This window comes from Triticum urartu, chromosome 2A (assembly GCF_056163025.1).
Source record: "Triticum urartu cultivar PI428250 chromosome 2A, HENAU_Tu73, whole genome shotgun sequence".
NCBI classification, from domain to species: Eukaryota; Viridiplantae; Streptophyta; class Magnoliopsida; order Poales; family Poaceae; genus Triticum; species Triticum urartu.
This window is the reverse complement of record NC_141874.1, coordinates 710,153,813-710,224,197: the sequence shown is the minus strand read 5'-3', so window position 1 is coordinate 710,224,197 and position 70,385 is coordinate 710,153,813. Positions and strand designations below refer to the sequence as shown.

Below are 70,385 nucleotides of genomic sequence, written 5' to 3'. Positions count from 1 at the left end.
TGCTTCTCATGGACATGCTCAACACCAGAGACATGCTTCAACGGAGAAATATGCACATTGAAGACGGGTACAACTGTGTTCTATGCTCTACTGAATCTCTTGAGACCAGTGATCATCTCTTCTGGCACTGTCATAGCATGGAATGCTGGATCATATCGGTTTGCCCCAGAATTCATCTCGGAATTTCTACAGCATGATTGCCTCTGCCAAATTAAACTTCCACAATCCCTTCTTCCTGGAAGCTTACATCATTGTTCCCTAGTCCATTTAGAAACAAAGGAATGTGAAAACCTTCAACAACATCTCCTCTAGCTTAGGATCTTGGTCTTTTATTTCTAAGCGGGAATTTTACCTCATCTACTTTAGAATGAAGTCTGATATTGCTGATCCCGTTTGCGTCTGGCTTGACTCAACTGCTCAAACTCCTGTATAGAATTTACTGTCGGGGCTCCCCTACAGTATTGGGTTAAAAAAAACAGCTGAAAACTTAAGCAGCAGGAGGCTGCCGATGTCAAATGAATTGGGATATGCTGCAAACTAGAACATTGATGTCAGCCACCAACTCTTTGACTCCAGCAAAATGACTGAATTCAACAACAATAAAAAACTATAAGCTGATTAACTACCAATAGTCAAGGCAAGAACATTTCCCTTCTTTCATATGATGGAATCTACTGCCATCTCTCACAATAATCTCCCTATTGAAAACCTTTGTCACCATCTTACTGAATTCATGACAATCCCCACACACCTGAAGGTTCTTAACAATACGGATTGGGTTGCCAACTTCCGTAACTATGAACCCATAAGCAATTGCCAGACGCTCGCTGTGCACCTTGACTGCATGCACCTTCTCTTCATCTCCAATGTCATGCAATACAGATGACACGTCTGGTACGTACCCTGCATCTGCCAACCTTCTGTTAATCATGTCGAGCATGTTATATATCCGAATGGAATCCTTGTGATCCATGTCTCCTACTAGAAACTTATGCACGTTTCCTTGTGCTTCCATCAAGCTCCAGCCAGCTGACTTGCTGGTACCCCGACTAGACATCAGTTTCCTGACTTCCCTGACTTCATCCCATTTCTTTGCCTTCGCATATATACTTGCAAGGAGGACATAGTGGCCATCATGAGCTGGTTCCAGTTCAATTAGCTTGCTACCAACCTTGACCCCCAAGTCCACCAGGCCATGTTTCTTGCAAGCCGAGAGTACAGTGCCCCAGAGAACTGGATCAGGTGCAATAGGCATCCCTTCGATCAATTCAATGGCTTCTTGAACAAGACCAGCCCGACCTAGAAGATCAACCATGCAGCCGTAATGCTCCATTTCTGGCTCAACACTATATTTTTCAGCCATCAATTCAAAATACTGCCGCCCCTCAGCAACAAGGCCAAAGCGGCTGCAGGCATTTAGCACGCCAACAAACGTAATGTTCGTTGGACTCAAACCCTCGCCGAGAAACAGTTCAAAGAGTTCCACTGCATCCTGTCCCAACCCATGAGCAGCAAGTCCACAGATCATGGCGTTCCATGCAAAAACATCCCTCCTCGGCATCCCATCAAAAACTTCCCTCGCCACTGCCACACAGCCGCACTTGGCATACATATCCACCATGGCAGCCCCTACATTGACACTGATCGGCATCCCTTCTTGATGGACAACCTGGTGCACAAACCTGCCATGCTCAAGCAAACCCAGCTGTGCGGCCGCCGACAATGCTGTCACCACCGCAGCCTCATTCACCCTCACGCCCTTCTCCACCATATCCCTAAACACCGCCAGTGCCACGTCCAGCTCCCCTTCCTTCACATACCCGCCCACCACGGTGCTCCAGGAAACCTCGTCTCTCACCGGCATTTCATCAAACATCTCTCGTGCAACCCTCGCCATGCCCGCTCGGACGTACCCAGCGAGGACCGCGTTCCAGGTCACGACGTCCCGCACGCGCGGCAGCTCGTCGAACACCCTCCGCATCGCTCCCACGTCGCCGCAGACGCCGTAGAAGTGCGTCAGCGCGTTCCGCACGTAGAGATCCGCCGCGGCGCCCGCCTTCACGGCCAGCGCGTGCACGTGGGAGCCCAGAGAGGAGGAGGCCGGGCCGCCGGCGCGGTCGGCGTCGAGGTGGGTGGAGAGGGAGGAGAGAAGGAAGGTGAAGGAATGGGGGTTGCGGCGCCGGAGGCCGGGGAAGAGGCGGAGCGGGAGCGGGTGGGGGAGCACGCGGAGGAGGTGGTTGGACGCGAAGGCGGAGGAGGAGTTGGAGCGGCGGAACAGGGAGAGCGGGTAGGAGGAGGAGGAGGCGCCGTCGTGGAGCGGCGGGAGGCGGGGGAGGGCCGCGAGGAGGTGCGGGAGGACGCGCGCGGTGGCGAGGCCGAGGACGGCGAGGCGGGCGTGCGCCTGCTGGACGTGGCGGGCGGTGGCCGCGCGCCGCGGCAGGAGCGCGCCGAGGAGCTGCCTCGCGTCGGCCTCAGGATGCGCGTGGAAGGTGGGGGCGCGCCGGGCGGACGCTGGCTGGTCCAACGGCATGGAGACGACGGTGCCAACCACGGGGCGGCGAGTACCTCCAAGTTTTGGACTTGAGAACGACAGACTGCGAGAGCTCATTGATCCAAAAGGTTTTTCTTGAAGGACAGGAGTATTGCAAACTTTTTGCAAGTATTATAATTTTTCTTAAGGTCTGATTTATGAAAATCAATAATTTCACACAAAACTTCACTTCGAAATAAGATTCATTTCTAGAGGTGAAACCAGTTTGGACAGAAGCGGATTCTAATACTGAAGTATGCAGATTCAAATATCGAACAAAGTGTATGCAGACATGATCATATCACATGCATATAGGAACAATATATAAATTTTTTAAACTAAAATTATAAATAAACAATGAGCAAGATACTTGTATACTCTAAGCACACATAAAACACTGGAAGGTACTAAAATATAACCTAAATAATCTCAACTATTAAAAATAAGTTGGTACCTTCACCTCCTCGCCTCTAGGTTTCCTCCCTCTACCCCCTACATTGCCTTTTCCCTCTACACGCCCCCCTTGATTCGGAATAATCTAAACCAAATCACTTCTCTTTGCGTATGCTACTCGAAGCATGTCCTACGATAACTCGATCAAATCTTATGAACAATATGTCCTTCATTAAGCCCAATAAATCAAATCAAACATTTGATGACATTGTTTGTCCAACTAATTTAGAGGTGAAGCAAAGGAAAGACGATTTTTTCTTTCTTTCGTCCCGGTTACAAAAAGAAACACACAACAATTGCAAAAATCACTCAAACCCTTTGATGACATTTCTTTTTAACCATTTTTGTTTTGCACATGAATTATTGCCTTTTGTATCCTTTATTCTTACTTCTTTGAGCAATTTGTTAAGAACCAGACTATAGGCGACCATCGCGTTATATTTTTCAGCTATGTGAAGTCTTCACAATTGCTTTTGTTCCAACGGGGGAATCAAACCTATATGTCATACTTGTATATTCCAACGACCTTTGAAAGTCACGGACTGATGCCAGGACTGTGCTAAAACACAACACAACAAACTCAACAAGAAAGATGGGTCGATCGAGATAGAGCTTGACATAGATGCCCTCATTGATGAGCGGCCGCATGATGGCCCTCATCCGACGGGGTATCCAGCAATGGTCGGGGGCGACAAGGTGGGTGTGATGGCGACTTTCAGGATCCCAATGTGGGGAGAGGGGGTGGAGTAGTCCTAGTTGAAGGAAATATGCCCTAGAGGCAATAATAAAGTTATTATTTATTTCCTTATATCATGATAAATGTTTATTATTCATGCTAGAATTGTATTAACCGGAAACATAATACATCTGTGAATACATAGACAAACAGTATGTCACTAGTATGCCTCTACTTGACTAGCTCGTTGAATCAAAGATGGTTAAGTTTCCTAGCCATAGACATGAGTTTTCATTTGATTAACGGGGTCACATCATTAGAGAATGATGTGATTGACTTGACCCATTCCGTTAGCATAGCACTTGATCGTTTAGTTTGTTGCTATTGCTTTCTTCATGACTTATACATGTTCCTATGACTATGAGATTATGCAACTCCCGTTTACCGGAGGAACACTTTGTGTGCCACCAAACGTCACAACGTAACTGGGTGATTATAAAGGTGCTCTACAAGTGTCTCCGAAGGTACTTGTTGGGTTGGCGTATTTTGAGATTAGGATTTGTCACTCCGATTGTCGGAGAGGTATCTCTGGGCCCACTCGGTAATGCACATCACTATAAGCCTTGCAAGCATTACAACTAATGAGTTAGTTACGGGATGATGTGTTACGGAACAAGTAAAGAGACTTGCCGGTAACGAGATTGAACTAGGTATTGAGATACCGACGATCGAATCTCGGGCAAGTAACATACCGATGACAAAGGGAACAACGTATGTTGTTATGCGGTTTGACCGATAAAGATCTTCGTAGAATATGTAGGAGCCAATATGAGCATCCAGGTTCCGCTATTGGTTATTGACTGGAGACGTGTCTCGGTCATGTCTACATAGTTCTCGAACCCGTAGGGTCCGCACGCTTAAAGTTCGATGACGGTTATATTATGAGTTTATGTGTTTTGATGTACCGAAGGAGTTCGGAGTCCCGGATGAGATCGGGGACATGACGAGGAGTCTCGAAATGGTTGAGACATAAAGATCGATATATTGGATGACTATATTCAGGCATCGGAAAGGTTCCGAGTGATTCGGGTATTTTCGGGAGTATCGAGGAGTTACGGGAATTCGTATTGGGCCTTAATGGGCCATACGGGAAAGGAGAGAAAGGCCTCAAAGGGTGGCCGCACCCCTCCCCATGGGCTGGTCCGAATTGGACTAGGGAGGGGGGCCGTCCCCTTCCTTCCTTCTCCTTTTCCCTTCCCTTTCATTCCCTCCTACTCCTACTACTTGGAAGGACTCCTAGTTCTACTAGGAAAGGGAGAATCCTACTCCCGGTGGGAGTAGGACTCCCCTAGGGCGCGCCACAGTGAGGGCCGGCCCTCCCCCTCCTCCACTCCTTTATATACGGGGGCAGGGGGCACCCCAAAGACAGAACAATTGATCTCTTAGCCATGTGCGGCGCCCCCCTCCACCATAATCTACCTCGATCATATTGTAGCGGTGCTTAGGCGAAGCACTGCGTCGGTAGAACATCATCATCGTCATCACACAGTCGTTCTGACGAAACTCTCCCTCAACACTCGGCTGGATCGGAGTTCGAGGGACGTCATCGAGTTGAACGTGTGCAGAACTCAGAGGTGTCGTGCGTTCGGTACTTGATCGGTCAGATCATGAAGACGTACGACTACATCAACTGCGTTGTACTAACGCTTCTGCTTTCGATCTACGAGGGTACGTGGACAACACTCTCCCCTCTCGTTGTTATGCATCACCATGATCTTGCGTGTGTGTAGGAATTTTTTTGAAATTACTACGTTCCCCAACAGTGGCATCCGAGCCAGGTTTTATGCGTTGATGTAATATGCACGAGTAGAACACAAGTGAGTTGTGGGCGATATAAGTCATACTGCTTACCAGCATGTCACACTTTGGTTCGGCAGTATTGTTGGATGAAGCGGCCCGGACCGACATTACGCGTACGCTTACACGAGACTGGTTTTACCGCCATGCTATGCACATAGGTGACTAGCGGGTGTCAGTTTCTCTAATTTTAGTTGAACCGAGTGTGGCTACGCCCGGTCCTTGTGAAGGTTAAAACAGCACCAACTTGACAAATTATCATTGTGGTTTTGATGCAGGTAAGAACGGTTCTTGCTAAGCCCGAAGCAGCCACGTAAAACTTGCAACAACAAAGTAGAGGACGTCTAACTTGTTTTTGCAGGGCATGTTGTGATGTGATATGGTCAAGAAGTGATGAGATATAAGTTGTTGTATAAGATGATCATGTTTTGTTGAAGTTATCGACAACTAGCGGAATCCTTATGGTTGTATCTTTATTGCATAAGATGCAAGTGCCAAATAATTGCTTTACTTTATCGCTATGCGATAGCAATAGTTGCAAGAGCAATAGTTGGCGAGACGACCATGTGACGACACATTGATATAGATCAAGATGATGGAGATCATGGTGTCATGCCGGTGACGATGGAAATTATGACGATGCTTTGGAGATGGAGATCAAAGGCACAAGATGATGATGGCCATATCATGTCACACATTTTGATTGCATGTCATGTTTATCTTTATGCATCTTATCTTGCTTTGATTGACGGTAGCATTATAAGTTGATCTCTCACTAAATTTCAAGATAAAAAAGTGTTCTCCCTGAGTATGCACCGTTACCAAAGTTCGTCGTGCCCAGACACCACGTGATGATCGGGTGTGATAAGCTTTACGTCCATCTAAAACGGGTGCATGCCAGTTTTGCACACGCAGAATACTCAGGTTAAACTTAACGAGCCTAGCATATGCAGATATGGCCTCGGAACACTGAGACCGAAAGGTCGAGCGTGAATCATATAATAGATATGATCAACATAGTGATGTTCACCATTGAAAACTACTCCATTTTACGTGATGATCGGTTATGGTTTAGTTGATTTGGATCACATGATCACTTAGAAGATTAGAGGGATGTCTTTCTAAGTGGAAGTTCTTAAGTAATATGATTAATTGAACTTAAATTTATCATGAACTTAGTCCTGGTAGTATTAGCATATCTATGTTGTATATCAATAGCTCGCGTTTAGCTCCCCTGTTTTATTTTTGATATGTTCCTAGAGAAAACTAAGTTGAAAGATGTTAGTAGCAATGATGCGGATTGGATCCGTGATCTGAGGTTTATCCTCATTGCTGCACAGAAGAATTATGTCCTTGATGCACCGCTAGGTGACAAACCTATTGCAGGAGCAGATGTAGATGTTATGAACATTTGGCTAGCTCAATATGATGACTACTTGATAGTTTAGTGCACCATGCTTAAACGGCTTATAATCGAGACTTCAAAGACGTTTTGAACGTCATGGACCATATGAGATGTTCCAGGAGTTGAAGTTAATATTTCAAGTAAATACCCGAGTTGAGAGATATGAAGTCTCCAACAAGTTCTATAGCTAAAAGATGGAGGAGAATAGCTCAAGCAGTGAGCATGTGCTCAGATTGTCTGGGTACTACAATCGCTTGAATCAAGTGGGAGTTAATCTTCCAGATAAAATAGTGATTGACAGAATTCTGTAGTCACCATCACCAAGTTAGTAGAACTTCGTGATGAACTATAATATGCAAGGGATAACGGAAACGATTCCCAAGCTCTTCGTGATGTTGAAATCGATGAAGGTAGAAATCAAGAAAAGCATCAAGTGTTGATGGTAAACAAAACCACTAGTTTCAAGTAAAGGGATAAAGGGAAGAAATGGGAACTTCAAGAAGAACGGCAAACAAGTTGCTGCTCAAGTGAAAAAACCCAAGTATGGACCTAAGCCTGAAACTGAGTGCTTTTACTGCAAATGGACTGGTCATTGGAAGCGGAACTACCCCAAGTATTTGGCGGATAAGAAGGATGGCAAAGTGAACATAGGTATATTTGATATACATGTTATTGATGTGTACTTTACTAATGTTTATAGCAACCCCTTAGTATTTGATACTAGTTCAGTTGCTAAGAATAGTAACTCGAAACGGGAGTTGCAGAATGAACAGAGACTAGTTAAGGGTGAAGTGACGATGTGTATTGGAAATGGTTCCAAGATTGATATGATCATCATCGCACACTTCCTATACTTTCGGGATTAGTGTTAAACCTAAAATAAATGTTATTTAGTGTTTGCGTTGAGCATGAATATGATTGGATCATGTTTATTGCAATACAGTTATTCATGTAAGTTAGAGAATAATTGTTGTTCTGTTTACATGAATAAAACCTTCTATGGTCATACACCCAATGAAAATGGTTTTTTGGATCTCGATCGTGGTGATACACATTTTTATAATATTGAAGCCAAAAGATGCAAAGTTAATAATGACAGTGCAACTTATTTGTGGCACTGCCGTTTAAGTCATATTGGTGTAAAGTGCATGAAGAAAATCCATGTTGATGGGCTTTTGGAATCACTTGATTATGAATCAGTTGATGCTTGCGAACCATGCCTCATGGGTAAGATGACTAAGACTCCGTTCTCCGGAACAATGGAGCGAGCAACAGATTTGTTGGAAATCATACATACTGATGTATGTGGTCCGATGAATATTGAGGCTCGCGGCAGGTATCATTATTTTCTGATCTTCACAGATGATTTGAGTAGATATGAGTATATCTACTTGATGAAACACAAGTCTGAAACATTTGAAAGAATTTTAGAGTGAAGTGGAGAATCATCGTAACAAAAATAAAAGTTTCTACGATATGATCGTAGAAGTAAAATATTTGAGTTACGAGTTTGGGATTCAGTTAAAACAATGTGAAATAGTTTCACTACTCACGCCACCTGGAACACCACAGTGTAATGGTGTGTCCGAACGTCGTAACCCTACTTTATTAGATATGGTGCGATCTATGATGTCTTTTACCAATTTACCACTATCGTTTTGGGGTTATACATTAGAGACAGCTACATTCACATTAAATAGGGCACCATCTAAATCCGTTGAGACGACACCATATGAACTATGGTTTGGCAAAAAACCTAAGCTGTCGTTTCTTAAAGTTTGAGGTTGCAATGCTTATGTGAAAAAGTTTCAACCTGATAAGCTCAGACCAAATCGGAGAAGTGTGTCTTCATAGGATACCCAAAAGAAAATGTTGGGTACACCTTCTATCACAGATCCGAAGGCAAGATATTCATTGCTGAGAATGGAACCTTTCTAGAGAAGGAGTTTCTCTCGAAAGAAGTGAGTGGGAGGAAAGTAGAACTTGATGAGGTAACTGTACCTGCTCCCTTATTGGAAAGTAGTTCATCACAGAAATCTGTTCCTGTGACTACTACACCAATTAGTGAGAAGCTAATGATGATGGTCATGTAACTTCAGATCAAATTACTACCGAACCTCGTAGGTAAACCAGAGTGAGATCCGCACCAGGTGGTACGGTAATCCTGTTCTGGAGGTCATATTACTTGACCATGACGAACCTACGAACTATGAGGAAGCGATGATGAGCCTAGATTCCGCGAAATGGCTTGAGGCCATGAAATCTAAGATGAGATCCATGTATAAGAAGAGAGTATGGACTTTGATTGACTTGCCCATTGATCGGCGAGCCATTGAGATTAAATGGATTTTCAAAAGAAAGACGGACACTAATAGTAGTGTTACTATCTACAAAGCTAGAATTGTCGCAAAAAGGTTTTCGACAAGTTCAAGGTGTTGACTATGATGAGAGTTTCTCACTCGTATCTATGCTTAAGTCTGTCCGAATCATGTTAGCAATTACCGCATTTTATGAAATCTGGCAAATGGATAAACAAAACTGCATTCCTTAATGGATTTATTAAAAAAGAGTTGTATATGATGCAACCAGAAGGTTTTGTCAATCCTAAAATTACTAACAAAATATGCAAGCTTCAGCGATCCATCTATGGACTGGTGCAAGCATCTCGGAGTTGGAATATACGTTTTGATAAGTTGATCAAAGCATATAGTTTTATACAGACTTGCGGTGAAGCCTGTATTTACAAGAAAGTGAGTGGGAGCACTACAACATTTCTGATATGTATATGTGAATCGGAGATAATGTAGAATTATTCTGCAAAGCATAAAGGAATGTTTGAAAGGAGTTTTTCAAAGAAAGACCTCGGTGAAGCTGCTTACATATTGAGCATCAAGATCTATAGAGATAGATCAAGACGCTTGATAAGTTTTTCAATGAGTACATACCTTGACAAGATTTTGAAGTAGTTCAAAATGGAACAGTCAAAGAAGGATTTCTTGCCTGTGTTATAAGGTGTGAAGTTGAGTAAGACTCAAAACCCGACCACGGCAGAAGATAGAGAGAGAATGAAAGTCATTCACTATGCCTCAGCCATAGGTTCTATAAAGTATGCCATGTTGTGTACCAGACCTATTGTATACTCTGCCCTGAGTTTGGCAAGGGAGTACAATAGTGATCTAGGAGTGGATCACTGGACATTGGTCAAAATTATCCTTAGTGGAATAAGGATATGTTTCTCAATTATGGAGGTGACAAAAGGTTCGTCGTAAAGGGTTACGTCGATGCAAGTTTTGACACTGATCCAGATGACTCAAAGTCTCAATCTGGATACATATTGAAAGTGGGAGCAATTAGCTAGAGTAGCTCCGTGCAGAGCATTGTTGACATAGAAATTTGCAAAATACATACGGATCTGAATGTGGCAGACCCGTTGACTAAACTTCCCTCACAAGCAAAACATGATCACACCTTAGTACTCTTTGGATATTAATCACATAGCGATGTGAACTAGATTATTGACTCTAGTAAACCCTTTGGGTGTTGGTCACATGACGATGTGAACTATGGGTGTTAATCACATGGTAATGTGAACTATTGATGTTAAATCACATGGCGATGTGAACTAGATTATTGACTCTAGTGCAAGTGGGAGACTGAAGGAAATATACCCTAGAGGCAATAATAAAGTTATTATTTATTTCCTTATATCATGATAAATGTTTATTATTCATGCTAGAATTGTATTAACCGGAAACATAATACATGTGTGAATACATAGACAAACAGTATGTCACTAGTATGCCTCAACTTGACTAGCTCGTTGAATCAAAGATGGTTAAGTTTCCTAGCCATAGACATGAGTTGTCATTTGATTAACGGGGTCACATCATTAGAGAATGATGTGATTGACTTGACCCATTCCGTTAGTATAGCACTTGATCGTTTAGTTTGTTGCCATTGCTTTCTTCATGACTTATACATGTTTCTATGACTATGAGATTATGCAACTCCCGTTTACCGGAGGAACACTTTGTGTGCCACCAAACGTCACAACGTAACTGGGTGATTATAAAGGTGCTCTACAGGTGTCTCCGAAGGTACTTGTTGGGTTGGCGTATTTTGAGATTAGGATTTGTCACTCCGATTGTCGGAGAGGTATCTGTGGGCCCACTCGGTAATGCACATCACTTAAGCCTTGCAAACATTGCAACCAATGAGTTAGTTGCGGGATGATGTATTACGGAACGAGTAAAGAGACTTGCCGGTAACGAGATTGAACTAGGTATTGAGATACCGACGATCGAATCTCGGGCAAGTAACATACCGATGACAAAGGGAACAACGTATGTTGTTATGCGGTTTGACCGATAAAGATCTTCGTAGAATATGTAGGAGCCAATTGAAGGAAATATGCCCTAGAGGCAATAATAAAGTTATTATTTATTTCCTTATATCATGATAAATGTTTATTATTCATGCTAGAATTGTATTAACCGGAAACATAATACATGTGTGAATACATAGACAAACAAAGTGTCACTAGTATGCCTCTACTTGACTAGCTCGTTAATCAAAGATGGTTATGTTTCCTAACCATGAACAATGAGTTGTTATTTGATTAACGAGGTCACATCATTAGTTGAATGATCTGATTGACATGACCCATTCCATTAGCTTAGCACCCGATCGTTTTAGTATGTTGCTATTGCTTTCTTCATGACTTATACATGTTCCTATGACTATGAGATTATGCAACTCCCGTTTGCCGGAGGAACACTTTGGGTGCTACCAAACGTCACAAAGTAACTGGGTGATTATAAAGGAGCATTACAGGTGTCTCCAAAGGTAGATGTTGGGTTGGCGTATTTCGAGATTAGGATTTGTCACTCCGATTGTCGGAGAGGTATCTCTGGGCCCTCTCGGTAATACACATCACATAAGCCTTGCAAGCATTACAACTAATATGTTAGTTGTGAGATGATGTATTACGGAACGAGTAAAGAGACTTGCCGGTAACGAGATTGAACTAGGTATTGGATACCGACGATCGAATCTTGGGCAAGTAACATACCGATGACAAAGGGAACAACGTATGTTGTTATGCGGTCTGACCGATAAAGATCTTCGTAGAATATGTAGGAGCCAATATGGGCATCCAGGTCCCGCTATTGGTTATTGACCAGAGACATGTCTCGGTCATGTCTACATTGTTCTCGAACCCGTAGGGTCCGCACGCTTAAGGTTACGATGACAGTTATATTATGAGTTTATGCACCGAAGGTTGTTTGGAGTCCCGGATGTGATCACGGACATGACGAGGAGTCTCGAAATGGTCGAGACGTAAAGATTGATATATTGGAAGCCTATGTTTGGACATCGGAAGTGTTCCGGGTGAAATCGGGATTTTACCGGAGTACCGGGAGGGTTACCGGAACCCCCCGGGAGCCATATGGGCCTTCATGGGCCTTAGTGGAAAGGAGAAAGGGGCAGCCCAAGGTGGCTGTGCCACTTCCCCCTCCCCTAGTCCTATTAGGACTAGGAGAAGGTGGCCGGCCCCCCTCTCTCCCTTCCCCTCCGAGGAATCCTAGTTGGACTAGGATTGGGGGGAGGAATCCTACTCCCAGAGGGAGTAGGACTCTCCTGCGCCTCCCCTCCTTGGCCGGCCAGCCCTCCCCCTTGGCTCCTTTATATACGGAGGCAGGGGGCACCTCTAGACACACAAGTTGATCCACGTGATCTATTCTTTAGCCGTGTGCGGTGCCCCCTGCCACCATATACCTCGATAATACTGTAGCGGAGTTTAGGCGAAGCCCTGCTGCTGTAGTACATCAAGATCGTCACCACGCCGTCGTGCTGACAGAACTCTTCCCCGACACTTTGCTGGATCGGAGTCCGGGGATCGTCATCGAGCTGAACGTGTGCTCGAACTCGGAGGTGCCGTAGTTTCGGTGCTTGATCGGTTGGATCGTGAAGACGTACGACTACTTCCTCTACGTTGTGTGATCGCTTCCGCAGTCGGTCTGCGTTGGTACGTAGACAACACTCTTCCCCCTCGTTGTTATGCATCACATGATCTTGCGTGTGCGTAGGAATTTTTTTGAAATTACTACGAAACCCAACAGTGGTATCCGAGCCTAGGTTATTTATGTTGATGTTATATGCACGAGTAGAACACAAGTGAGTTGTGGGCGATATAAGTCATACTGCCTACCAGCATGTCATACTTTGGTTCGGCGGTATTGTTGGACGAGACGACCCGGACCAACCTTACGCGTACGCTTACGCGAGAACGGTTCCCTCGACGTGCTTTGCACATAGATGGCTTGCGGGCGACTGTCTCTCCAACTTTAGTTGAACCAAGTATGGCTACGCCCGGTCCTTGCGAAGGTTAAAACGGAGTCTATTTGACAAACTATCGTTGTGGTTTTGATGCGTAGGTGAGATTGGTTCTTACTTAAGCCCGTAGCAGCCACGTAAAACTTGCAACAACAAAGTAGAGGACGTCTAACTTGTTTTTGCAGGGCATGTTGTGATGTGATATGGTCAAGGCATGATGCTGAATTTTATTGTATGAGATGATCATGTTTTGTAACCGAGTTATCGGCAACTGGCAGGAGCCATATGGTTGTCGCTTTATTGTATGCAATGCAATCGCGATGTAATGCTTTACCTTATTACTAAACGGTAGTGATAGTCGTGGAAGCATAAGATTGGCGAGACAACAACGATGCTACGATGGAGATCAAGGTGTCGCGCCGGTGACGATGGTGATCATGACGGTGCTTCGGAGATGGAGATCACAGGCACAAGATGATTATGGCCATATCATATCACTTATATTGATTGCATGTGATGTTTATCTTTTTATGCATCTTATCTTGCTTTGATTGACGGTAGCATTATAAGATGATCTCTCACTAAATTATCAAGAAGTGTTCTCCCTGAGTATGCACCGTTGCGAAAGTTCTTCGTGCTGAGACACCAAGTGATGATCGGGTGTGATAGGCTCTACGTTCAAATACAACGGGTGCAAAACAGTTGCACACGCGGAATACTCAGGTTATACTTGACGAGCCAAGCATATACAGATATGGCCTCGGAACACGGAGACCGAAAGGTCGAGCGTGAATCATATAGTAGATATGATCAACATAGTGATGTTCACCAATGAAACTACTCCATCTCACGTGATGATCGGACATGGTTTAGTTGATTTGGATCACGTGATCACTTAGAGGATTAGAGGGATGTCTATCTAAGTGGGAGTTCTTAAGTAATATGATTAATTGAACTTAAATTTATCATGAACTTAGTCCTGGTAGTATTTTGCAAATTATGTTGTAGATCAATAGCTCGCGTTGTTGTTTCCCTGTGTTTATTTTGATATGTTCCTAGAGAAAATTGTGTTGAAAGATGTTAGTAGCAATGATGCGGATTGGATCCGTGATCTGAGGTTTATCCTCATTGCTGCACAGAAGAATTATGTCCTTGATGCACCGCTAGGTGACAGACCTATTGCAGGAGCAGATGCAGACGTTATGAACGTTTGGCTAGCTCAATATGATGACTACTTGATAGTTTAAGTGCACCATGCTTAAACGCTTAGAATCGGGACTTCAAAGACGTTTTGAACGTCATGGACCATATGAGATGTTCCAGGAGTTGAAGCTAATATTTCAAGAAAATACCCAAGTTGAGAGATATGAAGTCTCCAACAAGTTCTATAGCTAAAATATGGAGGAGAATCGCTCAACTAGTGAGCATGTGCTCAGATTGTCTGGGTACTACAATCGCTTGAATCAAGTGGGAGTTAATCTTCCAGATAAGATAGTGATTGACAGAATTCTCTAGTCACCATCACCAAGTTAGTAGAACTTCGTGATGAACTATGATATGCAAGGGATAACGGAAATGATTCCCAAGCTCTTCGTAATGCAGAAATTGACGAAGGTAGAAATCGAGAAAAACATCAAGTGTTGATGGTAGACAAGACCACTAGTTTCAAGAAAAGGGCAGAGGGAAGAAGGGGAACTTCAAGAAGAACAGCAAGCAAGTTGTTGCTCAAGTGAAGAAGCCCAAGTCTGATCCTAAGCCTGAGACTAAGTGTTTCTACTGCAAAGGGACTGGTCACTGGAAGCGGAACTACCCCAAGTGATTGGCAGGTAAGAAGGATGGCAAAGTGAACATAAGTATATTTGATATACATGTTATTGATGTGTACTTTACTAGTGTTTATAGCAACCCCTCAGTATTTGATACTAGTTCAGTTGCTAAGATTAGTAACTCGAAACGGGAGTTGCAAAATAAACAGAGACTAGTTAAGGGTGAAGTGACAATGTGTGTTGGAAGTAGTTCCAAGATTGATATGATCATCATCGCACACTCCCCTATACTTTCGAGATTAGTGTTGAACCTGAATAAGTGTTATTTGGTGTTTGCGTTGAGCATGAATATGATTTGATCATGTTTATTGTAATACGGTTATTCATTTAGTAAGAGAATAAATTGTTGTTCTGTTTACATGAATAAAACCTTATATGGTTACACACCCAATGAAAATAGTTCATTGGATCTCGATCGTAGTGATACACATAATCATAATATTGAAACCAAAAGATGCAAAGTTAATAATGATAGTGCAACTTATTTGTAGCACTGCCGTTTAGGTCATATTGGTGTAAAGCGCATGAAGAAACTCCATGCTGATGGGATTTTGGAATCACTTGATTATGAATCACTTGATGCTTGCGAACCATGCCTTATGGGCAAGATGACTAAAACTTTGTTCTTCGGAACAATGGAGCGAGCAACAGATTTGTTGGAAATCATACATACTGATGTATGTGGTCCGATGAATATTGAGGCTCGTGACAGGTATCATTATTTTCTGATCTTCACAGATGATTTGAGCAGATATGAGTATATCTACTTGATGAAACACAAGTCTGAAACATTTGAAAAGTTCAAAGAATTTCAGAGTGAAGTGGAGAATCATTGTAACAAGAAAATAAAAGTTTCTACGATATGATCGCAGAGGTAAAATATTTGAGTTACGAGTTTGGCCTTCAGTTAAAAACAATGTGAAATAGTTTCACTACTCACGCCACCTGGAACACCACAGTGTAATGGTGTGTCCGAATGTCATAACCGTACTTTATTGGATAAAGTGCAATCTATGATGTCTCTTGCCGATCTACCACTATCATTTTGGGGTTATGCATTAGAGACAGTTGCATTCACGTTAAATAGGGCACCATCTAAATCCGTTGAGATGACACCGTATGAACTATGGTTTGGCAAGAAACCTAAGCTGTCGTTTCTTAAAGTTTGGGATTGTGATGCTTATATGGAAAAGGTTTCATTCTGATAAGCTCAAAACCAAATCGGAGAATTATGTCTTCATAGGATATCCAAAGGAAACTATTGGATACACCTTCTATCACAGATCCGAAGGCAAGACTTTTGTTGCTAAAATTCGGAAACTTTCTGGAGAAGGAGTTTCTCTCGAAAGAAGTGAGTGGGAGGAAATTAGAACTTGACGAGGTAACTGTACCTGCTCCCTTGTTGGAAAGTAGTACATCACAGAAAACTGTTTCTGCGACACCTACACCAATAAGTGAGGAAGTTAATGATAATGATCATGAAACTTCAGAACAAGATACTACTGAACCTCGTAGATCAACCAGAGTAAGATCCGCACCAGAGTGGTACGGTAATCCAGTTCTGGAAGTCATGCTACTAGATCATGATGAACCTACGAACTATGAAGAAGTGATGGTGAGCCCAGATTCCGCAAAGTGGCTTGAAGCCATGAAATCTGAGATGGGATCCATGTATGAGAACAAAGTATGGACTTTGGTTGACTTGCCCGATGATCGGCAAGTCATAGAAAATAAATGGATCTTCAAGAGGAAGACGGACGCTGATAGTAGTGTTACTATCTACAAAGCTAGAATTGTCGCAAAAGGTTTTTGACAAAGTTCAAGGTGTTGACTACGATGAGAGTTTCTCACTCGTATCCATGCTTAAAGTCTGTCCGAATCATGTTAGCAATTGCCGCATTTTATGAAATCTGGCAAATGGATAAACAAAACTGCATTCCTTAATAGATTTATTAAAGAAGAGTTGTATATGATACAACCAGAAGGTTTTGTCAATCCTAAAGGTGCTAACAAAATATGCGAGTTCCAGCGATCCATCTATGGACTGGTGCAAGCATCTCGGAGTTGGAATATACGCTTTGATAAGTTGATCAAAGCATATAAGTTTTATACAGACTTGCGGTGAAGCCTGTATTTACAAGAAAGTGAGTGGGAGCACTACAGTATTTCTGATAAGTATATGTGAATGACATATTGTTGATTGGAAATAATGTAGAATTATTCTGTAAAGCATAAAGGAGTGTTTGAGAGGAGTTTTTCAAAGAAAGACTTCGGTGAAGCTGCTTACATATTGAGCTTCAAGATCTATAGAGATAGATCAAGACGCTTGATAAGTTTTTTCAATGAGTACATACCTTGACAAGATTTTGAAGTAGTTCAAAATGGAACAGTCAAAGAAAAAGTTTCTTGCCTGTGTTACAAGGTGTGAAGTTGAGTAAGACTCAAAGCCCGACCACGGCAGAAGATAGAAAGAGAATGAAAGTCATTCCCTATGCCTCAGTCATAGGTTCTATGCCATGCTGTGTACCAGATCTATTGTATACCCTACACTGTGTTAAGCAAGGGAGTACAATAGTGATCTAAGAGTAGATCACTGGACAGCGGTCAAAATTATCCTTAGTGGAATAAGGAAATATTTCTCAATTATGGAGGTGACAAAAAGGTTCGTCGTAAAAAGTTACGTCGACGCAAGCTTTGACACAGATCTGGATGACTCTAAGTCTCGATCTAGATACATATTGAAAGTGGAAGCAATAAGCTAGAGTAGCTCCGTGCAGAGCATTGTTGACATAGAAATTCGCAAAATACTTACGGATCTGAATGTGACAGACCCGTTGACTAAAATTATCTCACAAGCAAAACATGATCACACCTTAGTACTCTTTGGGTGTTAATCACATAGCGATGTGAACTAGATTACTGACTCTAGTAAACCCTTTGGGTGTTGATCACATATCGATGTGAACTATGGGTATTAATCACATGGTGATGTGAACTATTGCTGTTAAATCACATGGCGATGTGAACTAGATTATTGACTCTAGTGCAAGTGGGAGACTGAAGGAAATATGCCCTAGAGGCAATAATAAAGTTATTATTTATTTCCTTATATCATGATAAATGTTTATTATTCATGCTAGAATTGTATTAACCGGAAACATAATACATGTGTGAATACATAGACAAACAAAGTGTCACTAGTATGCCTCTACTTGACTAGCTCGTTAATCAAAGATGGTTATGTTTCCTAACCATGAACAATGAGTTGTTATTTGATTAACGAGGTCACATCATTAGTTGAATGATCTGATTGACATGACCCATTCCATTAGCTTAGCACCCGATCGTTTTAGTATGTTGCTATTGCTTTCTTCATGACTTATACATGTTCCTATGACTATGAGATTATGCAACTCCCGTTTGCCGGAGGAACACTTTGGGTGCTACCAAACGTCACAAAGTAACTGGGTGATTATAAAGGAGCATTACAGGTGTCTCCAAAGGTAGATGTTGGGTTGGCGTATTTCGAGATTAGGATTTGTCACTCCGATTGTCGGAGAGGTATCTCTGGGCCCTCTCGGTAATACACATCACATAAGCCTTGCAAGCATTACAACTAATATGTTAGTTGTGAGATGATGTATTACGGAACGAGTAAAGAGACTTGCCGGTAACGAGATTGAACTAGGTATTGGATACCGACGATCGAATCTTGGGCAAGTAACATACCGATGACAAAGGGAACAACGTATGTTGTTATGCGGTCTGACCGATAAAGATCTTCGTAGAATATGTAGGAGCCAATATGGGCATCCAGGTCCCGCTATTGGTTATTGACCAGAGACATGTCTCGGTCATGTCTACATTGTTCTCGAACCCGTAGGGTCCGCACGCTTAAGGTTACGATGACAGTTATATTATGAGTTTATGCACCGAAGGTTGTTTGGAGTCCCGGATGTGATCACGGACATGACGAGGAGTCTCGAAATGGTCGAGACGTAAAGATTGATATATTGGAAGCCTATGTTTGGACATCGGAAGTGTTCCGGGTGAAATCGGGATTTTACCGGAGTACCGGAAGGGTTACCGGAACCCCCCGGGAGCCATATGGGCCTTCATGGGCCTTAGTGGAAAGGAGAAAGGGGAAGCCCAAGGTGGCTGCGCCACTTCCCCCTCCCCTAGTCCTATTAGGACTAGGAGAAGGTGGCCGGCCCCCCTCTCTCCCTTCCCCTCCGAGGAATCCTAGTTGGACTAGGATTGGGGGGAGGAATCCTACTCCCAGAGGGAGTAGGACTCTCCTGCGCCTCCCCTCCTTGGCCGGCCAGCCCTCCCCCTTGGCTCCTTTATATACGGAGGCAGGGGGCACCTCTAGACACACAAGTTGATCCACGTGATCTATTCCTTAGCCGTGTGCGGTGCCCCCTGCCACCATATACCTCGATAATACTATAGCGGAGTTTAGGCGAAGCCCTGCTGCTGTAGTACATCAAGATCGTCACCACGCCGTCGTGCTGACGGAACTCTTCCCCGACACTTTGCTGGATCGGAGTCCGGGGATCGTCATCGAGCTGAACGTGTGCTCGAACTCGGAGGTGCCGTAGTTTCGGTGCTTGATCGGTTGGATCGTGAAGACGTACGACTACTTCCTCTACGTTGTGTGATCTCTTCCGCAGTCGGTCTGCGTTGGTACGTATACAACACTCTTCCCCCTCGTTGCTATGCATCACATGATCTTGCGTGTGCATAGGAAATTTTTTGAAATTACTACGAAACCCAACACCAATATGAGCATCTAGGTTCCGCTATTGGTTATTGACCGGAGACGTGTCTCGGTCATGTCTACATAGTTCTCGAACCCGTAGGGTCCGCACGCTTAAAGTTCGATGACGGTTATATTATGAGTTTATGTGTTTTGATGTACCGAAGGAGTTCGGAGTCCCGGATGAGATCGGGGACATGACGAGGAGTCTCGAAATGGTCGAGACATAAAGATCGATATATTGGACGACTATATTCAGACATCGGAAAGGTTCCGAGTGATTCGGGTATTTTCGGGAGTACCGGGGAGTTACGGGAATTCGTATTGGGCCTTAATGGGCCATACGGGAAAGGAGAGAAAGGCCTCAAAGGGTGGCCGCACCCCTCCCCATGGGCTGGTCCGAATTGGACTAGGGAGGGGGGGGGGCGCCCCCTTCCTTCCTTCTCCGGGAGCTACTAGTTAACGAGCGCTCCTTCGGGAGCCTCGCAACGATCAGCGCCACTTGGCGCACTCTCAGCCATTCGCCACGTGTCGCGCTCTGGACACTCTCTTCGGATTTTGTTTTTTTATTTTTCCGCACGCGTTTTCGGCTTTTTAAATGGTTTTTTCAACGTTTTGGTTTTCCCCGGTCTTTCTTAGCTTTTCGATAAAAAAAATTCAAATTTTTTTTGCGAAAAAACGTGTTTTCTTTTTTTTTCTTTTGTGAAAGTCACGATTTTTCTTCCGCGAGAGGCACGGTTGTGCTTTAGCGAGAGTCACGGCCGTGCCTCTCGGAAACGAAAAAAATGCGTTTTCTGTTTTTTTTCCTTTCGCGAGAGTCACGGTTTTGCTTTCGCGAGAGGCACGGTTGTGCTTTCGCGAGAGTCATGGTCGTGCCTCTCGGAAAGGGGAAAACAAAACGCATTTTCTATTTTTTTGTTCGTGAGAGTCAAGGTTTTGCTTCCGCGAGAGGCACGGTTGTGCTTACGCAAAAGTCACGGCCGTGCCTCTCGGAAAGGGAAAAAATACGCATTTTCTGTTTTTTTTTTTTCGCGAGAGTCACGGTTTTGCTTTCGCGAGAGGCACGGTTGTGCTTTCGCGAGAGTCACGGCCGTGCCTCTCGGAAACGAAAAAAAACACATTTTCTGTTTTTTTCCTTACACGAGAGTCACGGTTTTGCTTTCACGAGAGGCACGGTTGTGATTTTGCGAGAGGCACGGGCGTGCCTCTTTCGAAAAGGGAAAAAACCGTGCTCCCGGTTCGGTTTTTTCACCCGGTTTTTTTCGTCCGTTTTTTTGTGAAAAAAAGTTCGTCAAAACCTATCAACATGGGATCTAGTTTTGAAGATCTCGACGCGAAGAATCCAATGGTGAAAACGGTTCGAGATTTGGACGCACGGTTTAAGAGATAAAACGTTTTGAATAACGGATCTACGAAAAAAGGGAAAACTCCCAGGTTGCGACAAGTGGCGCGCTGGATGTGCGCCACTTGTCTTGACCTGGGAAAGTGGAGTGTTCTTTGCAACGAGTACTCCTTAATTAGTGATTTCGTCCTTCTCCTTTTCCCTTCCCTTTCATTCCCTCCTACTCCTACTACTTGGAAGGGCTCCTAGTTCTACTAGGAAAGGGGGAATCCTACTCCCGGTGGGAGTAGGACTCCCCTAGGGCGCGCCATAGTGAGGGCCGGCCCTTCCCTTCCTCCACTCCTTTATATACGGGGGCAGGGGGCATCCCAAAGACAGAACAATTGATCTTTTGATCTCTTAGCCGTGTGCGGTGTCCCCCTCCACCATAATCTACCTCGATCATATCGTAGCGGTGCTTAGGCGAAGCCCTGCGTCGGTAGAACATCATCATCGCCACCACGCCGTCATGCTGACGAAACTCTCCCTCAACACTCAGCTGGATCGGAGTTCGAGGGACGTCATCGAGTTGAACGTGTGCAGAACTCGGAGGTGCCGTGCGTTCGGTACTTGATCGGTCGGATTATGAAGACGTACGACTACATCAACCGCGTTGTACTAACGCTTCCGCTTTCGGTCTACGAGGGTACATGGACAACACTCTCCCCTCTCGTTGTTATGCATCACCATGATCTTGCATGTGCGTAGGAATTTTTTTTAAATTACTACGTTCCCCAACACTAGTAGGATATTGGATAAGGTTAGTATATGTGGCCGACGTGGTGGACAGTCCAGACTCCCCTACTCCTCCCATTCATTTGGGATCATACTAGGTGATATCTGACATTCAAGATTGTCCATACCAAAATGAGGAAATCCACTGGATGGTGCTTTCGGTTCGGACAATCCGATTCAAAACTATAGGGATTATATAGGGTTACCCATGGGAGATGCCCTATAAACTAGCATTCTCATGTAAACAAAATCACCAAAAAAGATCACTGTCGATTCTACCTCGATGATGACACTCTTTCTTTGCGTTTAGATCTTCTAGGGAGGAAGAGATAATGACTTCCATGCATGTGACGATAATGCATGGCTGTTTGGGAAAGTGACCATTCAGTTTGAGTTTTTAACTACCTAGGGAGGTATACTGCCTGCAATGACAGTGTTGGCCCCGTGCCTATTTGACGAGTGAGGCAAGAAGGTGTCGACTAGGGTGCTAACTTAGAGCAACTCTAGCAAAGTCGCGTATTCACAATCTTCATAATGTATATAAAGTGTGCTTCATGATGTTTTGGAGGTTGAGGAGGCTAATACAAACACAGAGTCGCCATAATGCGGACTTCATATTATTATTATTACCCAATTACATCAATTTAGATCAAATAATTCAACAAATATTATTACAAACCACTAATGTGAATACAACAAAATGATCCAAATTAACAAACGCTCCAGATGCAACAAATAACCCAAGAAAGAATCGTTTAAGTAAAAATAAATGAGTTCTAAGAAATCAACACATTATCTCCTAGTTAGCCGCCTGTGGTGCTTAATGAGATCTTCCTTCTGCTGATGATGGGAGCTCCGGTCTTCAATCTTTCGGTACACCTCATGAAATGCTTGAATGCGGTTTGTGTATCTACGAGACATGACAATAGTGCCAATATTTTCATAGTCAATGGGACTTGACATATCCTTCCCATCTTCGATGTGTAGGATCAGACAACATGTAATGAACACTCCACGGTTGCAAACTCTCACCACAATTTCAGCTAACACTTTCATGAACTTTATACCTGTGTCTTCAGTCATTCAAAGATACTCATCCAATGCATCTGCAAGAGTACCATATGCAATCATCTGATGTGTCGCAACCCTCTTATGGAAAGAGGGGAAAGCCAACAAATCGGTGGCATTTCTCCGTTGCGGGAAGAACAACTCATTGGATCCATGCCGTCAATAATTCGACAGAACAACAGTTCAATCACGCGGAAGTGTCAGCGGAACACATAGACAGAGAAGGTGCAACCCAACAAATAGAAGTCGCTCATGAGCTTGTCATGGCCTTCGATTCTATTCAGGTGAATCATCATACACTTGTTTCTGTTATTTATATTTATTTTGATTCACCCACAAAAATATATATTTATTTTGTTTTTTCTTGTTTCTTGTTGATACAGCAGCACAATACTAATTATCTCCCACCAGATCACTTAGATGTATCTTTTCCTAATAACAAATGGGTTATTGCTTCTGGTCATCCGTCATGAAAATTGCCCCCGAAGTTGCCATAAATTATCCACTATGCCATCCATAAGTAAAAGGATTCGATTTTATTTAAAAATCGCTGCTGGGTTTGGGTCTTATACATTGATACACTCATGAAACACAAGCACACAGGCAGCCCAATGGCTAATGCGTTACCACACGGGAGACCAGGGTTTGATCCTTGGTTCCTACCCCCTTCCCCCCTTTTTTTCTCAGTAGGAAGCGCGCCTCCTCCTCCCACACGCGCTAATGGGCCGGCCCATGTGCGGGTGGTGGAGCCCCTTGTTTTATATTTTGTTTTTTGCTTTTCATTTTTTCATATTTTTTGTTTTTAAGTTAATTCGGGATTTTCAAAAGAACCAAATTTTAAAAAGTTGCGAGCTTTAAAAATATATTGAAAAATCATAAAATGCTTGTGAATTTAAAAAATAATTGAAAAATCATAAAATGTTCATGATTTCAAGAAATTGTTCGCATATTATAAAAATATTCACAATCTCAAATAGATGTTTGTGAATAAAAATGTTCATGATTTTTAAAAAATAATATAGTATTCAAAATTTATTCAGGAAATAGAAAAAATGTACATGAAACTTTAGAAAATGTTCCCAAAAATTTAAATAGGTCTGTAATGAACAAAACGAACCATCGCTTGCGTAGAAGTTTTATTAGGGGATCTGTAAAGGTCGTTTATGATTTTATTTAGTCCCTCGCACCGGGTTAAAAAAAGGTTTATGTGTTTCGTACAAGGCTGAGCCCCCCCCCCTCCCCCCCTAGCTATATAAAAATAACTAAATGTCTATTTTACCTTCATACACAGCTATGTTTATTCTGGTACCACAGTACTGATTATGGTAAACACCGCTATGCTAAGTCAAGACGGGACATATCATTCATCAGTCTAGCTCAAGTAGGATCCATCAATGCAGTTTGCTCAGGCAAAAAATATTTCGTTGTGGCGCCTTAGAAAATTAAATCGTGATCAGACCATCGCATTTTTTGTTTTTGAAATAACTTTTTAGAAGTCTCTTATTTCATCATGACATCACTTAGACATAGTTTGTGAAATGACATTTTAAAAGTCCTTATCTCATCCTGACATTTGATTAACTTTTTTTTATATCTACCACACCTGCATAATCTCCCGTTGCAACACACAGGCATATTTGCTATTAGTAAAAAAAGATGAAGAGGGGTAATTCAATTCTACCTTTTTTGAACACCAATTCAACTCTACCTGATCAGATCAAATGGCTAGTAGGTTGATAGACTTGGAAACAATGCGGTTGTGCCATATTGAGTTATTTTTAACATAGTATAGACGCAAGCGCTCATATACACGCGCATACACTCATCCTTATGAAGACACACACGCACACCCTACCTCTATGAGCATTTTCGAAAGACTGAGTCGACACCTCGTTATTGACGGGAACGTCTCCTCCCACTGAATGCGCATCGCCGGAAATACTGAAATAAATCCAGAAATAAATGCGAGTATCACGACTTGAACCTAGTGGACTGGGATACCACAATCTCTTTAACCATCCAACCACATGTTAGTTCGCGCCATATTGTCCTGATCCTGGTGCCATATTGAATTTTTTCCATCACTTGGAAACCATGCAAAAATAAAGAGTTGTACTGCAGTACGCGGTGAACGTAGGCCGATCTGATAGACTCGGGGTTCGATCTTGATTCCTGAGGTGTTTAAAAAAAAAAGATCTTGATTCTTGAGGTATACTACCCACTCCGACCGACTCCCCGGCAACTCCGAGCTCCCGCCATGGCAGCATCGTCGGCCGGTGCCTCCTCGTCGTCGCGGGCAATCGTATCCCGCCGCATCCCCGACCCAGGCTTCTCCACCGAAGCGTCCTCCTCCTCCTTGCCCTCGTCGCGCGCTGATGGGAGTGACGGGGACGTGCTCAACCTGGACTCCCCGTGGGTGGCGGCGGCCGAGGCGGAATCCATATTGGAGGACGCGGCTGCTACGAAGAGAATCCACCTTCCCGCCGTGGAGGAGGATGAAGAGGGGATAAGAGTCAACCAGGAGCGACAGCAGGACGAGGTCCAGTACGCTACTAATATCTGATCAAACTGAATTTCTTTTAACAATCTTGTGATCAATCTTGGTCTGTGCCCTGTTGCAACGGAGCTTCCGTACGTGCTCGTAGGCTGTGGCCTTTGGACGTACGAAGGTTGCAATTTTAGTCGGTTTTTGGAGAAGCTTAATTATTTACAGCATTGACATTGTATTTTTTTAGGTGAACATTGACATTGTAGTATTGCAGGATGAATCATCTGTTTGCTGACTTGGTCTCATTGTCCGCTGCAGCTGTTGGCATTGGAAGCAATATATGGGGATGACCTGGTTGAATTGGAAAGCAAAGGAGGGCTCCGGTTTTTCCAGGTTTTGTGTTTTCGCCATCAGTTTCAGTGTTTTCTTGTTTCATCTGTTCTTGGATGTTGAAATTTGATTTTGATGGTTTTCTTTATTTTAATTCTAGGTGTACATACGCTACGACTTGCATCACGGCTCTCAACTATGCGCTAAGTTTTCTTCTGCCGATGGAGGATGCCCTCATGATGGTAGAGAAGAAGATGGTGATGAACCAGAGGAATTCTCTTGCACTTGCAACCTTGACTACTTGCCTCCTTTGGTATTGACATGCTTACTTCCTCAGTGTTATCCTAGCAAAGACCCCCCATATTTTACAATCACTGCCAAATGGATGGATGGGTCCCAAGTTTCTCAGATATGTGAGATGCTCGACGCCATCTGGGCACAACTCCCGGGGCAGGAGGTGGTATATCAGTGGGTTGAGTGGATCCGCAATTCGTCGCTGTCACACCTCTGGATTGATGGCAAAATAATATTAGGTCCAGACAGCCCAGCACACAAATCAGATAATCGTGCTATCTCAAGAGGTCTCCCATTGAATTATGTAATCCCTTCGATGCTCAGCTACAGTAGTAAGAAGCGTCGTAAAGCTTTTCTTGATGATCTTCATATGTGCCTGATATGCCTTACAGAGAGCAATCGTCAGCCTTTACCCTTTTCAATTTTTCTATATATTGTGCATTCATACCAACAGATTATTCCTTGATATTTAGTGAACTGTTTGTGTTCTTTGGTTCATGATAAAAAATAAGAACCGGTGGGCCTGTTTTTCCTTTCCAACAAAGCTTCTTAAGTTCTTAGGTAACTGAATTTTGCGAATAGAAGTTTGTTCCCCGGTGAACTAATTTGAGCTCTGAAACAATTAGGTTCAAACTTCATCCAGCTGCCATGCCAGCACTTGTTTTGTGTCACGTGCATGGAGACCTTGTGCAGGATACATGTGAAGGAAGGTACTGTGTTCCAATTGGTGTGCCCCGGCACCAAGTGCAACATTTCTATTCCGCCGTATCTGCTAAAGAATCTTCTCAGGGAAGAAGAGTTTGAACGTTGGGATAGGCTTCTTCTTGACAAAGCATTGGGCTCAATGTCAGACGTGGTCTACTGTCCAAGGTGTTCGATGGCTTGCTTGGCAGACGAGGATAAGAACGCGCAATGTCAAAGTTGTTTCTTTACCTTCTGCTCAGCTTGCAAGGATCCACGCCATCTAGGGAGACAGTGTTTAACACCAGAACAAAAGCTCAAGGTATAGAAATGAAACTAAAATCTCTTCTGCATTTGCATTGGTCTTAAAACTTGCATATTTTGCTATACTAAGCAACTTGATTCCATACACATCATCCTAGCTAGTACTAATAACCTGTTACCAGCAGGAAAACACATTGTGGTTTTGTTAGTAAATCCTTCAAAGATAAAATATACATTTGATGTGCCATAAGCTTTGGATGCACCTACATACATTGAGTTACATATTGTCTGTTTGGTGAAGCGCAAATCTTTTGCACTTTCTAGAAACATAATAATTCAGTCTTCAATTTAATGTTTGCAGGCATCAGGCAAGTTAACTGTGAGGGAGATGGTGCAGGAGATGCTGATGATCAGAAGTTTATACAACGATGCTAGAGCATGTCCAAACTGCCGAATGGCCATTAGCAGAAGTGAAGGGTGTAACATGATGTATTGTGTGAACTGTGGCAAGTCATTCTGCTTCCGTTGTGGCGAGGCCATGACTGCTAGCAATTATAACCATTTCAGGTAGGCTATCGATCCTATCCTAAGCAATCAAGAGGCCTTTTGTCTTTGAAAAGAGGGGGGTTGTAGGCATCCAAGATCTCGGGCCTATCTTATTCTTAATGCATGCATGTATGCTTTGCAGTAAATGTGGGCTCTTTGCGCCGCAAAAAAAGGACTATAACACAAATGATTTGGAGAAGCGACTGAAAGAGCTAGAAACCGCAGAACGCGTGGCTCGAATGCATCCGTTAGGCAGTACCATCGAATGCCCAAAATGCCGTCAGAAAATTTTCAAGGTAAGGAGACCTGTCTTATTCAATCTGCAGCATGGCTTGAATCTGCAAGGGATGATGACCAATTTACTGAGCACTAGCCTGCTTCTCCTATGAATCTATCTAACGACCTTATGTATGTGTCCAGGATGATGATGAATATGTTTTCTGCTGGGCCTGTCAAGCCAGGTATTGTACGCTGTGCGAGAAGCGGGTCGAGTTTACAAGGCAACATGGGGCAAGGGGGCACTGGGGCTCGCCGGAATGCGTGGGGATAACTCTCTAGTACCGTCGTAGTTTTTCATAGTTTGCAAATTAAACACTTGTAATTTTGGTTTGAAACGTACATGTTGTCGGTGTTGTAAATTAAAGACCAGCCAGGCAACCAGGTAGAAGAAACCAAAGTACTGCTAGTATAAGACATGGTACTCTTTCTTGGTGATATAAATCAGAGGAACCAACCAATAATGATACTGTTTGGTCAATTCAATTATTAAGCCCCAACATTTTTAGTATATTCTATTTTCATTTCTAAATTAGCTGATATGCGAACCGATGATTCAAAATTTTAAGCCAGTTGAATGTTGATTTCTTTCGTATTGCCAACATATCAATGCTATTTTTTAAACACCTTTTGTAGTAGAAGAAAGTGTCAAGATGTCGAAACTAACAAAAGCACTGATTTCTTAACAAAGGAACCTCAAATAAATTCCAAAAGGAACTTCAAATGGCCCCAAATCAAAGGAAAACATAACCGTACAGATATATTAAAACCTAATATATCATGTTGTTTCATCCCCTTGTTTGATCACCAGCTTTTTCGTCCTCCTCATGCTCCAATCATGGCTCTGCCCCTGACGTCTTGTCACCATGAAGTCGAATACTCGCTTGATCCACAATTGGTAATTAAATTAAGAAATGTTTTTGCTCGTCTCCATCCTACTATCACCATTTTCCTGTAGAGACTGTATATATCAAAGGCCTATGCATCGAGCGGCACATGTATAACCTCCATGTAAGTATGCCGTATCTCGAATTCTCGATCAGTGAAGATGAAGAACCTTGCTAGTTTTTTTAGGATTGGAGAACCTTGCAAGTTTTTTTAGCTTCTAGCATGAGAAGTAGAATATATGCACTTAGTTAATTAATTTTTCAATAAAGGGAGCTTTTATGAACTCAAAATGTAGCATCAATCGGATACGAAATATGATGAGCCACACCTAAACTCTGCATAGTTAAGATGTACACAACCCACAATCTGATAAAAGAAAAGATAAAATCACATATTGGCAACAGTAAAGTCATATACGACCGACACTATGCCTATGTTGCAGGAAAGGTGCTGGACAGATCCAAAGATTAATTAAGTGAAGCCGATAGTTTCGTACCCACAGAGGCAAGCATTCGGTAGCTGTCGTTAATCTATCTATCTGAAATCTTAGTACTACGTATACTATTTAGTATACACATACATATACTGGGTACATATATATGTCATCCTTGTCCTTTTGTATTCTATCCTAAGTATTTTTTTGCGGGGATATTCTACTTAGTATTCTGTACTAAGTAGTATATGTAAGATAACACAAGATGCTTTAGGCTCAAGCTCAAGCTCTTCTTGATCACGACTTGTTCCTTGTTCCTTGTACCCAGTAGTATCTAGCTGCTGGCCGGGCTGTTTCACAAGATGACGCTAATGTTGGCATTTCTTTCTCCCCTGTTCCTGTCTGTAATGCGTATGCAATATAGACTTGGCAGTAAGATTTATCAGACTCTGGTTGAGAAAAACCAAACTTAGCAGTGGGGAGGACTGACGCTATCCCCTCGCGTCGCCCCCGCCTTGGGCGACTCAGGGGCCTCCAACCCTAGGCACCGCCGCCGCCCTCTCCTTCTTCCCTCCTCGCGCCGCCGCCGGGTGACGCCGCCGGGTGAAACCCGCGTGGCAGATGGCGGCGGCGGGGGGACTCCCTCTCCCGCCTCCCCTTCTTCCGCGGGCGGCGGATCTAGGCGGCAGGCGGCGGTGTCCTGCGACGGCAGGCCTCGGCGAGCGGTGGCGGGGCACGGGGCACGCGGCGGCGAGCCTCGGCAGGCGGTGGCGGCTGTGCGCGGGGCTGACTCCGGGGCGGCGGCGCGGGCTTGGATCCATCGCGGATCTGACCTGTGGGCGCGGCCTCGGCCTCCCCTGCTCGGCCGGCGGGTCTTGGTGGGGGGGGCTTCCCCGTGCTGAGATCTGCCATGCGGGATCATCCAGATCCCGACAAGGACGGCGGCGACCCGTGCACGAGAGATGGAGGTCTTCGATCAGATCTGGGTGAAAACCTGCTATTGGCTATTGCCAAGGCCGGCGATGGCGACGCTGTCTGCACCGTTCCCTTCCTGAAGGCATCGTTGTGGAGATGTTCAAGGCCACTCTCTGCTATCTCCGGGGAAAACCCTAGATCAGTAGATCGGATGACGGCGGCTCTCTGGTGTCGTTTTCCCCCATGGGGGCGTCATTCTTGGAGGTGCACACGGACTCGAGGGACTAGAGGACGGCGACTCTGGTGGAGCGGTGCTTCATCTTTCCCATTGAAGATGGCGGATCTCAGCAGCGTGGTGTTGTTGAGACTCGGCGTCTGATGCGCGGAGATGGACTCGCGCAGGAGGAGGTTGCCGTCTGGCGTCATGGTGACGTCGATGGCTGAGTGGCCAGACAAGGTAGAAGCCTCAATATGACTTGAAGATGGACTTGTGAAAGATGGCGGCGACGACACACGAGTGTGTCTGACCGGATTGTGTCCCAGACCCGGTATGTGGCTCGGCTGGGGCTTCCGAATATGTTTCGGCTTCCGGCTTTTGTGTTAGGCTTAGGTGAGTGGTTTGGATAGTGGCCCAGCTAGCACCCCTTCATCATTTTGGATAGGAGTAGCGGCATGTGTTGCCAAGATGGTGGATTCAGGCACATTGTTGTAATACATTGTAAGGTCCTCGAGAATAATCAATAAAGTGGCCGTATGCATCTCCCAGATGCAGAGGCCGGGGGTCATCCTCCTTTTCTAAAAAAAAAGATTTATCAGACTCTTACTTTTCATGAAAAAAATTAATACAAGCAGTAGGGCCGGGATACTGCTTTACCCCTCAATTTTTTTTTGAGAGAGAGCAGGGTTGAGATCAAGGTCGCTAGGGTGAGATCAAATAGTCGCCCATTTTCAATGTCCTACATGCGGTATAGGAGCGGAGGATACCAAACACCTGTTATTCACTTGTGCAAAAGTTAAAGAAGTATGGCGGCTACTGGGTTTGAGCTTTTCTACTAATAAAGCATGAGCTGTGGATCATGCGATGAGAAGCTGTGCTAGAATATTTATTGCTAGAACCAGTTGAAAAATGTGTGGTCCTTGGTCTGGGGATTCAGCGGAAGCAATTACTATTGGTTCCTGGTATTTATAATGGGAGAGGAGAAAGTTAGTGCATAATGAAAAGGTCCACGAACCTAAGTTGATAGCAATGACAATCAGAACTTTGGTTGCTAACTATGCTATGGCGAGTGATGCAAAGGCGATGATCAAGCAACATGGCTGGGAAAGATCAAAGAGCAACTATGTGAAGCTAATCGTGGATGGGGCTTTTGACCCAGACTTACTCAAGGGCTCGTATGGCGCTATCATCGGAGACTCGAATGGCGGATTCGCCGCATGAGGAAACAAGGAAATCGATTGGTGCGAAGATGTGCTTATGGCCGAGGCACCGACTTTACGGTTTGGTCTCAGTTTGGCAACTACAGCCAATGTAATCGCATAGAGGTGAACTCCGACAACATCGAGATGATAGAGACAATGAAGAATGGAGGTCGCTCTTTCAATCTATTGGCAACAGTTTTTGATGATATATATCACCTTGCTTATGATTTTTTGTATATTATTTTTGAGCATGCTCCTAGAAAGGCTAATTGTGTGCTCATGATTTAGCCAAACTAGGTAAAAGTAAGGTGTATGCGGTTCCCTTCACCCATAGAGATTATTGATGCTTTAGTAAAAGATAATATGACGATCATCTTGCAATAAAGAGTACTTTAGTCGCCCATTTCCAAAGTCTGAGCAGATGTCAAAGAACTCAAGGTATATATCGTGACAGTTACTTGTATTAGTATCTTGCCTGCGGTTGCCGCTGCAGGCAAGAGAACTCGCATAGTCGTATGCAGGGGAGGGCGCTTGTACGTAGCACAGTACATATTATATGTTGCGGTCAACTCTGGAGGAGCAATACAATACAGAGCGACATGAGCTTGGCAGGAAGATCTCCATGGTCGTCTCTTGGCGCGCCAATGGGCCACCCATCTCCCATGGCAAGCACTACAAAAACAGTAGTACAAAACAAGCAGGCAAGCAACACCAGTAACACACTGCACTAGTCCAGTAGTACAAGCATAAAGTGCTCGGCGAAGAAAGGAATCGGGTCAAACAGGACAGGCCGGAACCGGGGAGGGACGATCGACCGGCCATGGCCACCACCGTCAACCCCGCGGATCCGGAGGCGCTAGAAGGCGGCGACGGCGACAGGAAACCGATCAGGGGCGCCGCCATGTCCCTGCTTGTCCGGGCGCGCGACAACATGGCGTTCCGGTCGGTGTGGTCGGAGCTGAACGGCGCCATGGGCGACCTGGGCACGTACATCCCCATCGTGCTCTCGCTGGCGCTCTCCCGCGGCCTCGACCTCGGCACCACCCTCGTCTTCACCGGCGTCTACAACGCCGTCACGGGCCTCCTCTACGGCGTCCCCATGCCCGTCCAGCCCATGAAGACCATCGCCGCCGTCGCCCTCTCCGACGCCTCCTTCGGGGTCCCCGAGATGATGGCCGCCGGCATCCTCACCTCGGCGTTCGTATTCGTCCTCGGGGTCACCCGCCTTATGAAGCTCGTCTACTGGTTCGTGCCGCTCCCCGTCGTCCGCGGCATCCAGCTCGCCCAGGGGCTCAACTTTGCCATGGCCGCCGTCAAGTACATCCGCTACGAGCAGGACCTGGCGAAGAGCAAGTCCCTCGGTCGGCGCCCCTGGGCTGGGCTCGACGGCCTCGCCCTCGCCATCGCCGCCATCTTCTTCGTCGTCCTCGTCAACGGCGCTGGCGACGATCACAGCACCGCCGTCCAAGAAGAAGAAGTGGGACGAGATCGGGAGGAGGATAGCTCTTCTTCCCTCTGGCGTAGCTGGAGGAGGCGCTTGCGGTCGGCGACGATCCCGTCGGCGGTGATCCTGTTCGTGCTGGGCGTGGTCCTCGCCATCATCCGGCACCCGGCGGCGGTGAGGGAGCTGCGCGCGGGGCCGTCGCGGATGCGCGTGGTGCGCATACCGAGGGAGGCGTGGAAGCAGGGGCTGATCAAGGGCGCGATCCCGCAGATCCCGCTCTCGGTGCTCAACTCGGTGGTGGCGGTGTGCAAGCTGACGCGCGACCTGTTCCCGGAGAAGAAGGAGGCGTCGGCGACGTCGGTGTCGGTGACCATGGGCGCCATGAACCTGGTGGGGTGCTGGTTCGGCGCCATGCCGTGCTGCCACGGCGCGGGCGGGCTGGCGGGGCAGTACAAGTTCGGCGGGCGCAGCGGCGCGTGCGTGGCTGCGCTGGGCGGGCTGAAGCTGGCGCTGGGGCTGGCGCTCGGCGGCTCCGTGCTGCGCGTGCTCGCCGCGTTCCCCGTGGGGCTGCTGGGCGTGCTGCTGCTGTTCGCCGGCGTGGAGCTGGCCATCGCGGCCAGGGACATGTCGTCCAAGGCGGAGGCGTTCGTCATGCTCGTCTGTACCGCCGTGTCGCTCGTCGGCTCCAGCGCCGCGCTGGGGTTCCTCTGCGGCATGGTCGCGCACGGCCTGCTGCTGCTCAGGACACGCGCCATTTCCATCTGAAGATCAAAGCACTCGTGCTGATCCATGCATGTACATCTCGTACATCCATCGTCATCCCATCTGTATGTTTTACATGGACTGCGTCGCGTGTGCACTTCTGTGCTGTAGCAAATGGTTGGACTGAGTTTCAAGTTTGGTCTCATTCACTTTGTGAACCGTCGGATTTTTTTGCGTAGCGATTCGTGCTTTGTTGCGGCTGGACAGGTTGTCTCCTGGTTATCGCGGCCCGTATCGTGTTGGGCTTTTCTTGTCTTTTTTTTCTCCACTCCCCCGCCCGTTGCACTCCCCCCTCTCCTCTTTTATTTAAGAGACCGAAGCGTCCTGATTCTGACTTGACTCCATTCCCCCCAGCTCCTCTGTTCGTCTTCTGACTCCCTTCCCCAGAGCGCTCTGTTCATCTTCGAATCGGGATACAGAAGGGGAGAGCTGAAAGTGGAGAGGAGATCCCCGTTTTGTTCAAGTAACGCATTCTTCCCACGTTTTTCCTCCCCCCACTGTTTTTATGTTCTTGTTTGTAGTTCTAGGGTTAGTGCAGATGTAATGAATAGAATGGGGAGGTTTGTTAGGGTTAGATGTAGATTTTGTTTTTTGTTTTCTCTTTTAGATAGGTGAGCGGATGAGATTAGGGGGTTGATACATTTGTTGTAGATCTAGGGGTTAGTGCAGATGTAATGAATAGAATGGGGAGGTTGTTAGGTATTCATGTAGGTGTTTGTTTTTGTTTCTTTTTTAGATGGGTGGGCGGATGAGATTTTTAGGGTGTTGACACATGGTTTCTGACTAGGTTTTTGTGTCTTAGATAGGCAGTAGATTCATGTTTTGATTACATGGTTTTCCTGTTTTTCTATATGATTGTAGGTGGATCTGGTTTTTTCAGTTAGTATGTTGTCCTTTTTATTTTTTGAGTATTCTACATCTGTGTCCTAATTTTTTGATCTATCTGAATGTCTATATATGTAGAAGCAGATATGTTTTGTTCTGTGATACATATCGGTAGATGATTTTTTTTAGTCTGAAGGTCATTTCTTAGTGTTGGCCTAGTAGTTTATACTGTTAGATGAATGCAGTAAGGTCTGAAGGTCTGTATATTTGTGGTGTGTTAAAATCAATGAAACTCACATTTTTCCTTGGAAGTTGAGTTAAAATCACGTTAAAAGAAGTAAACCTAGCACTTCTTTTCTTTTTGCTTTTTGGATTTTGATTTTCAAAATCACATTTAAAATGTTCTGAATTTCACCAGCGGACAGTAGACAGTTAACTGAAACTGTTGATAGGTTTAAACTGAAAGTTGACAATAAGTGACAGTGGGTACCGTCTCTAGCACTGTGTAGACATTTTTGTAGAAGTATGAGTTGAATAATTTTTCACTTTTCTGTACTGACACCATTTTTTTACCTTTGCTTGGTTTTTCATATACTGACATGATCTTTCAGCAGTATCAAACTATCGATGCTTTTTGTTTGGTTTTTCATACTGAATTTTTTTGTATAGTTTTTCATACTGAATTTTTTCATACTGATTTATGTAGTTTAGAAGGCATTTTTTATACAGCATCAAATTCATGTGTGTGTTTATTAATCATGTGCGTGAATGTTTTCTATATACCTATTATACTCAAAAGTATTTTTTGATAAGATGTTTTTGTTCTTAATTTTTTTATATGGTCAGGATGGTTTGCGCGGTCTGCCACTCATACTGTGGCAACAACACTGTAGAAAGATGGGGAAATTTTGTCAACAATGGCGCCAAGGAATTTGCAGTGTTTTTTTTTACTTTTTCATCGTGATGATCTTTTTGAATGTCTCTATTTGTGTTTTTCACTCCGCAGTTTTTTCCTAACAATTCTTTTCAACCCTGTTTGTCCTGTTTTTCTTTTTTTTTTGAAGATCATACCATGCACTGTAAGGGACAGTCTGAGCCACATAGCTGGAGGATTCTTCAGTTTCAGAGCTCACGGGCGAAGGTATTCGTTGGATGTGCTCAGCGGGTCTGAGACCACCGTGATGGGCGGCGATGACTGGGTAAAGTTTGTCTCGGACTACCATCTTGGCGGTGGTGAGTTAGTGGTTTTTGACACATCTCGGCGCATGGCCAAGGCATATGTATGCTATGTTGGTTGCATGCGTGTTGCAAATGATGGGGGCCCAGCTGAGCACACGATTGTTGATGAGGATGCGGGAGACCAGGGCGCTGCTGCAGGTGGGATCAACATTGGGTCTGATGATGAGGCCCTAAATGATGTACATGAGGAAGTAGCTGCTCCACTAGTTGTTTTCACAAAGGGCATTGTTCTAAGTTATGATGAAGTATCAAAGTTGGATTTGGTTCTTACCAACAATGATGGGTACATTGGATGCCCTTTCGTGCACCGTCTCACAACCACGAACGTTGTAAGCAAGCAGATGGTAAATGTGCTTTTTCAATCTGATTTTTTTTGTTCGCTCATTTTTTTGTCCTATATATGTTTTTATTGTCTGATGTTTATCTTCTTTTTTTATGTAGAAAATTCCAAGGAAGGTGATTGAAGGGTTGAACTTGCTACCAGAAGGTGTTGTTGGAATTTGTTTTGAAGCTGAAGATTACATGAATGTTGGATACCGCCAAGATCGTGGTGGACGCATGGTTTTCAGCAAGCAATGGGGTGTCTTTGCAACCCAGAACAACCTTCAAGAAGGAGACGGAGTTGTTTTCAATTTCAAACCCAGCAACCAAGGGGGCGTAAACATAACATGTGTTGTGGACAACCTGAGAACAACAACATAATGAAGGAAGGGATGCCAAAAGACAGCAAGTTCAGCAGCGCAGTGTTCAGGAACCATCAGCCCTCGTTAGGAACTTTTTATGTTTGCGCTTTTTTATGTGTCAATCAGACCAGCTCCTAAGTAGTATTAGAGATCTAGACTTCTATGTTCCTTTCTATCTATCTACTAAATGCTACCATGTGTGGGTTCCAACTCTTTTTTTTTGCAAATGCGATGCCCCGTGTGAAATCCATCTTCTTTTTTATCCATATTTTCTTTTTAATGTTTTCAATGTCTTTTATTGGGTGACCTTGTATTTCTTTTTCAACCTCGAGACGCATTTGCAAGGTTTTTCAACCTCGAGACACAACTTCCAAGTTTTTAAACTTGAGGGGCAAGTACAAGGTTTTCAATGTCCGGGCTGATTTTGAAATGTTTTTCAATCTCGAGACACAACTGCAAGGTTTTCAACCTCGAGGCGCAACTGCAAGTTTTCAAACTCGAGCCGCAACTGCAAGTTTTCAAACTCAAGCCGCAACTGCAAGTTTTTCAAACTCGAGTCGCAACTTCAAGTTTTCCAATGTCGATGTTGCATTTTTTTGCGAGGTTGCAATGTCTAGACGCAACTTTTCAACCTCGGAGGCACTCAGGGTTTCCATTGTCGGGGGTCGCAACTGCAAGTTTTCAAACATGAGCCGCAATCAAACTCGAGGGTGCAACTGCAAGTTTCCAATGTTCAGTCGCAACTGCAAGTTTTCAACCTTGAGGCGCAACTGCAAGTTTTCAAACTCGAGCCGCAACTGCAAGTTTTCAAACTCGAGCTGCAATCAAACTCAAGGGTGCAACTGCAAGTTTCCAATGTTCAGCCGCTACTGCAAGTTTTCAACCTCGAGGCGCAACTGCAAGTTTTCAAACTCAAGCCGCAATCAAACTCGAGGGTGCAATTGCAAGTTTCCAATGTTCACTTTTTTGTGTTTCTCTTCCTTTTTATTTTCTATATTTTTTATTTTTCGATTTTCACATTTCATTTAGTTTTTTCATTTATTTTAATTTTTCATTTCATATTTTTTGTGTCTTCTTATTCTAACGACATCATTACTCAAGTCGGGGCACAACTGCAAGTTTTTAAATGTGGTCGCAATTGCAAGTTTTCAAGTGGGGTCGCAACTGCAAGTTTTCAACCTCGAGGCGCAACTGCAGGTTTTCAACCTCGAGCCGCAACTGCAAGTTTTCAAACTCGAGCCGCAACTGCAAGTTTTCAAACTCGAGCCGCAATCAAACTCGAGGGTGCAACTGTAAGTTTCCAATGTTCACTTTCTGTGTTTCTCTTCCTTTTTATTTTCTATATTTTTTATTTTTCAATTTTCACATTTCATTTAGTTTTTTCATTTATTTTAATTTTTCATTTAATATTTTTTGTGTCTTCTTATTCTAATGACATCATTACTCAAGTCGGGGCACAACTGCAAGTTTTTAAACGTCGACATTAGAAAAATGCAACTGCAAGTTTTCTAACTCAAGCCGCAACTGCAAGTTTTTCAAACTTGAGTCGCAACTTCAAGGTTTCCAATGTCGACGTTGCATTTTTTTGTGTCTTCATTTTATAATCAATCACATATTCATTTTGCCCACATTTTTTCTAATTTTTTTAATAAACTAATTTCAAAACATGCCATATTTTTTTATGTGTTATTTTTCTCAATTATTAATTTTTGTGCCAAATTATATATATTCATGTCGTACCAAATATTTTTCAATGCACGTTTTTTTAAATTTTTTTCTACTCCCACTGTACTGTGGACCAACCTCTATTCTTTTTTTTAATTACTTTTCCATTTTTTTGCCCAAAGCCGACAGCGCACCTGACTGTTTGAAATGGAGCAGAGAGAGGCCAACACGGCTGTACCTATCTCTAAACGGGAAGCCGCTCAAGGCGGCAACGGCGACATGGAGAAGCAGGGCGGCGACCCGCCAGGCGGCGCGCTCCCATCAAAGGTAAGGCTCCCACCGCCGGAAGGAGGCCGCCCCTCCCCCCTCCCCCAGTTTCCGCCGTTGATTTTTATCGGTCCAGTCCTGCTGCGCGCCGACGTCCATCTCTTTCTGGTGGCGCTACCGCCGCATTGAAATTGGGGAAAATCTGTGGCTAGGGTTTCTAGTTTGTTGGTCCTCCAATCGATAGCGGGAGCAATTATGGGATGGGTGGCGAGTTACAACCGGTGGATTCGGTAGCAGCAGGAGGGATGCTTTTTCGGGTTGATTTTGTCGCCATGGAAGGGGGGTGAAGGAGCAATTCGCCACGACGAAGTACGAGTAACCTTTTTTGTCCATTTTTTAGGCGTTTAGTGCAGGATTGAGGGCCGAATTGCTGTGGGAAGGGACAGAGGGATAAATGAACCAGCTACTGATGCTGCGGTGGGAAACAACTAGAATGTGCGCTTTGAGAACGAACAGAGTGTGAATCAAACCATGGCAGTTAGGTGGAGCTGGAGTTTCTGTGTGTTTTTTTCATGTTTTTTGTGTGTGTGTCCTGAATCTCTCACATATGTGTTGATATATGAAGTGTAAAGTTTTTTGTATCTGTACAATTTTTTGAATCTGTTGAAGCCATGGTGAGTGCAGCTTATCAGTAGCTATCATGATGGCTCGTTAGGACTTTTTTGATGAGTAAGCATGATGAAACATGCCTGCATGATGACGGTTTTGGTTCTGGGGTGAATGTTTCATTGTTTTTTCATTTTTGTGTTAACTACTACATGAAATTGTTGGCGTTCTGGTCCGCCAGTTGCAGTTTTGTGGCTGCTGTTTTATTAAGTGAAGGTGGTTTTGGCATTTTGTGTAGGACTGAATCTGAACCTGAGTGAATGTAGTAAAGGAAACTGGACTGAATTGAATTGAATTGTCTTTCAGTAAAATGCATGTAATTGCACTTGCATTGGTTGCTTGCCCGACAGTTAGAAAGAAAAACATATGGATTTTGGAATTTTTAAGGGGTACAAGCAGTGTATGTCAGGAGAAGCATGTATCTATCAAAAAACGACTTCCAAGCTCGAACATAGCTTTCAAAATGAAGACACACACACACACATTACATTACAACAAGACATTTTATCTGTTGGTCATTCTAGCTCCTTTTCATTTTTTCAGACCTGAAATCTAAAACATGCATGTGTGTTCAAGTCATGTTTTCAGAATTTATAAATGTACTTGTTTTAGTAGGTGTATTTTTAAGCATTGATTACTCTGTTATAAAGAGTTTATAGGGACGCTTAAGATGCCCCTTTTTTTGTTGTTGTAGGGGCCCGTTACTGTGCTGAGTGCATCACATGAGGATAAACACAACAGTGACACGTGCTTGGAGCATGATGAAATTAATAAAGCCCATGGAATATTGTTTGAAGAAAAAAGAGATCCCGAAGATATGGACGGTCAACATCTATATGAGGAACAGGGGCCAGAAATAGATGATGATTTAACTGAAACTGAAGTGTCAGGTAGTCTACTGTGCGACGGTGTGATAAATTTGGTAACCACTCTTTTTTTGGATTTTTGCTTTGATGAATGCAACTCAAAGAGTTATCTCATAGACAATTTTTTTTGTCTCTGATGTTTTGTCTTATGATTTTTTCTTGCAGGTAAGAAAGAGTATTGAAAGGAAACAAACTCGTAAGATAATACGAAAGCAAACAACCAAGGTAATCAGTGCTAGTTGTCTATTAGTTTTTTCTTTCTACAGATCATAAGTACCCAACATCGGAACTGAGATCGTTTTGTGTATATATTTATATCTTTCTTCTTTTAGATCATTTTTTAATACATATGTATGGGTATTTCTCGTTTTTCTACGATACACCATTAATGGTCATGTAATTTTTTTAATCTTTTTGTGTTTTTCCCGTTTATCTTATGTTGTTGTTTTTATAAAAAACAGAGACCTAGAAATATCGAAGAGCCTGTCAACAAACCCCGTGGTCACGTCGGAGCCAAGGCATACAGCAGATGTAGTCTGCCATACTTTGTTGATGTTGTCAAGTCCACATGCAAAAGTAAAGAGAAAGTACAACTCGTCAGAGGTATTGGCTTCGGTTTCACGCTTGAGTTTGATGAGTGTGTCGTACCAAGGCCATTTGCGCAATGGATAGCTGATAACGTTTGTGTCAAGGATGAACAAATTGTATTCAATCAGAAGGTGATAACACTCAATGCAGAGTCAGTGTCCCATGTTCTTGGGATTCCAGCAGGCGAAAACAATATCAGCATAACTGATGATGGAGGAAAAGCTGAATTTCTCGCGTTGTTTGGGCTGTCAGAAGTTCCATCAATCAAGTATTTTGGCAACAAGATCATCAAGGAGGAGGAGCTATCTGATGAACAATATATCCGTTGTTATATGATCGTTATGCTTGCAACCTTCTTATGCCCAACATCAAACACTAAACCAAGCACCAAGTATATGGGAGCACTAATTGATGTTAGCAAGATCAAAGACTTAAACTGGTGTGAATTCACACATGCATGGTTGATGCAAGCAATCAACAAGTATCAAAAAGAAAAGGTGAAGCAAAACAGGATAACATTAACACTGGGCGGATGCATTTTTCACCTTGCGGTACATATTTTTTCATGCTTTTCCTATTATTGTTTTTGTAGTTTTAGTATTTTTTTCCATTTTCCCCTTTTTTTATAAGTATGAGTTTTCACCCGTCTTTATGTTTACTTGGCAACACAATGTCTGAAGTTTTGTTTGTTTGCTTATTGTAATTTTTTAGGTCCGGTGCCTTGATTTTGTTGACTTTGGGACCATACAACTACAGTGTACATTGCCAAGAATCTGTATATGGAAGGGGAACCTAATAAAACTTTTCAGCGAGATGCTCTTGGATATGGAGGTTTCAGAGTAAGAGGCTTAGGTTTTCTTTCTGTCGTTCATTTTTTCATTTCCACTTTTCAAGGAATTAAGGAACATTTTTTATTTTTCCTATAGATATATGTAAATCTTTTTAGTTTCTGACTCTTTTTGCTCGCAGGTTAAGAATGAGTCTGAAACTTGTTATGGCCAACAAACACATGAATGGGCTAGCACTGAAAAAAATTCATACATGAAGGATGCTATTGAAAGAAGATTCGGCAATTCTCTGAGCGTGAAGGTGTGTTACCCTTCCTATTTCTAGTCCTCTTTTTTTTGTTTGTACTGTTTTCCCTTTTTCTTTTTTTTCTATCTCATCTTTTTTTGACTAATTTTTTTGTGCCTAATACTCTACTGAACAAGAACAGGTAAAAGAAGATATATATATATAACATTCCAACAGTACATGAAAGATGAAGGGCCCAGCACTTGCTCCAAAGTAAAGGAGTTGATCTTACAAACTCTTAAAATAGTGACATCAGCGAATAGCGATTCCGAAAAAACAGTGAAACTCGATTCAAGCAACGAATACATATCAGCAAATGCTAATATTGATTCAGAGACAACTGTTAAGGTCAATTCAAACGAAGAATATGATCATGATGGTAAACATTTCTTCATATATATCTAATCCACTTTTTACATGCTTTTTTCCCTTTAATATGTTTGTTTTTTCTGTTTTTTTAGTAACATCTATATTAGCTGTTATTGCAAGCAGATTTTTAGTAATATGTTTGTTGTCTATAGGGAGTAGCTGATTTTTTTCTGTTGCTGCAAGCAGATATAATATCTAGAAAGAAAAGAAGGTTAGGAGATCAAATAGAAAGGCCAACACACGAGGAGCCACAAACTTCTATAATTAAAGGGAAAAATTTAAGTCAGCAGTCATGTGGGTCTGAAGGAACACACAGCAAGGCGCAGCACAACATGGTAGTTGATGAACAAGGGCCACAGTTAGCCCCAATTGCTACTACATTCGTAAGTTGATTGTTTTTTTTTGTAATTTTCCCAGAAATCCTTATTTTTTGTTTTTCTGTTTTTGCTAAACAGCAACCATGTTTTGCCACAGTTAACACCTCTCTCACTGTTAACAGGAAGCAAGCAAAACCATAGAGGACTTACAACCCACCACCCAAGCTATACTTCAAGAAGACAACTATACGCATTCAAAAACAGTGACCACAGCAAGTTTTGATTATATGCTATGTCCTCAGAAATTTGAGTCTACTTCATACCAACAGCAAGAACAAGAAGTCACAATAAGCACACCATCTTTTTGCGGTTTCAAGAACAATACCAGCACTCAAAAGGTATTTTTGAAGGAAATCTCATAATCAACCAGTTTTTTAATGAAAATTTTTTATGCCTCTTTTTTGCTAAGTGGTGTACTGACTCTTTTTTTGTTTTTTTACTTTTTCTATTTTTGAGGAACCAACAAGTGATCAATTTCCAGAGAGCAAAATGAGCATAGATATTAACAAAGTTTTTGTGCCAGGTATATTTCATTGTGAGACTTTTTTTTCAACACAGCCCCCATGTGTTTCTTCTTTTACTTTTCTTTTGTTACTTATGTATTTCCTTTTTCTTGCATGACTTTTTTTTTTCTTTTTGTTCAAAAAGATGAAGAACTAGCTCACACACAGACAACACAAACATCTTTTGCACGCTATCTAGATGAAGCTAGGAAAAACTACTTCTTCTACGGTGATGACATACCAACATTACGGCTCTTCAAAAACCACGATGATTGCGGGAATGAAATCAAAGAGCCCGAATTGTGGCGTCCTCTGCACATGGACTCAGAAGAGTACGAAAGAAAGATTGAGGTCAAATTTTTTCCTCTAAGAAGCTTCTTTTTTCTCATGCCCTTTTATTTGCATTTTTCTTTGTTCATTCATTTATATTATGGTCTTTACCAATCCCTTTTTTATCCTTCAAAGCAGGCTGCTAAGAGGGATGGTCCCCCAAAGAAAAACATAGAAGTGGACAATATGATGTCAAAAGACCCAGAACAGAGCTACAAAAGCATTAAGGTAGGTTTACACACATCAACCTCATAGATTTTTCCCATCTGTTGTTTGTACATGTAGCAAACTTGACCTAATAGAAGTATGACAAATAACTCTTTATTTTTTTAGCAGCATTCTCAGTATGAAATTAATAGCACGCCCAACGAGTTCCCCGTTTGTTGTGCACAACAACAAAGCCAGAGCTACTTTTGCAAAACACCCAGGCCTTCAACTGCAACAACAACAGATGCAAGCATTATAGACTTGGTTAGCAGCAAACACTTCCTTTGTTCGCGTTTAAATGAAATGTGTTTTTGTCTTCTGCGTTTTTTTTGAGGTATGCTGTTAGAGACAATGAAATCTCTATGTGGAACCAGGAACAAACGGGGAACTTACAAAATTTTCCATGCAGACCTCGCCAAATGCTTACAAAATTTTTCAGTGGAACCAGGAACAAACATGCTACTCACCAAAGAACAAGAACAGCAGTTTCTTCTCACCGAGTACATCACATGAAAGAAACATTGTAATTTTCCATGCAGCAAACCTCCTTAAGTTTCCTGTTCTATTCCAGCCATAGTATTTTTTTATTAAATGTTAACTGTGTTTGATTTTTTTTCTTTGTGAACAGGGGTCTCCTAATCAATTAATAATACCCAGAAGGTTGTTCCCTGACAAAAGCAACCACACGTATACACCAGATGGCACTGAAGAACAACCAATAGCAATAAGGGACAGTCAATCTGTAAGTGAACCCATTTTTTCAGAGGAAGCATCTAACGTCTTTTTTAATGTTTTCTTTAGTGTCGCTTGTTCAATATCTACAATCTCACTACCCTCCTTTTTTGACAAAATATATGAATTTTGTAGGCCTCCCCAGAGGTTCAAATCCTGGGGGAAAAGTCTTTGCAACAAAATTGCTTGAACTTGCTGGGAAACTCAGATGAACATTACAACACCCGTCTTTTGTTAGGGAGCTCAAACAGCTCGGTGGGAAAAGAAAATGTTCCAAACAAAAGAATTCTTAAGCCAAGCAAATACCTTTGCTCTCCTTATGACGGGTATAACAGGGGGGAAATTTTGAGCCATGAATTGGACTCTACAACAATATCATGATCTTAAGCAGTCATGCAGATTACAAGGGGTATTTTTCTCTTTTCTCCTCATTGTGTTTCTATCTTTGTGGCTTTTTTTCTTAAGTTTTGTTCTGCGTTCATCATTTGTTTATTTGCTTTTTCTAACAATAAATTTTTCACTTCTCATGTGTTCTTCCTCCCTCCCTTTTCCTCAACATACATGAAATGGGTTGTTGAAATTGATAATTGCAGGGTTTCTTTGGAACAATTGGGGAAATCTTTCAAAGAGGAAGGATGGGTAGAGTCATACGTCATAAATGTGTTCTGTAGGAAACTCTTTAGGGACAATCACCCAAGACTATCTCAAAGGCATTTCTTCTTCCACACTGCTAGTGTAAGTTTCATAATTTTCACTTTCAAGCGCAATATTTATTTTTTCATTTTTCTCGTCTTTTTTACTTTCTTTTTTTTCCCTGAGAGGTTGACATTTCTTTGTACTTTTTTTTCGAAAAAGGAATACTTCCTACAAAAGTGGAAGAATGAAGCATCGAGATTGCAGTGGAGAGATAAATTAATAAAGAGCTTCACAGGAGCTGGAAAAGCAAAGGATCTTCAGCAATGTAACGAAGTATGTCTTGTCATCTTTTGTACATTTGTGCTTCTCTTATTCTTTTATTTTTTCTTTAATTTTTTTGCCTCTGCTTTATGATATGAAGTTATTTTTTCCAATGCTACACAAGTCACACTAGTTCGTTTTCCTGGTGGACCTGTGTGCCCATAAATTCATCTTCCTGGATTCAAAGTATGATGGAGATAGCACATACCACAGGACAATAAAGCACATGATGGTAACTTGTCACAAGAGAACTCTGACTTAATATACAACCTTCTCATTCATGATCTTAATGTTTTTTTAATGCAGATCGAAAACTTCAAACGAGCTTGGAATGATGCTTGTCTAAAGAATATGGGATTCAGACACTACGAAACTGCATATCCAAACTTACCGAAGCAGTAAGGATGGTTAGATGAAGATCCTTTCTCTGTACTTATATTTCCTACATTCACATGTTTTTCAATTTTTTGTAGTTCAGTGCATGTACTGATCGTTTATCATTTCTGACTTTATTTTTCTGTCAACATTTCTTTTTTCCGGAAAATAGTGATGCATGCGGGATTTTTGTCTTGAACTGGTTAGAGAACTGGCGTTCTAGGAATGCGTTGCAATCAGTCTTCACGCACGATATGGTCCAAGATGCACGTATCAGGTTTGCAGTCGATATTCTGTTCAGTGACCACAACATTCTCGATGAAGGGAAAAGGATTGTCAAGGATTTATGAAATATGAGTTAAGGTACTTCTTAATCTTCTCTGTCTCTGCTATCTTTTTTTGTATAATATATTTTTCAAAGGTTTTCTTCTTTTCTGCCTCTTTTCTGATGTATATACTCTTTTTTCAGAGACACTTTCCAGAAAACTCACCAGTGGACATACCAGTACAAAGATTAACAATTCAACTATAGTTGCGAAAATGGCAAGACACCGTCTCTTCAATTGTTTCTCTCACAAACAATGGCGCAGAATTTGAAGTTGATGCGCATGAAGCAAGGAAATGTGGTGTCAAGTAGATAACAAAACATTTTTATGTGTTTCAGATTTTTTTGTTTCGTTTGTACACTGTGGCCATGTACAAAGTACTATGAGGAAGAGAATGAATGGAAATGCGTATGCAAATATATTCGAAGTACTATGAGGAAGAGAATGAATGCAAATGAGTATGCAATTATATTCGAAGTTTTTTTTGTATAGGTCTTTTGGGTTCATTGGAGCAGTTTTCCATATTTATCACAAATAGAAAGTGCTTCGTGTACTGGATACAACAATGGCATTTTTTTACACTTTTTCTTCTCTTTTTCCTTTTTTGCAAATTTATTTTGGTGCTGATTTTTCTTCTGTTTTTCTCCACGTTTTTATAAATAAAAATCGGGCGTGAAAGTTCATACAAGATCATATCAATGGCTTACACAGGTACGACCTCATGATTTTTTCTAATCACATTGATTTTTTGGTACTGTTTTTTGAGATACCTTTTTAAATGTATGGATAACAATTTCTGACCCTCTTTCTAAAAATTTGTAGGTTGTTTCCAAAAACACACACATTTTTTGGACAGAATTCATACATCAAGGGGGGAAACAACATCAGATGCAGCAACATGAACTAAACAAAGTACAGTTATAAAGTTTTTTCTTCTCTTGCCATGCGTTATTTTGCATCCCAAAACATATGAAAATGCTATATTTATTACAATATTTTTTTTTCAAATAGCCTAGTCAGTCTCTGTCTCCTGTTGTTGTTGTGCTTTGTGTCTTGCTCTTCTTCGTCCGCCCACCTGATGGTTTATCGGTCTTTGCTGCTGTCATCGAGCCTGCTACCAACACAATAAGAGCAAACTTTCTTAGAATTGCAAGTGGGCAACAGAGAAACAAAAATCATAAATTTAACAAAACAGAGAAAAAAAATCTAGAGGACCTGAAGCACGTTTTTGAGTGCTTTTTTGTCGCTGTGCCTTGGCAACATTATCAGCAATTACTATGCAAGTAGATATGTTGTGGGTTTCGGAACCACATCGGCTACAGTGAATTTTTGGTTTCGCACGCAAAGTTTCCATGAAGGTTTTGTATCGCCCTGATTGTGGACGTCCTTTTGAGATAGCAACATCGGGATTTTGCAGGTTGTCCCCATAACCATCTGGATGCGGGCCTGTGAGTGGAACTTCTGAATTCTTTGGTCCAACACTTGTTTTCTCAGCTTCAGCAGCTTTATCTTCTTTAGTCATCTCATCCAATCTCTGTTGCACCCTCTCACTCTCCCCAACAACATATAGATATTTTCTATTTGTTGATGCGCCATCAGAGGCCATATCGTTGAGCCTGTTGGACAAAAGTGTGTACCTCAAGTGTTGACTCCCAGCAGTTAGCTCAGCAGGCACATTGAACCGCCTGTCTCGTATGTCTTTTGTATCTTTTGGCCTCCATCTGTCGATGTAGTACTTTTCAGGAAGTTTTGACATGTTCAGATGAGAAAGAACCCTCAGGACATGACTACACACAATTCCGTCTTTCAAGAATTTACCACATATGCAACTAAATTCCTGATTTTGGATGTTCACATCGACAACAAATCTCCTTTGCCTGAAATCCTTTGCAGCCAGCATTTCTGTTTTGTATACTTCATATCTCACATTCCTCACAACTTCTTCAACATGCAAATTGACAACAAATTTCAGCTGCTTTTGGAACCTATAGAAGATCTTTCGGTTGTACATAGATGCTGCCTGATACTCAAGTTCACTATGAGACCAGAAAGTTGGCTTTGTTGTTCTAGTTATGGAGTCTTGTTCTCTCTCATTATCTTGAATATTGTGAGATATCCTCTCATATTCTTCCAGGAAGCATATCACACTATGTGTTGAAGTTATGTTGTCCTTGAAAATAGCATTTGTCCCTTCACTTCTTGCAGTAGAATGAATGAATGGGAAGAAATTCTTCTTGAAGTAGACAGGAACAAACCTCCTTCTCTTCTTCCACATAATGTTGAAATAGCTGATTTTTTGTATACCATATCTCTGTATCATATCTGGCCACAACATTTCAAACTCTCCTTCGGTCAGCGAGTTGTGTATGATGTCACTGAAATCAGCATGTAGGTTTTCATGTGCTGCAAATGTTCTAGGACATTTTTCCTCAGATTTCTTTTTTATATGGAAGAGACAACGCCTGTGAACACAGTTGGGAAAAACCATCGGGATTGCCGATTTCATGCCCGCACCTTCATCTGTTATAATCGTCACTGGACTTTTGCCTCCCATGCAGTGAAGAAAAGTCTCAAACAACCACTTAAAAGTGTCAGTTGATTCATTTTGGATGATAGAACAAGCAAACAAGCAGTTCTGACTATGACCTGTGATCCCAACGAATGGAGCAAACGGGAGGTTGTATCTGTTTGTCTTGAACGTTGTGTCAAAGCTGAGACAGTCACCATACAAGTCGTACATTTTCTTGCGTAGCCATCAGCCCAGAAAATTCATAACACTTTGCTTGCCTCATCAGAAACTTTAACTGTCTTAAATGCATAATAGAACCTTGGATCTTCCGCCTGCCTTTTCCTGAAGTAAGTCAGTACTTGCATCATATCATTCTGGTTAGTTTCTTTGCCAATTGATGTCCTCACATTGCTGACGTGTTTCTTAGTGTAAGGAGTGTTGCCACCTCTCAAGAAGCTCAGGATGGTCATTATTTTCCTTGTTGGTAGCTTCATAGCATTGAATGTACGGATAAGGATCTTCTCCTCTTCTGTCATGTAGTTATGTGAACGGAGGTACTTTGACTCTGTATGAGGGCTCAACTCATGGTTATGCTCGAGGTTGATTGTTGTAACAACCCACTTGTCTGCCTTCTTTGTGATAATAAGCTGAGCCTTACAACCAGTTATCTCAATGGTGTTTGTTTTCTTTTTCCTGGGGTTCTCACGCGGGACCTGGCCTGTTTTTGCCTGTCTAGTTTCTCGTCGTTTTTTCAACCTTGCTTCCTTTTCTTCCTCTCCAATTGCACGTCCAGATCGGTTACACTTCAAAGTGATTCTTGTTGGTGCATTGCCACCTTCCTTTTTTGCACAAAAGGATGCTGCCCTCTTTACAGAGAAACCACATATGCTTGCATACTCGTTGTAGAAGCTATAAGCTGCTTCTTGGTTGTCAAAAACCATGTCAATAGTTGGCACATGATGGCTACGAACTTCATGGCTGCAAGTCTGAGCATTTTTTATGCTTTCATTTTCAAGAAATATGAGGATGTCATCTTGTGAAAGTTGTTCAACTTGAACTCCCGTCTCATTGTTATGTTGTTGTTCCACAATATCAACATCCATATCACCTTCTCTTTGATGCAGTCCAAGGTTATGATCTGATTCACTATCACTGTCAAGTTCATTGTCTGAAGGCTGCTTCTGTGCACAATCAGGTTCATCAGTTTCCCAGATCAAATCATGCAGTCCTTGTATATTTGTGTTGTCAACAAACGGGGAAGGCTCCTGATTTTGTTCAACCAAAACTCGCCCTGTGTTATCATGATTTGTTTGCCTTGGTTCTTCTGATGTTCCTCTTCCATAGCGGCCAGTTATCATGAACATGTCATTCTGAATGCATTTCACAATAACAGAATTTTTCATCAGCGACGACATAATAGTATATAAGTTTGATACAATTTTTTTTCATTTTTCTTTTTACATAAGTTCATGTACAAAACAAACCTCAGTACGAACTAGGCGTTCTTCCTATGATTGAGACAACAAATATTTTGCCCCCTGCCAGAGAATGTAGATGATCATTTTTTTTGTTCTGACTAATTAGTAGTTGGTTTGCGGTTTCAACAGAGGAAAGAAAGGTCAAACCTCTTGTTCAGCAGCAAGCAGCAGTTGCATGTATGACATAGGTGCATCGCCGGATACATTCATGAAGCTCACCCCCTGTTAAAAAAAATCAAAAAAGCATGTTTTTAATGATGATCATGTAACATTTTTTTCTTTTTCTGTCGACACTTTCTTTTTGATGTGTTTTTGGCACTCACAGTTGGCTGCATTTTTGTTGTTTCTGTAGGATGGGTTCTTGAGGCTTCAGCATTTGGACTCCTCTGCAGAAACAACTGCAAAATTCTGGAAGAGTTAAGCCAAGGTACAATATAAACACAGCCCTACAAAATCTACTGTATTTTAGTTTGTTTTTACCTCGGGCATAATCCTGTTGGTCATGTTAATCATAGGAGAGTTTGTCTGTGTGTTGTTCATTTCATTGTAGTTATAGCCAAGAGGACCAACTTCTTGCGACACCCATTGTTGCAACGACTTCCCAGGCATCGTGCTCGACTGACCACATTCCAAATCAAATTGGCGCTCATGATACATAGATAACTGCAAAAAAACATCTTGTCATTAACTTTTTCTGAATAGGGGGGGGGGGGGGGGGGCAAATCAATTTTGATACTGAGTCTCCTTTATTTTTCTCAGCAGGCCTTCTTCCCAGGAGGAACTGACCTGATTGGCAAGCAGGTAGTCTCCATACTCCTCTGCAGTAGCTGCAGTGTGAGTAACAAATATAAAGATCAGACAAGCTTTTTGGTTCTTTGTTCTAGTTTTCTAACACTCTGACCAAGAGAGGAGTAAGAAATCAAGCTTTGCAATCAAAAAACCTGACAGATTTTCTTTTTTTTGCTGTCAAGGTTACAACTGATTGAACAAGGACTCAAAGAACAAAAAATAGGCAAAGCAAAGAGGCAATCAAAAACATACCATGGTGAGTCCTGTGCGCCCCTTTACCAGCACCCGCATCCATCTTTTTTCTTTCAAAACTGATTCCCCTTCCTTTGCTCTATGGAGAAGTCTGAAACTCTGAATTTTGCTACAGCAAGTTCACTTTTTCCCTCTCCATTGTTGGTTGATTCAAGGGGATAGATCTAGGGTTCTGGGGTTTGCTGGCGGCGGGGTTATGGGGTGGGGAGGTGTGGATGCCAGGAGGAAGAACAGAGGATGGGGGAGAAGGGCGTCAAACAGCCGGGGGCATTGGATTCTTTTTCCCTGGGGGCACGTGACCTCAGGTGTCCTGGAGGCAAAACCATCAACAGAGAAAACCATCAACACACCTGGAACAACCAGCCGGGATAACAACTTGGGCCTCCAGGCTTTTTCAAGTCAAAAAAAGAAAACGGGCCGACAAAACAACAAGACGGGCTTCCGCCACACATAGAAAAAGAAAACGGGCTGAGACAACTAGACAATGACATCAGCTGACATCAGGTGATTGAGACCATACTATAACTCAGCTAGCTGAGTTCCAGGCGCTCCCTTGATCTTATGTTGAGATTCGTGTGGATATTTTCTTTCTTTTTTTCTTTCCCTCTTTATGCTTGATTCACTCACTTAGATGTGCAATAACTAGAGCACATCTAGATGTGCCCTAGACACCCAAGAAAAAAGCCGAGTGTGAATTATGGACATGAACTAACATTCTAAGAGCTCGAAAACACTGATAGGTACTCCTTCCCCTTCCACGCCCGAGCACTCAGCCCCTTCCCTCCACCCCCCTCCTTCCTCCCCCCGCCGCCGCCGCTGCAGGTGGGCATCCCCGAATCTAGCCCGGGTGGTGCTGGCGGCGGTGAGACCTCCTTTACCCGCATGCGACTCTTCTTTCCAGGGCAGGGGGACGACGGCGGTGCGGCTCGGTTGACTGCTGCCTAGCGTCCTGGTGGTGGTGGCCGGCGACCAGTGTGGTGGTGGCGCTTCTCTTGGCGGCGGGGCGGCCGAGCATCGCGGGGTGGCTGGCGGTGTGTCCCTGGTCCAGATCTGGGACCTCCCCATCTGGGTTCTAGCGGGCTAGCTTCGGCGCGTCCTCGTTGGCTCCTGTGCGCTGTGGAGGGGAAGCTTGGACGGGGGGCGGCGACGCCGACGGCATGCTCTCTGCAGCGCACCGGTGGGGGCTTCACGGGCATTTCGGAGCCCAGCTGGGCCTAGTTTGCTCCCGCTGGCGCGTCCGGTCGGGTACCGGCGTTGACGGTGGAGGACGTGCCCTCCTGCAGGGCAACGGTACTGCTGCCCCGAGTCGCGTCTCTTCTCCTTCATTGTGCAGGCCTCACTTCGCGGTGACGTGGTGAGAGACGACATGGATGGCTTCAAGATCGTGCTCGTGCAAGGTGGTGGGCGGTATGTTGGAGTGTTCCAGAGCGCCCCGAGTGATGGTCGGGATCAGGAAAAATCCCTGTCGGCCTGTCCGACACCGACGCGATGGCGCCTGAGGGTGCCGCCGGACCTTCCTGGAGGGCGTCGAGGGCTACCCTTCCTTTCTCCTCACCACATACCGGGAGAAATCCTTGGCAGCAACGTTGTCATCGCCGTGTCCCTTCTTAGAGGTGTTGATTGGTACCAGCGCTTCGAAGTCTAGGAGCTTGGTGTGAGCTCTCCGGTGGGCGCAGTGGGCGCGAGGCTTCTTCATTTCAGTTGATCCATTGTTGTCGGCATTTGTCTTTTTTGTATTTTCTCTTTCGTTTTTTGGACGTGTCTGTGCTGCTTCCGTCCCAACACCTATCGTTGGTTGTATCGATGTTGTTGCTTTGTAATACAAAGCGCGAGGAAACCCTTTTTCGGTGGTGAATTATCAACCTCTCAGCTTACACACATGCACACCAAGTCCAAAACGTAAAACCCATCGCAAAAAAGGAACATTCATCTGACTATATCGCTGAAAGATAAGACACGCCCATAATACACTCGCTCAACATATTAAGGGAATTGTGCCTGGGTTTTAAGCCAACTCCAACGTAGACCCCGTATTGTCTGGGTCTGTCCGTTTGGGCCCAAACTGACAGATGAGCCGGCCCAACACACATCCCAATCTTAAATTGTGTCTGTATTTTGTCCGGCTTGACCCATTTCAAGCGCATAGTTGAGCGAGCTTTGTGGTCACACGGACAACGAACGGACGGGCTCACGGCGTCTTGGCGTTCGCCTCGGGCCCCGCGTGAGGGCCGTCCAACCACCTCCCATCGACCCTAGTCAATGCACACAGATGGTTGGGCCCGCAAGTCAGCCCCCCAGACGGTCCCCGACCACGTCCTTTTTGTTGGGGAACGTAGTAATTTCAAAAAAATTCCTATGCACACGCAAGATCATGGTGATGCATAGCAACGAGAGGGGAGAGTGTGTCCACATACCCTCGTAGACCGAAAGCGGAAGCGTTAGCACAGCGTGGTTGATGTAGTCATACGTCTTCACGATCTGACCAATCAAGTACCGAACGCACGGCACCTTCGAGTTCTGCACACGTTTAACTCGATGACGTCCCTCGAACTCCAATCCAGTCGAGCTTTGAGGGAGAGTTCCATTAACACGACGGCGTGGCGACGATGATGATGTTCTACCGACGCAGGGCTTCGCCTAAGCACCACTACGATATGACCGATGTGGATTATGGTGGAGGGGGGCACCGCATACGGCTAAGAGATCCAAGGGATCAATTGTTGTGTCTCTAGGGGGATGCCTCCCTCCCTGTATATAAAGGAGTGGAGGAGGGGGAGGGGGCCGGCCACCCTTGGCGCGCCCCATGAGGAGTCCTAGGACTCCCCCTTCCATGTTGGAGTAGGAGAGGAGAGGGAAGGAGAAAGAGGAAGAAAGGAAAGGGGGGAGGGGCGCCGCCCCCCTTCCTTGTCCAATTCAGACTTGGGAGGGGAGGGGCGCGCGGCTGCCCCTTGGCCGCCTCTCCTCTTCCACCAATTGGGCCCATGAGCGAAACCATTCCGGTGTCCGGATATAGTCGTCCAATATATCAATCTTCATGTCTCGACCATTTCGAGACTCCTCGTCATGTCCGTAATCACATCCGGGACTACGAACTACCTTCGGTACATCAAAACACATAAAGTCATAATATAACCGTCATCGAACTTTAAGCGTGCGGACCCTACGGGTTCAAGAACTATGTAGACATGACCGAGACATGTCTCCGGTCAATAACCAATAGCGGAACCTGGATGCTCATATTGGCTCCTACATATTCTACGAAGATCTTTTATCGGTCAAACCGCATAACAACATACGTTGTTCCCTTTGTCATCGGTATGTTACTTGCCCGAGATTCGATCGTCGGTATCTCAATACCTAGTTCAATCTCGTTACCGGCAAGTCTCTTTACTCGTTCCGTAATACATCATCTCGCAACTAACTCATTGGTTGCAATGTTTGCAAGGCTTAAGTGATGTGTATTACCGAGTGGGCCCAGAGATACCTCTCCGACAATCGGAGTGACAAATCCTAATCTTGAAATACGCCAACCCAACAAGTACCTTTGGAGACACCTGTAGAGCACCTTTATAATCACCCAGTTACATTGTGACGTTTGGTAGCACACAAAGTGTTCCTCCGGTAAACAGGAGTTGCATAATCTCATAGTCACAGGAAGATGTATAAGTCATGAAGAAAGCAATAGCAACAAACTAAACGATCCTATGCTAAGCTAACGGAATGAGTCAAGTAAATCACATCATTCTCCTAATGATGTGATCCCGTTAATCAAATGACAACTCTTTGTCTATGGCTAGGAAACATAACCATCTTCGATCAACGAGCTAGTCAAGTAGAGGCATATTAGTGACACTCTGTTTGTCTATGTATTCACACATGTACCATGTTTCCGGTTAATACAATTATAGCATGAATAATAAACATTCATCATGATATAAGGAAATAAATAATAACTTTATTATTGCCTCTAGGGCATATTTCCTTCAGTCTCCCACTTACACTAGAGTCAATAATCTAGATTACACAGTAATGATTCTAACACCCATGGAGCCTTGGTGCTGATCATGTTTTGCTCGTGGAAGAGGCTTAGTCAATGGGTCTGCAACATTCAGATCCGTATGTATCTTGCAAATCTCTATGTCTCCCACCTGGACTTGGTCCCGGATGGAGTTGAAGCATCTTTTGATGTGCTTGGTTCTCTTGTGAAATCTGGTTTCCTTTGCTAAAGCAATCGCACCAGTATTGTCACAAAAGATTTTCATTGGACCCGATGCACTAGGCATGACACCTAGATCGGATATGAACTCCTTCATCCAGACTCCTTCATTTGTTGCTTCTGAAGCATCTATGTATTCCGCTTCACATGTAGATCCCGCTATGACGCTTTGTTTAGAACTGCACCAACTGACAGCTCCACCGTTTAATAAAAACACGTACCCGGTTTGCAATTTAGAATCGTCTGGATCAGTGTCAAAGCTTGCATCGACGTAACCATTTACGACGAGCTCTTTGTCACCTCCATAAACAAGAAACATATCCTTCATCCTTTTCAGGTATTTCAGGATGTTCTTGACCGCTATCCAGTAATCTACTCCTGGATTACTTTGGTACCTCCCTGCTAAACTAATAGCATAGCACACATCAGGTCTGATACACAGCATTGCATACATGATAGAGCCTATGGCTGAAGCATAGGGAACATCTTTCATTTTCTCTCTATCTTCTGCACTGGTCGGGCATTGAGTCTTACTGAACTTCACACCTTGGAACACAGGCAAGAACCCTTTCTTTGCTTGATCCATTTTGAACTTCTTCAAAACTTTGTGAAGGTATGTGCTTTGTGAAAAACCAATTAAGCGTCTCGATCTATCTCTATAGATCTTGATGCCCAATATATAAGCAGCTTCTCCGAGGTCTTTCATTGAAAAACTCCTATTCAAATATCCTTTTATGCTATCCAGAAATTTTATATCATTTCCAATCAACAATATGTCATCGACATATAATATCAGAAATGCTATAGAGCTCCCACTCACTTTCTTGTAAATACAGACTTCTCCAAAAGTCTGTATAAAACCATATGCTTTGATCACACTATCAAAACATTTATCCCAACTCCGAGAGGCTTGCACCAGTCCATAAATGGATCGCTGGAGCTTGCACACTTTGTGAGCTCCCTTTGGATCGACAAAACCTTTCGGTTGCATCATATACAACTCTTCTTCCATAAATCCAAGAAGGAATGCAGTTTTGACATCCATTTGCCAAATTTCATAATCATAAAATGCGGCAATTGCTAACAGATACGTCTCCAACGTATCTATAATTTTTGATTGTTCCATGCTATTATATTATCTGTTTTGGATGTTTATGGGCTTTATTATACACTTTTATATTATTTTTGGGACTAACCTATTAACCCAGAGCCCAGTGCCAGTTTCTGTTTTTTTCCTTGTTTTTATCGCAGAAAAGGAAAATCAAACGGAGTCCAATTGACCTGAAACTTCACGGAACTTATTTTTGGACCAGAAGAAGCCCACGGAGTATCAGAGATGGACCAGGAGAGTCCCGGGCTGCCCACGAGGGTGGGGGCGCGCCCACCCCCCTGGGCGCGCCCCCCTGCCTCGTGGACAGCCTGGAGATCCACCGACGTACTTCTTCCTCCTATATATACCCATATACCCTAAAAACTTCGGGGAGCAGAATAGATCGGGAGTTCCGCCGCCAGAAGCCTCCGTAGCCACCGAAAACCAATCTAGACTCGTTCCGGCACCCTGCTGGAGGGGGGAATCCCTCTCCCGTGGCCATATTCATCATCCCTATGCTCTCCATGATGAGGAGGGAGTAGTTCTCCCTCGTGGCTGAGGGTATGTACCAGTAGCTATGTGTTTGATCTCCTCTCTCTCTCTCTCGTGTTCTTGAGGTGGTACGATCTTGATGTATCGTGAGCTTTGCTATTATAGTTGGATCTTATGATGTTTCTCCCCCTCTACTCTCTTGTAATGGATTGAGTTTTCCCTTTGAAGTTATCTTATCGGATTGAGTCTTTAAGGATTTGAGAACACTTGATGTATGTCTTGCCGTGCTTATCTGTGGCACTGTTTAAGATATCTTCCGATATGCCGATAAATCAGCCGATTTATCGCTTACCGCTGTCAGACCGATAAGATAAATCGGCTGATAAATCAGCTGATATGGCGATAAATCGGCCGATATGCCGATAAATTGGCTGATTTACCCCTTATCATGGGTCGACCGATAAGTTCCCGATAAGTGATATTCCCAACATTGATCTGTGGTGACAATGGGATATCACGTGATCCACTTGATGTATCTTTTGGTGATCAACTTGCGGGTTCCGCCCATGAACCTATGCATAGGGGTTGGCACACATTTTTGTCTTGACTCTCCGGTAGAATCTTTGGGGCACTCTTTGAAGTTCTTTGTGTTGGTTTGAATAGATGAATCTAAGATTGCGTGATGCATATCGTATAATCATACCCGCGGATACTTGAGGTGACATTGGAGTATCTAGGTGACATTAGGGTTTTGGTTGATTTGTGTCTTAAGGTGTTATTCTGGTACGAACTCTAGGATAGATTGAACGGAAAGAATAGCTTCGTGTTATTTTACTACAGACTCTTGAATAGATCGATCAGAAAGAATAACTTTGAGGTGGTTTCGTACCCTACCATAATCTCTTCGTTTGTTCTCCGCTATTAGTGACTTTGGAGTGACTCTTTGTTGCATGTTGAGGGATAGTTATATGATCCAATTATGTTATTATTGTTGAGAGAACTTGCACTACTGAAAGTATGAACCCTAGGCCTTGTTTCAACGCATTGCAATACCGTTTGTGCTCACTTTTATCATTAGTTACCTTGTTGTTTTTATATTTTCAGATTACAAAAACCATTATCTACTATCCATATTGCACTTGTATCACCATCTCTTCACCGAACTAGTGCACCTATACAATTTACCATTGTATTGGGTGTGTTGGGGACACAAGAGACTCTTTGTTATTTGGTTGCAGGGTTGCTTGAGAGAGACCATCTTCATCCTACGCCTCCTAGGGATTGATAAACCTTAGGTCATCCACTTGAGGGAAATTTGCTACTGTCCTAAAAACCTCTGCACTTGGAGGCTCAACAATGTCTACAAGAAGAAGGTTGTGTAGTAGACATCAAGCTCTTTTTTGGCGCCATTGCCGGGGAGGTTAGCGCTTGAAGGTATATCTTTAGATCTTGCAATCAAATCTTTTTGTTTCTTGTTTTAGCACTAGTTTAGTTTATCAAAGAAAACTACAAAAAATATGGAATTGAGTTTGCCTCATACGCTTCATCTTTTTAATATCTTTCGTGAGTATGATGGAAAGGAAAATTGTGCCAAAGTGTTAGAAGAAGAATGCATTAGAATGTTTGGCACTAAATATTTGAATGATGAGCATGATTGCAATGTTGTTAGTATGAATACCTTGAATATCCATGATGCTAATGATATGAAAAGCCACAAGCTTGGGGAAGCTATGTTTGATGAAGATGATATTTTTTGTCCCCCAAGTTTTGATGAGAAAATTTATTATGATGATAGCATGCCTCCTATTTATGATGATTATAATTATGAAAGTGGATTTGGAGAGGCCATGACTTTATTTAGTGATGAATCCACTATTCCGGAGGAGGTTCCAATTGATTATGAGAACAAAGTTGCTATCTATGATGATTATTGTCATGACTTGTATGCTATAAAGAATAATGATATCCATGAAACTTGCCATCATGATTTTAACTTTCAATTGGATTATGCCTCACATGATAGTTATTTTATTGAGTGTGCTCCCACTACTATTCATGAGAAGAAATTTGCTTATGTGGAGAGTAATAAAATATCTATGCTTGTAGATCATGAAAAGAATGCTTTAGGTGCTGGTTATATTGTTGAATTCATTCAGGATTCTACTGAGAATTATTATGAGGGAGGAATATATGCTTGTAGGAATTGCAATAATATCAAGTTTCCTCTCTATGTGCTTAAAGTTTTGAAGTTATACTTGTTTTGCCTTCCTATGCTAGTTGATTATTGTTCCCATAAATTGTTTGCTCGCAAAATCCCTATGCATAGGAAGTGGGTTAGACTTAAAATGTGCTAGTCATATTCTTCATGATGCTCTCTTTATGTTTCAGTTCTTATCTTTTATGTGAGCATCGTTGAAATCATCATGCCTAGCTAGGGGCGTTAAACGACAGCGCTTGTTGGGAGGCAACCCAACTTTATTTTTGTTCCTTGCTTTTTGCTCCTGTTTAGCAATAAATAATTTATCTAGCCTCTGTTATTATTGAGTTTTTATGTTTTAGTTAGTGTTTGTGCCAAGTAGAACCGTTGGGAAGACTTGGGGAAAGTCTTGTTGATTATGCTGTAAAAAACAGAAACTTTAGCGCTCACGAAAATTGCTGCCATTTTTTATTGGAGAGTGATATTTAGTTAATTATTTTTGCAGATGATTAATAGATAAATTCCTCACGTCCAGAAATTTATTTTAGAATTTTTGGGATTCCAGAAGTTCGCGTTAGTTACAGATTACTACAGACTATTCTGTTTTTGACAGATTCTGTTTTTCATGTGTTGTTTACTTATTTTGATGAATCTATGGCTAGTAAAAGAGTTTATAAACCATAGAGAAGTTGGAATACAGTAGGTTTAACACCAATATAAATAAAGAATTAGTTCATTACAGTACCTTAAAGTGGTGTTTTTTTTTCTTTCGCTAACGGAGCTTACGAGTTTTCTGTTAAGTTTTGTGTTGTGAAGTTCTCAAGTTTCCGGTAAAGATTCGATGGACTATGGAATAAGGAGTGGCAAGAGCCTAAGCTTGGGGATGCCCAAGGCACCCCAAGGTAATATTCAAGGACAACCAAGAGCCTAAGCTTGGGGATTCCCCGGAAGGCATCCCCTCTTTCGTCTTCGTTCATCGATAACTTTACTTGGAGCTATATTTTTATTCACCACATGATATGTGTTTTTCTTGGAGCGTCATTTTATTTTCTTTTGTTTTGCTTGCTGTTTGAATAAAATACCAAGATCTGAAATTAGAGATTCTTCACATAGTTAAATAATTATTCAGCTACTCATTGATCTTCACTTATATCTTTTGGAGTAGTTTGTCTTTTGCTCTAGTGCTTCACTTATATCTTTTTAGAGCACGGCGGTGATTTTATTTTGAAGAAATATATGAACTCTCATGCTTCACTTATATCATTTTGAGAGTCTCTAAACAACATGGTAGTTTGCTTTGGTTATGAATCTAGTCCTAATATGATGGGCATCCAAGAGGGATATAATAAAAACTTTCATATAAAGTGCATTGAATACTATGAGAAATTTGATACTTGATGATTGTTTTGAGATATGAAGATGGTGATATTAGAGTCATGCTAGTTGAGTAGTTGTGAATTTGAGAGATACTTGTGTTGAAGTTTGTGATTCCCGTAGCATGCACGTATGGTGAACCATTATGTGATGAAGTCGGAGCATGATTTATTTATTGATTGTCTTCCTTATGAGTGGCAGTCGGGGACGAGCGATGGTCTTTTCCTACCAATCTATCCCCCTAGGAGCATGCGCGTAGTGCTTTGTTTCGATAACTAATAGATTTTTGCAATAAGTATGTGAGTTCTTTATGACTAATGTCGAGTCCATGGATTATACGCACTCTCACCCTTCCACCATTGCTAGCCTCTCTAATACCGCGCACCTTTCGCTGGTATCATACACCCACCATATACCTTCCTCAAAACAGCCACCATACCTACCTATTATGGCATTTCCATAGCCATTCCGAGATATATTGCCATGCAACTTTCCACCGTTCTGTTTATTATGACACGCTCCATCATTGTCATATTGCTTTGCATGATCATGTAGTTGACATCGTATTTATGAAAAAGCCACCGTTCATAATTCTTTCATATATGTCACTCATGAGTCATTGCACATCCCGGTATACCGCCGGAGGCATTCATATAGAGTCATACTTTGTTCTAGTATCGAGTTGTAATCATTGAGTTGTAAATAAATAGAAGTGTGATGATCATCATTCATAGAGTATTGTCCCAATAAAAAGAGAGAGAAAGGCCAAATAAAAAAAGGAAGGCCCAAAAAAAGAAAATAAAAAGGGAGAATACTACTATCCTTTTACCACACTTGTGCTTCAAAGTAGCACCATGATCTTCATGATAGAGTCTCTTATGTTGTTACTTTCATATACTAGTGGGAAATCTTCATTATAGAACTTGGCTTGTATATTCCAATGACGGCCTTCCTCAAAATGTCCTAGGTCTTCGTGAGCAAGCGAGTTGTATGCACACCCACTTAGTTTCTTTTTGAGCTTTCATACACTTATAGCTCTAGTGCATCCGTTGCATGGCAATCCCTACTCACTCACATTGATATCTATCAATGGGCATCTCCATAGCCCGCTGATACGCCTAGTTGATGTGATACTATCTTCGCCCTTTTTGTCTTCTCCAATCACCATTCTATTCCACATATAGTGCTATGTCCATGGCTCACGCTCATGTATTGCGTGAAGATTGAAAAAGTTTGAGAACATCAAAAGTATGAAACAATTGCTTGGCTTGTCATCGGGGTTGTGCATGATTTAAATACGTTGTGTGGTGAAGATGGAGCATAGCCAGACTATATGATTTCGTAGGGATAGCTTTCTTTGGCCATGTTATTTTGAGAAGACATAATTGCTTTGTTAGTATGCTTGAAGTATTATTATTTTTATGTCAATATTAAACTTTTTTCTTGAATTATGGATCTGAATATTCTTGCCACAATAAAGAGAATTACATGGATAAATATGTTAGGTAGCATTCCACATCCAAAATTCTCTTTTTATCATTTACCTAGTCGAGGACGAGCATGAATTAAGCTTGGGGATGCTGATACGTCTCCAACGTATCTATAATTTTTGATTGTTCCATGCTATCATATTATCTGTTTTGGATGTTTATGGGCTTTATTATACACTTTTATATTATTTTTGGGACTAACCTATTAACCCAGAGCCCAGTGCCAGTTTCTGTTTTTTCCTTGTTTTAGAGTATCGCAGAAAAGGAAAATCAAACAGAGTCCAATTGACCTGAAACTTCACGGAACTTATTTTTGGACCAGAAGAAGCCCACGGAGTATCAGAGATGGACCAGGAGAGTCCCTGGATGCCCACGAGGGTGGGGGGCGCGCCACCCCCTGGGCGCGCCCCCCTGCCTCGTGGATAGCCTGGAGATCCACCGACGTACTTCTTCCTCCTATATATACCCATATACCCTAAAAACTTTGGGGAGCAGAATAGATCGGGAGTTCCGCCGCCAAAAGCCTCCGTAGCCACCGAAAACCAATCTAGACCCGTTCCGGCACCCTGCCGGAGGGGGGAATCCCTCTCTGGTGGCCATCTTCATCATCTCGGAGCTCTCCATGACGAGGAGGGAGTAGTTCTCCCTCGGGGCTGAGGGTATGTACCAGTAGCTATGTGTTTGATCTCTCTCTCTCTCTTGTGTTCTTGAGGTGGTACGATCTTGATGTATTGCGAGCTTTGCTATTATAGTTGGATCTTATGATGTTTCTCCCCCTCTACTCTCTTGTAATGGATTGAGTTTTCCCTTTGAAGTTATCTTATCAGATTGAGTCTTTAAGGATTTGAGAACACTTGATGTATGTCTTGCCGTGCTTATTTGTGGTGACAATGGGATATCACGTGATCCACTTGATGTATGTTTTGGTGCTCAACTTGCGGGTTCCGCCCATGAACCTATGCATAGGGGTTGGCACACGTTTTCATCTTGACTCTCCGTTAGAATCTTTGGGGCACTCTTTGAAGTTCTTTGTGTTGGTTTGAATAGATGAATCTGAGATTGTGTGATGCATATCGTATAATCATACCCGCGGATACTTGAGGTGACATTGGAGTATCTAGGTGACATAGGGTCGCTACAAAAAAAAGACACATCCGTGACATTTTGGGTCGAATGAATTTTTTTTCTGTCATACATATGACACTTCTATGACGATAATTGTGACAAAACCCGGTATCATCATAGATGTGGTGGGCTCCTACTTCTATGACAAAAAATCATGACAGAAAATGGGCTTTTCGTCCTGGGCGGGCCGGAGACGCAGCTGCATGACATTCTTTGGGCCGTCCATGACGGAAAAAACCATGGTAGAAGCGAGGGGGAGGAAAATTTCGGGGAGTTCCCGGTTACGGTGGGAGGTCGGGGGCCGAGTGATGCGCGTTTCTCTCGTACACGTACGCGCGTGTGTGCGAGGAGTTGGCTCTAACTGAACCCGAGCGAGGCGTTGGGCTCTAACTGAACCCGAGCGATTGCACTGCAGGCTACGCGTTACTGAACCCGAGCGATCGATCGATGGCTATTAACTGAACCCGATCGAGCGATTCCTTCGCTACTGCTGCTAACTGAAGCCGATCGATGGGATGAACAGTGAGCGTTGCGGGGGCGGGGGGGGGGGGGGGGGTTGGATGAATAGTGAGCGATGGCGTTGCCTCTGGATGAACAGGACCCCGTGGTGTGGTGGAGGGCTGGATGAATAGTAGACGGTGGAGGGGTGCCCGTGGAGGGGTAGATGAACAGGACCCCGTGGTGTGGAGGGCTGGATGAATAGTAGACGGTGGAGGGGTGGTTGAACAGGACCTCGTGGTGTGGAGGGCTGGATGAACAGTAGACGGTGGAGGGGTGCCCGTGGAGGGGTGGTTGAACAGGACCCCGTGGTGTGGAGGGCTGGATGAACAGTAGACGGTGGAGGGGTGGTTGAACAGTAGCCGGTGGAGTAGCGCGCGGTGGAGGCTGGATGAACAGTAGCTCGTGGACGCTGGAGGGGGTCGATGGTGGAGATGAACAGTATCCCGTGGAGTCCCGTTTTGCGGTACGCCACACCCCTCCCGATGAACAGGACCCCTGTTTCGACCGTAGCGCTCCAACACAAGTCCGTTTCGTCCGTTTTGCAGTACGCCACACCCCTCCCGATCAACAGGACCCCCGTTTCGACCGTAGGAGGTCCGTTTCCTTCGTTTTGCGGTACGCCAGACCCCTTCCGATGAACAGGACCCCGTTTCGAACGTGGCCGGTCGAACACAAGGCCGTTTCCTCCGTTCTGCGGTACTCCAGGCCTCGTTTCCATCGCCTGTTTCGTCCAAGCCCTCCCGATGAACACGACGCATTCAGTTGCCTCCCCATGAACACGACGCATTCCGTTGCCTCCCCATGAACACAACGACGATGCTGTTTGTCCGTTCCGACCTAGCCATGTACACGAGCCGTCGCTGTACGTATGCGCGAGTAGGCGTTCGAGACCCCGCCCGTATGTACACATACGTGGCCGTATTTTCTTTCTTGCACCCTGGCCGTTGTACGTACGTGTAAATGCTACGTGCGCGCCTCTATTATGACATGTGCGCGCCTCTACTACGACACGTGCACGCCTCTACATCGACCAGTATGTACGTACACGTTCGCGACCAGAATGACAATGCTACGTATGCTTCAACCAGGTGGGTCCCGACTGTCAGGCACTTCCTTGCCTGCGAAGATGTAGCTGGTTGGTCCCAGCAGTCAGGGGGCGAATCGTTTTGTTTTTTTTGCCCGGACGCACTTCCTTGCGTGCGAAGATGTAGCTGGTGGGTCCCAGCAGTCAGGGGGAATCGTTTTTTTCACGAAATACGGTGGCCCGTCCGGTGGGTCCCGCTGTCAGGTGGAGGAATAATTATTTTGCACGTAATAAGGAGGCACTTCCTTGCTATGGCCGTGGACCCAGCTGTCGGCCTCTGCACGTACAGTCCACGTCCGATGGAAGCCGTTCCTTGACCACGTTGACCACGTCGCATCGAGAGCACCAGGGTGGTGGACGACGGCGAGGCCTAGGAAGGGGACGACGCGGAGCCGGGGAAGATGCAGCAGTGGATGCCCACGCGTAGAGGAGTACGAGGGTTCACTGGTTCGCTGCGGTGTGAGGCTGCCGTCGCCGCAGAATAACAGGGGGTGTGGGTGAGTAGAGGGATGGCCTGACTAGTGGTGGGAGTAGTAGGGGCGGTGAGGCCTCCGCCGCATCGCAGCCGGCCACGGGAGGCAGGAGCACGAGGCACGACCGGCGCTGGTTTGGGCGGCTGGAGCAAGAAGACCAGAGGTTGAAGAAGCACTACGGCCGTTGGATGGACATCGTACGGTCATTGGAGCTAGAATCGTGCATATTGACTAAGTTGACAAAGCCCTCCGTCCCCGTCAACTTAGTAGGCCCACAAGTCAGCCTGCCACTATACTGGGTCCCAGCTAACAGGGGGAGTATTCATTTTTTTGTGCGTAATAAGGAGGCACGTCCTTGCGTGCGAAGATATAGCTGGTGGGTCCGAGCTGTCAGCGGCAGTAACATTTTTTTCGTGAAATACAAAGGCCCTTTCGGTGGGTCCCTGATGTCAGGTGGAGGAATCATTATTTTGCGCGTAATAAGGAGGCATTTCCTTGCGTGCGGCCGTGGACCCAGCTGTCGGCCTCTCCACGTAAAGTCCACTTCAGATGCATGTCTGTCGTTGACCACGTTGACCAGGCCACGCCGAGAGCACCAGGGTGGTGGACGACGGCGAGGCCTAGGAAGGGAATGACACGGAGGCAGGAAGACTCGGCAGTTGTTTCCCACACGGAGGGGAGTACGACTGTACGAGGGTTTACTGGTTCGTCTGCCATCGTCGAAGAATAACAGTAGGTGTGGGTGAGTAGAGGGATGGCTAGGCCAGCGATGGGAGTACGGTGGGGCGGTGAGGCTTGCGCGGCAGCAGAGCCGGCCGTGGGGAGGAGGGAGCAGGCAGTCCCGCCGGCGCCTGTTTGAGCGGCTGGAGCAGGAAGAGCGGAGATTGAAGAAGCACGACGGCCGTTGGATGGCCATCCAATAGTCACTGCTTGTGCGTCAACCTTTTTTTAGGAAAGCCTCAAATCTGTTGAAAACAGCATACAACCCATTTGCTAATTCTTAAGGGTTTTTTGGAGCCCATATTCTTTTTGTTAGCATTACAGCCCATATTGTGGCCACGGTTTAAAAATTATACGAAATTTTGCATATTTCGGTGTGGTCCGAACTGTTTTTAATCCCGAAATTTCGACTCACATTCAAACTGATTTGAAAAATAAATGTATATCAATATAAAATCCAACAAATTCTCCACGCATAAAAATTAATGTAATTTAGAATCTCAAAATGAAAAAAAGATATTTGAAACTAATTGTCGGTTTGATGTGTTTTAAAAATGTACAACCCATTTCTCCTTACTGATGGGACATTTTCTCAGCCAGCCGAATAAAAGATCTCATTGTCTTGAAATATTTGCAGCCCAACAGGCCTGACAAAGCGACTTACTTGGCAAATCACAAAAAAACTGGGCTGTGGTCGTGGACCCAGCTGTCAGTCCATTTGTTTTTTAGTCCATTTGGTGGGGTGGGTGAAACAATGATGTAGCATCTATGCAGCCCATTTAAATCCCACTAGACCATGTCGGCGCGCGTTGCTGCGCCCGTCTATTTTTTTCACTCAAATGATTGTGATTTTTGTAAATATACGAGGCATAACAAGGAAGTAACTTGTAAAAAGGATTTCACCCCAATAGAAGAGTGGAACTAAAAAAACGATTTGTTTCATGATTCTTCATAAAGCTATAGTGCTCTTCACATTCTTTGTAAGAGTTTTTGCAGAATAGCAATTGAAAACATTAGTAAGAATTGTTTCAATCATAGCCTCATTTGGCCGTACATAGCCAGTGCTCTCATCTTCTTGTTGAGCTATATATATAATTTCTTCACTGATATATATCATCCTAAGCATAAAAAATGACATGTTACATGATCATCACATGGATATGCAAATTAAGTAGCTATTGCTTAGAAGAATAAATGAACTTGTTATACTGCATTCCTAAAATGTAATACATGCATACTGTAATAAAAAAACAGTCGCTTGCAGGAAATATCTGTAAAGACAGTCATAAGATGGATCTGGTACCAGAAAACTACAAATCACTTGCAGGAAAGGGTCGGGTAGGTGTATTCCAGACGTAATAATCATTGAAGATACATACTCTAAAAGTCTGCAACCTGTAATAACACACCCGAGTTACACATTATGAAGGCAAAGTGCATAGGTTCAATCTGAAGAAATGATTTCCCTGAAAGATAAACCGAGGAAAGTACTTGGAGTATGGACATAGGATTTATCTCTTAGCAATTCCTTTTCATATATAAAAGAGAAAAGTCCTTCATTGCGCTTTAGGACCTGCAGTAACCAAAAACTATTGAGCCGGCGGTGTCTATATTGATACTCGCGTGTTGGCCTAAGATGACATTAAATTGATCTATGAGTAACATCCAGATTGAATATTTATTTGAATAGACAAATATACTATAGCCAGGAAAGTCTAATTTGTCAATGTCATGGAAATTTATATTAAGGCTAACCAATCATACGTCTCTGCATAATCTTACTTCAGATCAGCGATTTTGTCGTCGGAGCAGTGGCCCTGCCTGTCTAGCTCTATCTAGCGAGGAACAGAAGCTCGTCTAGGATTATAAGGAATCCAATGGCCAAAGACATCCAAAATTTCAAATCCGACAGCTAAAATCGCTGATAGCCTGAGAGGGCTGGATTAATACGCGGTTTTAATATGCTTCAGAAAATCAAAGGTATATATAAATACTTCATAGTTGGTTTTTTATGTCTAGATTGACGTATTTTTCTGGTGTCTTGGAACAGTCCATGTGAAGATGTGTACATCGTATCAGCTAAAATTATTTGTACCACCCAGAAGACAAATAATACTTAATAGAGAACAAAAATAACATGTAATTAAACCGCAAGAAGTTACAAAAATAAAGCAGTCAATATGTGCAGGAATCTGTGCAATGTTTTGAAGGTAAATCTGCACTGAAGTGGAAATAGTGAAGCATTCCATGACCTCTCGGCAGATCAAAACCTATATTATCTTCCTTACACTCTTGCTTGGATTGGCATTTAGTTCAGCACCTACAGGGTTACAATCTACACTACTTCCGCAAATGATTCCTAAGCATTTGAAATTGAAGGAAGAAACATATGCATATAATTTGACCATATACATGCAGTAGCTTCTGAAGGGCCTTCTTTTTTGGCAAGAAAGCTGCTGAAGAGCCCATAGTTTTCTAAATCTCTAATAATAGGTAGGCATACAATTTACTTTTAAAAGCACACTTAAGCGACTATAGTAGTGCCTAGTAATAATATGTGGTACAGTACAGCCACAACAACTGATCTAGTATCATAATACGGATCAGGTATTGTCTACAGAACACAAAAAGGAAACAGAGTTAGTGTATCCTCGCAGAAGATCATTGGACCAAAAGTGGAACTACTGTATCATAATATTAGAAGCAAAATACACATGACGCATTATCTGCAATACCCATGTGTCAGTTGCAGCGTCAGATCGCTAGTGGGAGGGGCTGACTGAGTCTTGCGGTGAGCGCTGCCGCTTAAAGTGGAGATCGATAAAAGAATACGCTGGTAGTGGCTGGGGAGGCCACGCACCATGACCGGCCGACACCTGGATCAATCGGCCCTCGGTTCACCCGCATCTAGCGCTTCCGCTTGATCCCCTCGAGCTGGATTCCCTCGCGAGTGGCACAAGGCGGTCGCCCACTTCGCCTGAATTGAGCGGCCGCGGCATCCGCCTTGGTTAGGGTTAGCGAGCACACCAATCGCCCAAGACTGATTGGTTCGATGCTTTTCGGACCGTTCATGGAATGCTCCTTCGCTATGTGGGCTGTTTGGCCCAATTAACCAGATTAGTCAGAAAAAGTTACGGGAGTAGCTGCCCTCACCGAGATGCGGCTTGCGGGGACGGGAGCTTTGCATCCAACGGCTAGAGATGGCCATAATGTGAAATCAGACGACTCCGAAGGCTGATACCGTGAGGGAGCTCCTAGGGTGCCCAGTTTTAATGTCTTAAAATTTGCATTTTTCTCGAAAGCCGCGGACTTGCTGGGCTGGGTGAAAATATCATGTTGGGCTAGACGGAGAAATGTTATAAAAACATAAACACATGATTGCACGTCAGTAAAATCTTTGCAAGTTTATGTACACAATCACTAGGAGTTAACTTGCCAAGTTATATATAAACAATTATTATTATTATTTTGTAAGAACTTTCAACTTACAAAATAAAATATCATTTTAATTTGATGAGTTAATAGTATGTGGGGTATTATTATTTTTTAGGCTAGACGTGGGAAAGTTGAGTTGGTTCTAGGGGAAAGTACTGGGATAAAACTCAGTTTACATCGAAAAAGAAAGTGGGAGAAAATTTAGAGACCTGCTGGGTCCACCTGAGGAGGGGAATATGTTGGGAGGAAGGAGATTCAAAGCACGGCAGCCGAGTGAACTAGTTTTTTTACAGACAAGTGAACTAGTTTACATACATAAGAAAATTGCCACTAAAAAAAGCAATTATGTTAATGGGTTCTTAAAAGAAATATTTCGGACAAAACAGATAATTACGACACATAGTCTAACGCATGAAACACTCACATGATAAAGGTGCTTATAAACAGATAAAGTACAACATCTAGACCTTCCTGGCACGCTTGATCATGACGCTGCGGCTGTCCGTGTACTCATCGGTTACGGGAAGCAGACACACCCTCATGTCCAAGATCTGCATGTACATGTCGTAGCATGCGTATGCGCCCTTGGCCGCGTAGGTTATGTAGGCTAGATTCAGAGGTACCTCCCACGTGTTCAGGTCGTCTTATTTCATGTTGGCGTATCATGGGTCGATGATGGTCTCAGCGAGGTCAACCACGGAGTCCTCCTACCCGTTGCTGATGATCTTGTATTGCTTCTGGATGTCGACAAGCTTGTTGCACCAGATGGCCGAATCATCGCGTTCTTCCTTCTCTCCACCGTAGCGAAGGTGTAGTCGGCGCTGCCGATGAAACGGGCGAATGCTCCAGAACCTGGTGCAGCCATAGGACTGAGGCGAGGCAGAGCTTCACCGAGTCCGTATCGTTGGTGTACATCACATTCAACTTGGTGCAGCCATAGGACTGAACGGCAAACTCAAAGGGGAACTCCTTGCTGAAGTCCATATCCAGCAGGCTCACGCCTCGGATCGCCATTGGAGTCTCTTCGAGTGAACGAGTGTGTAGGCGGCGGCAGCAGTTCGTTTTTCAGCTCTTGGGGAACTGGATTCAACAGTAAGCTAAGTGTGTACATGCGACAACAGTTACTACCCCTCCCTCATTCGCTGCACGCCAGGCAGAAGATGCACCCTCGGCCACACGTCGGTTCACGAGCGGGTCTGTATTGGTACTGTAATAACACGAGTTAGTGGTCACTTTACTTAAATTTAATTAGCTTTAATAGAAATTTGTACTTAAAACAAGAAATGCATTCGCTTGTTCTGTCAGTGCCATAGGATCAACATGCACAACAATTAGAACTATTATT

At 43.4% G+C, this 70,385-nt stretch overlaps 5 protein-coding genes across 18 annotated transcripts in view; 3 read left to right on the top strand and 2 right to left on the bottom strand.

Moving 5' to 3' along the window:
* LOC125539922 (pentatricopeptide repeat-containing protein At3g62890) overlaps positions 1–2,603 on the bottom strand; it is a 4,454-nt gene extending 1,851 nt beyond the window's left edge. For 2 of the 3 annotated variants that reach the window (XM_087545060.1, XM_087545061.1), the window contains exon 1: positions 1–2,603. This exon is cut by the window's left edge and continues 717 nt beyond it. In XM_087545060.1, the coding sequence (XP_087401186.1) occupies positions 623–2,530 (1,908 nt within the window). In that variant the 5' untranslated portion in view covers positions 2,531–2,603 and the 3' untranslated portion in view covers positions 1–622. The other variant, XM_087545062.1, reaches the window with a different exon arrangement.
* A 22,680-nt stretch (positions 2,604–25,283) lies between these two features.
* LOC125534235 (uncharacterized) lies at positions 25,284–28,187 on the top strand. The gene is made up of 7 exons (XM_087540224.1): positions 25,284–25,565; positions 25,833–25,907; positions 26,005–26,539; positions 26,765–27,141; positions 27,445–27,650; positions 27,772–27,925; positions 28,050–28,187. The coding sequence occupies exons 1-7, from the start codon at positions 25,284–25,286 to the stop codon at positions 28,185–28,187; spliced, it is 1,767 nt and encodes a 588-aa protein (XP_087396350.1).
* A 4,004-nt stretch (positions 28,188–32,191) lies between these two features.
* On the top strand, positions 32,192–36,775 carry LOC125539929 (molybdate transporter 1). 2 transcript variants are annotated; one of them, XM_048703474.2, is made up of 3 exons: positions 32,192–34,229; positions 35,656–36,174; positions 36,272–36,775. In XM_048703474.2, the coding sequence occupies exon 1, from the start codon at positions 32,381–32,383 to the stop codon at positions 33,767–33,769; it is 1,389 nt and encodes a 462-aa protein (XP_048559431.1). In that variant the 5' UTR covers positions 32,192–32,380; the 3' UTR covers positions 33,770–34,229; positions 35,656–36,174; positions 36,272–36,775. The 2 variants fall into 2 exon arrangements, with proteins under 2 accessions (XP_048559431.1, XP_048559430.1); XM_048703473.2 differs by having other exon boundaries at positions 35,438–36,174.
* A 1,591-nt stretch (positions 36,776–38,366) lies between these two features.
* Positions 38,367–46,260, top strand: LOC125539927 (uncharacterized). Of its 10 annotated transcripts, none has more exons than XM_048703465.2 (17): positions 41,535–41,654; positions 41,782–42,018; positions 42,195–42,391; positions 42,508–42,723; positions 42,842–42,908; positions 43,034–43,239; positions 43,357–43,446; positions 43,552–43,689; positions 43,835–43,948; positions 44,054–44,167; positions 44,293–44,566; positions 44,751–44,892; positions 45,013–45,126; positions 45,239–45,346; positions 45,421–45,521; positions 45,662–45,852; positions 45,959–46,260. In XM_048703465.2, the coding sequence occupies exons 2-11, from the start codon at positions 41,820–41,822 to the stop codon at positions 44,536–44,538; spliced, it is 1,587 nt and encodes a 528-aa protein (XP_048559422.1). In that variant the 5' UTR covers positions 41,535–41,654; positions 41,782–41,819; the 3' UTR covers positions 44,539–44,566; positions 44,751–44,892; positions 45,013–45,126; positions 45,239–45,346; positions 45,421–45,521; positions 45,662–45,852; positions 45,959–46,260. The 10 variants fall into 10 exon arrangements, with proteins under 10 accessions (XP_048559428.1, XP_048559422.1, XP_048559420.1 ...); XM_048703463.2 differs by having other exon boundaries at positions 45,215–45,346; XM_048703469.2 differs by lacking the exon at positions 45,239–45,346 and having other exon boundaries at positions 45,421–45,512.
* Positions 46,261–46,714: 454 nt separating this feature from the next.
* On the bottom strand, positions 46,715–53,130 carry LOC125539926 (protein FAR1-RELATED SEQUENCE 5). 2 transcript variants are annotated; one of them, XM_087545058.1, is made up of 8 exons: positions 50,844–53,130; positions 50,589–50,629; positions 50,283–50,465; positions 50,126–50,200; positions 49,950–50,024; positions 49,809–49,862; positions 47,031–49,694; positions 46,715–46,929 (listed from the first exon to the last, which is right to left on the bottom strand). In XM_087545058.1, the coding sequence occupies exons 7-8, from the start codon at positions 48,553–48,555 to the stop codon at positions 46,832–46,834; spliced, it is 1,623 nt and encodes a 540-aa protein (XP_087401184.1). In that variant the 5' UTR covers positions 48,556–49,694; positions 49,809–49,862; positions 49,950–50,024; positions 50,126–50,200; positions 50,283–50,465; positions 50,589–50,629; positions 50,844–53,130; the 3' UTR covers positions 46,715–46,831. The 2 variants fall into 2 exon arrangements, with proteins under 2 accessions (XP_087401184.1, XP_048559418.1); XM_048703461.2 differs by having other exon boundaries at positions 46,715–46,926; positions 50,844–52,962.
* Between the last annotated feature and the right edge of the window lie 17,255 nt (positions 53,131–70,385).

Coding starts and splice junctions, on each gene's coding strand:
- LOC125539926 (XM_087545058.1), bottom strand. CDS start 48,555: ATGTACGACTTGTATGGTGACTGTCTCAGCTTTGACACAACGTTCAAG. Junction 46,930..47,030: donor CACTCAAAAACGTGCTTCAG/GTCCTCTAGATT, acceptor TTGTGTTGGTAG/CAGGCTCGATGACAGCAGCA.
- LOC125534235 (XM_087540224.1), top strand. CDS start 25,284: ATGGCAGCATCGTCGGCCGGTGCCTCCTCGTCGTCGCGGGCAATCGTA. Junction 27,142..27,444: donor CACCAGAACAAAAGCTCAAG/GTATAGAAATGA, acceptor TAATGTTTGCAG/GCATCAGGCAAGTTAACTGT. Junction 27,926..28,049: donor GCCGTCAGAAAATTTTCAAG/GTAAGGAGACCT, acceptor GTATGTGTCCAG/GATGATGATGAATATGTTTT.
- LOC125539927 (XM_048703469.2), top strand. CDS start 41,820: ATGAAAGATGAAGGGCCCAGCACTTGCTCCAAAGTAAAGGAGTTGATC. Junction 42,019..42,194: donor CGAAGAATATGATCATGATG/GTAAACATTTCT, acceptor TGCTGCAAGCAG/ATATAATATCTAGAAAGAAA. Junction 43,690..43,834: donor ATGCAAGCATTATAGACTTG/GTTAGCAGCAAA, acceptor TTTTCCATGCAG/ACCTCGCCAAATGCTTACAA.
- LOC125539929 (XM_048703474.2), top strand. CDS start 32,381: ATGGCCACCACCGTCAACCCCGCGGATCCGGAGGCGCTAGAAGGCGGC.